Source organism: Medicago sativa, chromosome 6 (genome assembly GCF_051527215.1).
Source record: "Medicago sativa cultivar Bolivia chromosome 6, Bolivia_mono, whole genome shotgun sequence".
In the NCBI taxonomy this organism is placed as follows: Eukaryota; Viridiplantae; Streptophyta; class Magnoliopsida; order Fabales; family Fabaceae; genus Medicago; species Medicago sativa.
Genome location: NC_140754.1, coordinates 25825335 through 25897423, shown reverse-complemented (window position 1 = coordinate 25897423; position 72089 = coordinate 25825335). Strand labels below are relative to the sequence as shown.

The window sequence follows — 72089 nt, the reverse complement described above, 5'->3', positions numbered from 1 at the left end:
AGTGAAGATAAAAAATTTAAGTTACAAATTTAGAAAAAAAAAAAACTGATTCACTAATTTATTAATCCAATTAGTATTTCTACATGTTAAATCGGTCAAACTAAAGAAACACACCTTAATTACCACAAGATAACGCCACCAAATATTTTTCTTAGAACTGACCAAACATCATTCTCAATAAACAACTAATTTTTGTTGTTTATATTGAATGACCTAAAAGTAAACAACTTAAATTCTACTAAGAAAGTAATCATTATAACTTTTAATGTTGTTGCAAATTAACTTGTTTGAATCAATAAATAAAAAGAAGCATTTACAAACGAATCGAACATTGGTGAATGTATGCTTTATTAATTAAAGAAACAATAAAAAGAATACAATTAATATCTCATTAATTTTAAATATTAGATAAACTACACACAATTGGTTTCATGTCAGTCTAATGAATTAAACATGACTCCTGAAGTCATGTATTTCGATCACAAACAACATCATCAATTACTTGCATGAACAACCACTATATCTTGCAATATATATATATATATATATATATATATATATCATTTTCATGTATTAAATTCGACTTTTTGAATCATCTTATTCATTCACAAACAACATCAGCAACCATATGCATGAACCATTGATATATATTGCCAAGAATACATATTTCCCCCAATATTCGTTTGTTAAATATGACTATTTGAGTCATGTTTGTCATGTGATAATACATATTATATATGTTAGAAATACAAAGTGATGATAAATTTTAACTAATATTATATTTAGGTGTTACATATCTATTTTCTATCATATAACTAATACTTTTTGTTTAAAAAAATAATCGAATAAAACTTTATAACGTTCTATTATTTTACTGAAACTTATAAATTATATCATTTTCCACTTCAAAATCAGACAAGTAACATCAATAACTTTATTTAAAAATTTGGTCTCATTTGTTTTCATATATTCTATTGCATTTTACACCCTTTACAATGTATGGGTGTTCATTAATTTTGTGTTTGGTTAGTGCTACTTCTATTTGTGGCACTGTGACTTTGTAATTACTTTTGTTTGCTTCATCCTTTGCACACCTTGTGCGGGGTGATCCATTGTTAATATATACATCATTTTAGCCTGTTCAAAAAAAAAAATCTATTGCATTTTCTTCCTTTTCTTTCTAATTTTTGTACAAATACAAAAATAAATACACTTTAGCAAACACACAAGTAAAAACTTTTATTAGAGCATATTATAAATAAATTTGTGTTCCTCTAAATATTTTTACATACTATATGTATAGATTACAACAACAAAAAATGGTGCCCCTTTATGTATGGCGTCATGTGCGGTTGCACATCTCAATCATGTTCAGAGCATCATTAGATCATGTACTGTACCAAATATGTTAACTAAACTTTCATACACAATATTGCAAAGTTTGCTTGTGTCCTCAAATATATTATATTGTGACAAGTTTGTTTAAGGACAAAACTTAAGTACATTTACTTTGGTACATTTCATACAATTATAAAATTTAAATATACTTTTTTATGGTCGTAATATACTTTGAGAATCTGTCAAAAAATTATACTATGAGAAAAATGTGAATTTAAAATAATCATAGTTAATTAAGTTAAGAACTATAGAAAAAACACCTGATAAAATTCACCTTAATTTTTTTTCCCATGTACGAATTTTTTTTATCATCTTTTTCTTAAAAGCTGAATCATATAGTAATAAAAAGAACTATTCAAAATACAATAGTTAGAGTAAAAAATAAATGTAAATTTCAAGGAATTCTAAATGTTAAATTTATCAAGATAGGATTAGTGTTTCACACACACAAATATATATATATATATATATATATATATATATATATATATATATATATATATATATATATATATATATATATATTACACATTCAATCAAACCACTCTATTAAACTACTTTTTAATGTTAGTTGTTAGAATATCTCAACAAATATTTATTCTCAAAAACATGTATTTTCCAACACCTTCACACCAGAAATTGCAATTCCTTTCAACCTGATGACCTCCTTGCAAAAAGATCCACTTTGTGATGAAATGTGTGATGCCCTGGTAGGTTTGACAACCGTTGTGCCATCACCGGTGAAGACACCCCCATTAGTTTTCTTAGGAGTTAAAGTGAGGAAAAAGAGTAGGTTCGTCTATGGTAGGTAGCTGTGTCAGTCTGGTTGTCTGTTTTGTAGCATTTTGGAGTTGGTTAGGAGTGTTGTTCCAGCTGTGTGGGAGCAATTTATGCGATCCTATCTGGTTTTTTTTTTTTTTTTTGCTTCTGCAAATTAATTAGTGAATTTGTTGTTAGTGTGGGGCCTAGGCAGTCAATATTTTCGTGTGCTCCGGAGTGTTGGAGGGCCAATTTTGGTTCCTTCTGTGGTGAGTCTGGGGCTTTTTCAGTGCACAATGCAATGGGTTCGCAACTCCCGAAAAAGTGGGTTCTTGCATAAATAGGTGAAGGTGTATAACTTAACTATTAAAGCAACTTTATCAAGAAGCAGTGTTGGTGTATAACTTGAGTATCTTTGGTGAGCGGTGGAGTAAGTTGCAAACTTGCAAAATTTTGCAGGTTATGATGCTGGCTTAATTTTTCTATCTATTGCGTGTAGAAAGTTCTCTGTGCTCCAATTTTGATAGTGCGTTAACACCGGTTTGATTTATTTGTGTATGATCTAATTATTTTGTAATGATTTTCAATTCTTTTGCCTTGTGGTATTCTTTTGGCAAAAGAGATTCACAATCAACAAATATAGTATAGACACCAAATGTTAACGTGGAAAACCCTCGGTGTGAGTGGAAAAACCACGGGGCTTATTCCAATCAAAGTCATCCACTAATAAATATTTTTATTTGCTCTTTGTATTGAAGAACGCTCGCTCTTATTTATGTGCTTATTCTCTTCTCGTTTTATTTTTTGATGTGGTTGACAAAACGGCATGTAGATAATAATCATTGGGAGATGCTTCTTCTCTTCTTTGTACTAAAGAATGGCATGTAGAACGCTCTTGTTGGCCTTGATTTGCAATGGCTCGTACATGGCATTAGAGCCAGTAGAAAGATGTTTTTCTTATGTAGTCCTTCAAAGATAAAAAAAAAAAAAAAAACTTTAGGTTAATGTTTTTAACATAATTTCTTCATGTTTTCTAATATAAAAATCACTTGGCTATGTTCCAATGCTTTTACCATTTCTTTCTTTATTTGTTTCCTAGACCACCGTTATCGCTGCCGCAACTTTCTATTCTTTTAACCGGAAGAACAAGTTTCCCATGATTGTGTTTGCCAAATCCTACAAATAAAAATATTTTAGCATATGAAATAAATAATAAGCCAAAGAACCGTAGCCATTATGTTACATGATCTTTGTAGTGTTGGCATATATGAAATTCAAAATAAACTTAAAAAGCTAAAATGTAACTTCGCTCTTATGACCTCCAAAGGTCTTGGTGATTTTTAATTTTTTTTTTTTTTTTTTGAATAACTTGGTTATTTTTAGTTGATCTGCTTCAATTATATTTAAACGATTATGTAGGAGATGTGTAGCCTCTTTCTCGTGAAGTTCATGCAAGTCTATCTTCCATATATCGTTTCTAAGATTTGTGATTTCAAATATTTTTTCAGTTGCCTTGCAACGTAGATCATGGGCGATACGACGTTCCTCACTTGCAATATTATAATATTTCTTTATTAATTCACGATCCTTTCTTTGATTAGCTTCTTTGCCAGCTTCAAAGTGTTGAGTTGTTAGGCTAAAAGTATAAGCATATAAACAATTTTATTCAAATGATTTATCACTACTTAAACATTCAATCTAAAATTAAGGGTAAATTAATATTAATAGTTTTTTTTTTTTAAATAATTAAGTGTATGATATATGTTAAAAGTTAATTAAGGGTGAGTTAAAAGTTGATGTAACGATTATGATTCGTTCATTATAGTTTAACCAATTTCACACAGTTTCAGTCTCTACCATTATTTTCTGATCAAACGGTCAACAACAGTTACTGCATTAGCACATTAACTAGGTGGAATCCATTTCCGTATAGGGAATGTCCCTCATAGATAACTCAGTTGGTGAGATAAGGAACATTTTTCTATTCCAATAGTGAGAAATTGTATTCTTTAATTTTTGCTCACCAAACGTTTGCCAGAAATATTGAGACAAGTTATACTCTCTGCAGATTTCTTTCGTGATTAGAATTATTTCTACTGCAATTGATGTGACAGAAGGACTAAATCGAAAATGTTTACAAAATTAAAGAATTTATGTGTGACCAAAATAGCTTAAAGATAAATCTGTTTTGTTCAAAAAAAAAAGATCAATCTGTTACAAACCTCAAATTTAAAAGACTTATGTGTGATCAAAACAAATTAAAAGATCAATCTATTATAAACCTCAAACTTAAAGGATCCCTGATTTAATTTATTCTATCTTATTGATATATTTCATATCAATTAAAGATTGTCATGTCTAGGACAACATGAGTGTATGTTAAAGTAAAATGTACGTGCCAATGTCAATAGGAGTTGATTATTTTTTTGACAAGTCAATGGGAGTTGATGGTATGGACAAATTTGCACATAAAAAATTTCAAAGGGGCTATTATTTGAAGATCTTATTTTAGGAATAAAAGCGAAAATTGAGATATTTAGATGAACTAAAATGATATACAACTTTAATTGTCCTCGTGAGTTTAACTCAGTTGGTATGGGCAATGCATAAAATATGAAGTTCCGGACTTCGAACCCCAGCCACCACCAAAAATGCAAGGTCCGGGGTTCGAATCCCGACCACCACAAAAAAAAAATACAACCCTTAATCATTTTTTTTTGAGAGACAAGGTCCGGGGTTCGAACCCCGGCCACCACAAAAAAAAAAAAATACAACCCTTAATCATTTTTTTTGAGAGACAACCCTTAATCATATAAGTTGCAATTACGGAAATTTGGGCATAAAAATTTATAAAAAATAATTTTGATTTGAATCCCTCAAAAATCATGATTAAAATTCTCAAATTTGTTTTTTTTTTTGACCGATCTCAAATTTGTTTTTAATAATGCGGCCTTAGTTAATCTATTACTAGTATTGCGTAATAACCTCCTTTGTTTCTTTTTTATCAACCAAAAAAAAACCTCCTTTGTTTCTTTGCCTAGAAAACACTCGACTCATTTAATTTTCATATTTTTATTATTAACTTTGCTCTGATGAAACTTTTAATTAATAAATAAATATGTCCCTAAAAAAAACAGTGTTGACAGACACTGATCGATGCCTCATTTATTCAACTTGCTTTTGTCATCATTTAATTCAATCTATAATTTTTTTTAATAAACAAAAATGGTATATATTAACAACTGTGGTTTACCCCGCACAAGGCGTGCAAAAGGGAGACCACCCAAGAGTATTTACAATAATAAAGTGCCAAACAAACAAAGCACCACCAAAACAATCAAACAAGCAATTAAATACTAGTGGACGCCCATACAAAGGAGCGGATGCTTCCACCAATCATGATAGCTATAAATAAAAGTTGCATGTTTTGACTTTAACCAAGAAAAAGACGTCAGCTTGACCTTTTCCATGAGAGTAAGTGGTGTCGATGCCATGTTTTTAAACACACGGTCATTCCTTTCCTTCCAAATAACCCAAACCGAAGTAAACCAAATAATCCTGAAAAACATCCATGTAAATCTAGGCATACCAGGCATATTAATAAATTGGGTGAAATGTTGATTAAGATCACCAGGTGAAACCGAAGATATCCCCAGCCACAGCCAAACCAGAGACCAAAGGGATCCAAAGACGTCACATCCCAAAAATAAATGTGTTACTGTTTCAATACTCCTACAACCAGACACACATGTCGCGTTTGCCTGAGAAAGAACCCTCCGCCGAACCAGATTGTCTTTGGTTGGAAGTCTGTTGCGTAATAGGCGCCACACGAACACAGACACCTTCGAAGGAATATGCTGATGTCAAACGTCGACCACTTGAGACCTATCCATCACATCATCCGAGGTAGTAAGGAAGCGGTATTACCCCCGCACCAAATTGACATGAATAGGGTCCAACAACCACCTCCAAGTGTCCTCGACATTATCTTGTAAAACAATATTATGACGTAACATAAGACACTCCCTCACACTTTCCTCTTCCCACGCCAACAAACGATGACGCCACACCCTCTCCCTCCCTTCAACCGCCCTTAAAATTCTCCTCATCTCCTCCATCGAACACTCCTTGTCAGCAGATAACTCAAAGAGACGGGGAAATTTTAGTATCAAAGGAATTTCCCCAACCCAAATGTCGTGCCAAAAAGAGGTCCCCCTACCATCTCTGTAACGCCCTACTTCTATTAAAGCGATAAAACACGCGAATATAACAAATATTCAAGAAATAGACGCTACGTCTCAACAAAATTCCAAATTATCATGCATATATATATATATATAAATATAAAACATCTCAACAGTCGCAGCGGATACAAATCATACATCTCTAACATATACATGCCATGGTCAAAATACACCGACAAATAAAGTTCTCCACAACTGACACTCTAAAATGACAAAAGAAAAGACGCCTAATCAGAGTCTGTCCTACTCTAAGACACGACAGCGGAGAAAGCTCCCGCTATCCAAACATCCAACAAGCAACTCATCAAGCGACTAATCCTGCACAACGTCTACCCATCCATATAGACAGGTAGGCGGTCGAAACCACTGGGGGTAAGCATTACATTAATCATAATCAACATGTGAAAACATAAGCATTCAAGGATTTATACATATCACATATACATAACCATCCCTCCTTGAATACTAGCATCACATGATTATTATCCCCCATTACTAGCACCTCAAGCTATCACATTATCATCATAGTATAGCATGCATAATCATTCTCTATTCAAGACATCGACAAGAGCTCATCATTTAACAACACTAATCGAATGAAAATATTACTCACCTCATTACTCATCTAGCATGCTTAATTCAACAAGTACAATCCATCCTTTCAAAGTTATAAGCAAGTAATCATCATTATCAAATAAATCACCACAACATATGTATATACATATACAATTTTCATCTCATCATTATTATCAAGTATCTATCATCAAGTAGGTTCACCAAGCGTATAAGTACAAGAAAGTGAGACATGCAATTAGGACATAGTTCAATTATTCACAACCATCAACCAAATCCACCAATGTACATATACACCAATCCACGCAATCGCAACATTCACCAAATTTCATCAATACACAAATTCTTCAAGTCACATATTCAATTATGTCACAACTCATCAACCATTAAATTCCAAATGTCACAAGTATGTATTCATCAAACACACTTGTCATCAACAACACCATTCACATACAACAACAATATAATATTTCAATATGCAATGCGCCTACACTCGACACATATATGCATGTGATACCATAACAACAGTCATTAGATGCCAACCGCACATCTATGTAAGAGTACACCTCCTCTTACAACAACTATGTAAAAATACATCTCCTTTTACATTTCAACATATGACTCAATATGATATGATGCATGGACATACAACAATGACCCGATAATGCACAACTTCACCACAACAACGACAATGTAAAAGTACACCTCCAATTACATTGACTATCTCAACAACATTGCATTATCAAGTAATACATGCCCACACATTCAACAATCATAATTCACACAAGAGTCATCATCACACACATCAACATCAACTTACCACACATCATACAATTCCATACACTTTTCATAAACCAAGTAAAATGGAACAACACATCATTTCATGATAAACATCATATTCAATCGTCAACAATCATCCACATATCATCAATTAATCATATAAAACCATTCATGAAAGATTTATAAGGTAATTGGTTTAAAAGAACCATTTCTAACAAAGCTCGTCTATCTATATCTCATTTTCAAAATAATATAAGTTATTGAACCAAACCAAGTAAACAAGACTCAATGCCTCAACTAAGTATACCTCTAGGCCACATGTGAGGGCAATAGAGAATACTTTGGCGTTTCACCAGCCAAATGTGACGAAATCATAAAAATCACAAAGTTCGTCTCACTTTAAAGGAAATTTCCATTTTCAAATCAAAACAAGTTAGATCGATCACCTCATAGTTTAAATACTACTAAACACCTTAATTGAACTCATAAAACATAAGTTTGAAGTTTTGAACCAATCCATAGGGTTTGGGTCGACTTAAGAGTAGTTATGCGGAATTTTTGTAAAATTTCACCAAGACCATCTTGGAGTATTTTCATCATAACTCAAAAACCAAAAATCATTTTCAAGTCAAACCAAAGCCTCTGGAAAGCTAACAAAATTATCTACAACTTTCATGTTACACCGAAAACCAATTCAAAACAGAAACTAGGGAAAAAGACGCAATAATGCGAAATAGGGGGTGCTGTCCTGTGCAACTCGCAACTGCGAGTAAGTTTACTTGCAACTGCGAGTAGCTTCCAGGAAGCCCCTTCTGCTCGCATCCAACTCGCCATTGCGAGTGCAGTGGTGCGTTGTGACAGTAGTTTCAGGAAAAAGAGTCATTTTCACCCCAAAACCCCAATTTTGACTTCCCAATGCCCAAATTTGATCCCAAGGTTTGTCTAAACATTTCTAAACATGAAAAGACACTCAAAATCATATAAAACTTGCATCAAAACATCCTTACAACAAAAATCATCATTTGACCCATTTTTATGAAAACTTCATGAACAACACAAATTCATAGCCAACTCAATGATTATGATTACCCAAGGTTTCTAACATCAACAACAACACCTCACAACATCAACAACAACAACCAATCATGAATTCATCACAATTCATCAACAACAACATCTCATATCATCAATTTTTGGGTAAAACACAAAGCATATATATGTACATGATTTAAGATTGCAATTTCATCAACAACCACTCAATTAACATCCAATTTACATACCCAAACATTGCATCACAACATAAGCACGAATTTCACCATTATTTTCACAAATAATCAATTATTCAAATAAGCACTTATGTAGGAGATTAGGGTAGAAGCTACAACTAAGTGATTATGAGTAAAGACTAACCCCCTTACCTTAATCCTCCACAACCTCAAGCTAAGGCTTCAATTTAGCTCCCACAACTTGAATCCCTAGCTCTCTCTAGCCCTCCTTCTTCAAACCATTTCTCTTCTCTTGCTCTTCCTCTTTCTTCCTCTTCTCCCAAATGACAAATGTTGGTAAAAAAACCCTATTTCACTACTAACACTAGTGTTTAAATAGGCTTTACTTAATTGGGTTTAACTCACCACACCTTAATGGGCCTAACCCATTTATATTCTAACAAAAAATGTTACTATTCACTTAACGGTAAAATATAACATTAACAGTCACTTACCAGTAAATAAAATAATTACTACACTCTCTCTAGTACTTAGTAAAATACCCACTCTCACTAAGCACTAAAAATAATCCTCAACAATATTACAAAATTACCCTTACACGTAAAATGACCAAAATACCTCTGAGCCCAAAATGACTAAAATACCCCTCTAACACCGAATTCTACAATTCCCAACGAAAAATACACACAGAGGCAATTAATCACATAAGAGCACATATAACACACATTAATAAATCTATCGAAAAATCGGGTTGTTACAATCTCCAACAACCCTTCGAATATTGTTATCAAACCAGTGACCAACACCCTCACCCACCCGATCACGAATCCTAGTCAAAGACCGCCACCAAACCGAGAAATGTCTACCTCCCTCTTTCATAGCTGCCTCAGACAACCAAGAACCAGGAATATTTACACCAGTCAGCATACTTTTATGAATAGGCAGCCCCAAGTAAACAAAAGGAATGGTGCCTCTTCGACAATATAATTCAACATCATAGCTGCCTCAGACAACCAAGAGCCAGGAATATTTACACCAGTCAACTCTATAATTTATCTTTTACTTTTCTCTTCTCTATCATGAAACGGTAAAAGATAAATATGGTAATAACAATCATTCTAAGTTCAAGAGTGAGGTATTTCATAAGTGATATACAATTTTCTATCTTTTACATGTAAATGAGAAAAAATATGGCTAAAGTTCTCACTTGTTTTTATTATATGATGATTGTTTATGTTTTCACATTCATAATTATAGTGCCATCCTCCCCGCTGGCTGCATGGGCGGGTTGTCCCTCGCTGCTGCGAGTCGACCGTAAGTCCATGCTCGCACGTAAGTCCATATGCATATGCAAACTTATTTTTTTCCTTCAAATTTTCTTAATATTAATTTTCTTCTTAATCTTATACACAATGTTTAATTTCACATTCTTTTTTTCTTATTTTACATCATAGGTATTACTATATGCACTGGAGAAAGAGATTGTCGTGATTATCGTTGTATGCCTCCTGAATTTCCAAGTTGCATAAGGGGGATGTGTCGATGTAAGTATTGGGGAAATTAAGTTCAAAAACCATTCCATGGTACGTATATGATGGTATACATGTATTTTTAATTATAATGTTGTATTTTTATGATCTCGTTGACACCTCAATCTTTGTTCGTTACACCTTAAAATTTATTTGATATACTTGCAATGCTATATCTCTAGAAAAATAACATCAAGAATTCTTCAAGAATAAAGAATAGCCAATCACAATGCACTATTTGCCACAATTCAAGGAGGTGTGGCTGAAAAATAGGAAGTGGACAAATAAATCATCCAATTAAAATTTGCCAACTATTTCTTGAAAAATTCTTGAAGCTATTTTTCTTGAGAAGTAGCATTTTCCATTTCAATTATGCAAGTGTGGTTATAAAGGCAATATATGATTATATATAGTATAAATTATTCTATTTTTCCTTTTAGCGTAAGATTAATGTGTGATTTAAATTGAATTGATAGAATCTTTGGTAAAAACTAAATCTAAATGATTGGAAACAAATTATGGAAATATTGATGTATAATTCAAAACTATATATGAATGAATATGGAGAATAATTGCTTTCAGTGTTAAGGATATAGATGGAAAAATATACCTTTTAAATGGAAGAACATCATAGAAAAGATCACCACAAACAAACATGATTTCGTGCCACATAAAGGACATAAATGTGTTTTTGAACCTTATCGAAAATCAAGTGAAAATTATACATTATTCTTACTATGACTTATGAAACTAAAATATTATTTTTAACATAAATATTATATATATATATATATATATATATATATATAAAGGAGTGATCAAATTACACCGATTTAATATTACATCAATGTTACACCGCTCAATATCGTTTTACTCGATGCATATTTTTAAAATTTGACCGTTGGAATGTTAGTTTATATCACATAGATCATTCACGTAAATTTTTAGGAAAATCTAAAATCATTTCGTATGTTATTGAGATACATTAAGATTAACGGTTTATTTACTTTTATAGAACACAATTAATGTTATTGTTTGTAAATAACATATAAATTTTTTAGGAAGTGAGGTAAGGATACATATAAAATTATATATAAGAGATGAGATGAGATTATTTAATACACTGTTTTAAGCTAAACTTAGAAGTGTGAATATATATCATTGCCAAAATCTAACATCTTAACTATATTGACACACAATTACTCAAAAAAAAAAAACTATATTGACACACAAACAGTCCAATAATCATAAGGAGAACCCCAATAAATAAATAAATAAATAATCATCCTCTCATTGCATGTTGAATACTTCATATGATGCCATCATTTATACTAGCATAAGAAACCTAATTAGTTGATTTTCCTCAATGAACCTTGTTTTCAAAAGAATGAAATTTAAGCTTAAAACATCAGTTCAAATTTCCTATCAATTTATTTCCTTAAGCAATAATAATAATGTAAGTCAACAAAAAGCCAATGTAATTTAAAAATCTTAGTGTAATTTAAAAATCAAATGTAACTCTCCTAAATTATTCTTGTGTTTGGTCATTGTAAACTATGGACTAGGTACCAAATACGTTGTTTAAGAACCCTTTTTTAAAATAGCTATTATAAGTATATCTTTTTTAATAAAGCTTTTAAAAGCCTATTTTTTAAGAGCAATTCTTACATGGTCACAAACCTAAATCAAATTTATTTGATCACACACACACAAATGTAATAAATTTAAAGAAAAACTATTTAGTCACATCATTCAAATTCATTCTCTTTTATTTTTTCTTCATTTGTGAGTGTGTGTCCAAATGAAATTAATTTAGGGTTGTGTCCAAGTTAGAATTTCTCATTTTTTAATGGGTTTTTCTAACCGGTGCAATGTTTCACAACTTAAGCCTTGGTTAGTGCATTTTTTTCTCTCTCTTATTAACCTTTCTAACCTTTTCTCTATCCTATTTTAATTAGCATTTTTTTTTCTGGAAAATAGATAACAGAGAAAATTCATTTTCTTCCCCCAAAAAGAAGAAGAAGAAAGAAACACGTTTATAGAAAATAAGATGATGGAAAATCATTACTCTCTGATTCTTTCTTCGATCAAAAATAAAACTTAGATTAGAATAAATCTTGTTGGTTAATTATGTGGTGGTAACATGAAGGTTCTCCCATGAAGCCCAACATCACAAACCAATTCGTAACCGATGCGGTAATACTTCATCGTTGGCGAAGACTTTGCTAGGAATCTCCGATACGGTGGAAGGAGGCGCATGTCTGTTTCAGTTATGTAGATTCCAGTTGACTGATACGGTGCACAAGGGACCAGATCTGCAGAATATAGGTGGTGATGGTGGACTTCTGTTTAGAATGGCGATGTGGTGTGGTGGGTGGGTCAATCTCCTCTGAATTTCTATCGCACACTCTGTAACACGTTTGCTTTGTTGCCTTAAATGAAATTTGTTTCTAAAACCGATTAAAAAAGAATGGCAATTAATATGATAGAGAAAAGGTTAGAGAGGTTAATAAGAGAGAGAGAAAAAAGGAGCATTAATTAAGGCTTAAGCTGTGCAACAGGTTGGAAAAAACCCTTTTTTAATAGCTCTTTCCTAAAGCGCTATTGTAGTTTACACTAGACCATTGACCCGTACTCCGCACGGGTCCTACCGACTAAAATATGTATGAATAAGTTATATCATAATAATAATAAAAAATGAAATATTCATATGATAAAAATGTATTACATTAATCATATCATCTTGACATTAATATAGTTTGAAAACCGTACATTTTACATTAGTTATCATACATTACGAAATATTATAAAAACGACATTTGAAGTGACATTCATATTTTCACATTCATCATTGGTTATCATCAACCCTTTTTTTTCTTTTGCATTCAACCCATCTCTTAAAGTAACTCTTGTTAATAGCCATTACAAATAAAACAAACAAAAATTGACTCCTTTGAAACTTGATCCAAGCCTTACACCAATTCCATATTAAGTTTGTGCTTGTGTGGCAAGAGTTTGTAATTCCCCTCATTAAATCCTACCATGACATTCTCTAGCTTATATGTTCCTCCTTCTTCAACCATTCCTTGAATCATTGGCACCAGGAACTTATGAACAGTGGCATGGATCCGTCCTCGCTAAACAAAAAATAACATGTCATTAACATAAACCATAGTATATGTTATCGTAGTGGCAACTTGAAAAAAGGATCATTTATTTATACAATCGATTTATATAATATACATTTTCATCAACTAATATCATGTTCATGAAGATGATATCGTTTGGATTTTTTTATCACGGATCAGCCATATATGGGCCACACGGACAATCAACTTCAAATCCTTCTTTCCACCTGTCACAGCTGAAATGGGGGTGAAAATGTTTGTCATATTAGCAAGTGCAAGGAAGAGTTATATTTGCTTAAATTTGCTTAAAGTCGAGAATGGTTGTATTAGCACAACTAAGTGGTATTTAAATAGGTAATTGTCAATTCTCTTCGTTAGTTTCAAATGTGATTAATCATAGTCTTCTATTAGTAATAATTACTATTCAAAAGTTTTTAATTGCCATTAACTACGTTCTTGATTGCCATTAACACTACGTCATAATTACTATTCAAAATCGAATCAACCTTCATACGTGTTATTTTTTAAAATAAGTACGTCATAATTACTTTTAATAGGTAGTAATTGGTAGAGTGGTTAGTGCATAATGCATAAAAGCAATTAAAAGTAATTCATATACGAAAATATGCGACTTTCAAGTTTTTAATTGTCATTAACGACGTTTTCAAGCCATTAACAACGTTCTTAATTGCCTTTAACAATACGGAATAATTACTATTCAAAATCGAATCAACCTTGATACGTGTTAATTTTTGAAGTAAGTACATAGTTAATTGCTTTTAATAGGTAGTAATCAGTAGAACGATTGGTGCATAATGCATAAAAACAATTAAAAGTAATTCCTATACAAAAATATGCGACTTAAAAGTTTTTAATTGCCATTAACGACGTTTTCAAGCCATTAACTACATTCTTAATTATCATTAACAGTACATAATAATTAATATTCAAAATTGAATCAACCTTGATACGTGTTAATATTTGAAATAAGTAGGTCATAATTGCCTTTAATAGGTAGTAATTGGTAGAGTGATTAGTGCATACTTTAGTGGTAAAATTCGAGGGAAATTTCACCTTGAAACGCATATATTCCTATCACTCTATATTGGATAGCACATTATAGTGTAAAAAATGCACGTGAAACATTGAAATGTCAGTAGAATAATGTGATAGGAATTAGTGTATGCGTGAAACAATAAAAAATGTATGCGTGAAACATTTTCAATTGCCACTTTCTAAAGGATGTTTATGTTATTTCTGATTAGCAATTAGTGTAGGGGAATGTTGACCGACTTGATTAGGCTTTAATACGTATTCAATTGCATTAACGAAGTGAGAGAACTTTTTTCAAGTTTGAATAAACGGATGTGATCAAGTGCTTGAACGGATGAGATTACTCGAGCAATTAGTACATGTTTAGGAGGGAAAAAAGCTAGGGAATTAGGGCAAAGTAAGGAGGATTAGGGCAAACATGATAGCCAAGCAAGTCTAACTTTTATAATAAAGGATTTGGCGTATGTTGAAAAGGAATTAATAGCATTGTTGAGAGAAAGTACATTGTCCGCCCGGGGTGTTTAATAGCATTTCTTTGAAAAGCGCTATCATATAATTAATGTATCTAAAAATTGAAGTTTTATTTATAATATTGACCGGAGGGAATATTGATTTTTTAAATACATTTTCAATTTAAAGAGCTATTAAAAGGCCTTTTTTTTTTGTAATGTGATAAGTGTTTAAAGTGATATATTTCATATAGGAGTTTAGGCATTTTAGTGACTTGTTTTGCAAGATTCTCTATGGAAAACTCCAATTATTGTGTAAATATGTCATTTATGCTTTTGAGCCTTATTCTACCCTTTTTGTGCAGGAAAATACAAGCAAGGAGCAAGAAACGTCAAAGTTCAATGTCATACGCTATTAGCGTGTCCTACGCTATTAGCGTGATGAAGAAATGCCCAAGGTCAGAGAGATACGCCATTAGCGTACCTGGGGCGTAGGATCTGGAGCACTCTTGAAGAGTACGCTAATAGCGTATTCTGAGCTATTAGCGTACAGGCTACAGGGAGCTACGCCATTAGCGTACCTGGAGCGTAGCCGTCATGAAGAAACACGCTATTAGCTTGGGTTACGCTTTTAGCGTAAAAGCTCCAGAGGGATACGCCATTAGCGTAGCTGTAGCGTAGAAGCAGGGCAAGGCCAACGTGGCACAAGCCCATTGGCCAGATTATAGGCCGACATACCACGCTATTAGCGTAATCTGCGCTATTAGCGTAGGTACAAAAACACAGGCACATATAAATAGCATTCTTACCTCTCTTTTAGGTCATTCACTATTCCATTAAAACATTTTATACATTTCTAGAGAGAGGTTAGAGCTATTTCATAGAGAGAAACACAAAGCAAGTGATTAAGGAGTAGATTCAACCCTAGATTCATTGAGACATCAAGGATCTTGGCATGGAATCTTCATCTTTCCTTCATTCCTTGCATTAGTTTACATGTCTATGTGTAACTATCACCTTCTTTGTAGTATTGAGGTAACAACCAAGCTATTATGTAATCTTTTGATCTTTTAATATATAAGGTTCTAGCTTAATGATTCAATATTGTTGTTATTCTTGCTTTTAATGCTTTCAAAGAGATTCAAGATGATTTGGACACAAACTCTTGAATCTAGAACTAGAATAACAATCTATCTTATGTTATATCACTCTTGACAAGTTTGTAAACCTTTGATAATTACTTTTAATCAAGATTTTAATGCTTTCGGATACTTAATCAGGCTGGACACGGTCGATTAAGTTATCCGATCGACTTTGTTATCGTTTAAGGAATTTGGACACGAATGTTTAAACGCTAACTTGGAAATAACGACGTCGCTTTGGACACGAAGGATGTTGTAGAAATGATTGTAATAATATTGGTTATAAAGCTAGAGTCTGTTAATCGATCGAGAGATTGTTGCTGTTATGCTTGTTCGTTATCTTATACCGCAAGTGAAATAGTTCGATCCCCTCTCGTTTTTACTTTTATGTCAATTGTGGATATAGTGTTACAAACAAACAAATTATATCCAAACCCTTAATGTGAACTATTGTGAAAACGCTTATGATATAACGCAACTCCCTGTGGAAAACGATCCTATATATACTCACGTGTACATAGTTATATGACATGTAGAAAAACTACATCAAAATGGCGCCGTTGCCGGGGAGTAGCGTATTTTATATTATAAGTTTTGAAACAATTTTGCACAAAATTCTTTCATGCATATACTTATACACTTATATCATTCATTATTTTTTATGCTAACCACCTGGTATAGTCTTGGTGAACTTTGTTTATGCGAGGTACCATTGCTAAAGAAGACCTACAATTTGATCCTGAGATTGAGAAAACTGCTAGGTTACTTAGGAAGCAAGCAAAGGAAGCTAGGAGATTAGCCAGGCTGGCTCAGCCGGAATCTTTACTTTTTATTCCTTCTCCTTCCGGTTCGGTGCATACTATTTCACTTAGTGGTTCTTCACACTCTTCTGAACTATCATCTCCAAGGAGTGAACCAGAAGTAGTCATGGCTAATGAAGGTGAAAATGATGCTCTACCAATGTGGGTTAGTCCGAGGAGGCTAGCTAATCTTGGAAATCAAAATGCCAAATCAATTGAGCTGAAGTCGGGGTTGATAAACTTGATAACTCATAACCAGTTTACCGATATGGATCATGAGGATCCATATAGACATTTAACCAATTTCTATGGTATCGCCGGGACACTTGGTTTGAAGGAAGATGAGGAAGAGGGTATGTTTGTGAAATTGTTTCCTCATTCTTTGATCGGAAAGGCAAAGGAGTGGTATATTGATCAACCAACTTCTTTGATGGAAAACTGGACGGAGCTAGAGAAAGCATTTCAAGAAAGATTCTTTCCGAAGGATAGGCATCTTGAGGCTAAAACTTCAATTACAACTTTTGCTCAAGGCCAAAGTGAGTCTCTTTGTGAAGCTTGGGAGCGCTATAAATCATTGCTAAAGAATTGTCCAAAGCATGGTTTTGACAGCCAAATGCAACTATATCTTTTTCGTCAAGGGCTTCAAGACATGTCCAAGACGATGCTAGATGCAAGTGCTGGAGGTTCTATTGCTTTGAAAAATCCAGCTGATGCTGTCAAAATCATTAACCAAATGGCTCTCAACACAAGAAAATCTTCTCACAACCGGAATCCTCAACAAAGGAAAGCCGGTATCCTTGAACTAGAAGCAAATGATGCGGTCTTAGCTCAAAATAAGCTCCTCACTCAACAATTAGAAGCTATGCAAAAGGAGATGAGAGCTATGCCAAAACAAATTCTTGAATCTCTCAAGCAAGAAGGAGGAACCGCTCAAGTCAATACTTGTGGACTTTGTACGGGGGATCATCCCACCGGCTATTGTCCCGCTCCCGGTTCTTTTGAAGAGGAAGAGGTCAACTATGTGGGAAACCAACAAAGACCTAACCAACCACAACAAGCCGGAACCTCACAACAATCCCAAAATCCGGGTACTTCTAACTTCCAAGGAAGATATCCGGCCAATCAAAACTTTCAAAGGCCATGGAGGGCACCTTACAACAATAACTACCAATATCCACAATCAAACTTCTACCAACAACCTTACCCTCAATTCCAACAACCATTCAATAATCAATACCAATTCCCACCACCAAATAATCCCCAACAACCTAACAATTCCCAAAGCACCGAAGAAACCTTGAAGCAATTCATGCAAATGTCCATGGCTAACCAGAAAAACACCGACGCGTCCATCAAAGGCCTTGAGACGCAAGTTGGTCAGTTAGCATAACAAATGGCTCAAGGTCCTCCGCAAGTGGGAACTTTCACCGCTAACACTCAACCAAATCCTAAGGAGCGTCACAAGGCATAGCAGTTAAAAGCTATTGCTACAAGGAGTGGTAGAGTAGTAGGTAAAGGGGTAGGTGTAGATATTGTTGTTGAAGAGAAGGATGATGAAGTTGTCAAGGAGGAGGTAAAAGAGAAGTTCGAGGAGGATATTGTAGAGATAGAGAAGGAAGTGTATATAAAGAATAAAGAAGAATTAGTTGAAAAAGAAAAAAATCAAAAAAGAGATCTAGTGGAACAAGAGGAGATGGAGAGGAAGAATAAAGATGTGGGGAAAGATAAAGGGAAGAAACAAGAAGTTGAGAAGCAAGTGGTGGCTCAACGCTTACCATATCCACTTGCTCCATCGAAGAAAGACAAAGAGCGGCAATATGCAAGGTTTCTTGAACTCTTCAAGAAGTTGCAAATTGATATACCATTCTCAGAAGCCTTGGAGCAAATGCCGGTCTATGCGAAGTTCATGAAAGATATCCTTTCCAAGAAAAGAAGAGTCAACGATGAAGAGACGATCCAAATTGATGCCAATTGTAGTGCTATTATTCAAAGAACGTTGCCTAAGAAAGAGCAAGATTCGGGAAGAGTCACTCTACCGGTAGCTATTGGCACAACACATGTAGGTAAAGCACTACTTGATCTTGGATCAAGCATCAATCTCATGCCTTTGTCCGTTGCCAAAAGAGTTGGTGACCTTTGTATAAAGCGGACTAGGATGATGTTGCAATTGGCCGACAAATCCTTTGCAAAACCACTAGGTATGGCCGAAGATGTTCTTGTAAAAGTGGACAAATTTATTTTTCCGGCTGACTTTGTGGTTATGGATGTCGAAGAAGATGAGGATGTGCCTATCTTAATGGGAAGGAATTTCATTCAAACGGCTCGGATGATGATTGATCTTGATGATAATATCATGAAGGTCAAGGTAAATGATGAAGAGGTTACTTTCAACATCCGGGAAGCCTTGAAGTACTCAAAAGACAAGGGTGCATGTTTCAAAATGGATGCAACCGAAGAAGTCATCTTGACTACTCGGAAGCAATTACACAATAGAACACCCCTTGAGAGTGCTTTGGTGGACACACTCAATGCTATTGATGAAGATGAAGCAAGAGACATTGAAGAGTGTTTGAAGGAGCTAGATTCCTTGAAGGAGGTTCTTCCTAATCAAGCCATACTTGAAGATTTGAAAGAAGAATCCAAGGAAGAAGCAAAAGTTGATGACACCAAGGTAGAATTAAATGTTTTACCATCTAATTTGAAATATGTTTTTCTTGAGAAAGATGGTACAAAACCGGTGATCATTAGTAGCTCCTTGTCCATCGATGAAGAAACAAAGTTGGTAAAGGTCCTCAAGGCCAACAAGGAAGCGATAGGGTGGAAATTATCCGACTTGAAAGGGATAAGTCCATCTTATTGTATGCACAAGATTATGATGGAAGAAAACTTCAAGCCGGTAGCACAACCACAACGCCGCTTAAATCCAAACATGAAAGAGGTGGTGCGAAAGGAAGTAGTGAAGTTGCTTGAAGCCGGCATGATCTATCCTATCTCGGATAGTGCTTGGGTAAGCCCGGTTCAAGTAGTTCCCAAGAAAGGAGGAATGACGGTGATCACTAATGATAAAGATGAGTTGATCCCAACTAGAACCGTCACCGGATGGAGGATGTGTATAGATTATAGAAGACTCAATCAAGCAACAAGGAAGGATCACTTCCCCTTGCCCTTCATGGATCAAATGCTTGAAAGACTCTCCGGTCAATCCTTTTATTGCTTCCTAGATGGTTACTCTGATTACAATTAAATCGCCATGAACCCAGATGATCTTGAGAAGACGGCTTTCACTTGCCCCTTTGGTATTTTTGCTTATCGAAGAATGCCATTTGGCTTGTGTAATGCACCCGCAACTTTTCAACGGTGTGTTCAAGCAATCTTCTCCAACTTTATTGGTAAATGCATGGAGGTGTTCATGGATGATTTCTCAGTTTTCGGTTCGTCATTTGATATGTGTTTGAATAGCTTGGATACCGTGCTGAAGCAGTGTATTGAAACTAGCTTGGTGCTCAATTGGGAGAAATGTCACTTCATGGTTACCGAGGGTATTGTCCTTGGTCATAAGATTTCTGCTAAGGGTATTGAGGTAGACCAAGCAAAGGTCGATGTTATTGGAAAGCTTCCACCACCGGTGAATGTCAAAGGTGTTCGGAGTTTTCTTGGTCATGCCGGATTTTACCGGAGATTCATTAAAGACTTCTCAAAGATAGCAAAGCCTATGAGCAACTTGCTCAACAAAGACAAGTCTTTTATTTTTGATAATGAATGTCTTTTAGCATTTGAAACTTTGAAAGAAAGATTGACCACTGCACCAATAATCATTGCTCCTAATTGGAATTTAAATTTTGAATTAATGTGTGATGCAAGTGATTATGCTGTTGGTGCAGTCTTGGGTCAACGTAAGGATAAATTTTTTCATGCTATTCACTATGCAAGTAAGGTTTTAAATGAGGCACAAATCAATTATGCCACAACTGAAAGAGTTACTTGCAATAGTTTATGCAATGGAGAAATTTCGTTCTTACCTTGTAGGTTCCAAAATTGTTGTTTATACTGACCATGCAGCTATCAAGTATCTCCTTACTAAGTCCGACTCAAAGCCAAGGCTCATCCGTTGGATGTTGTTGCTTCAAGAGTTTGACTTAGAGATCAAAGATAAGAAAGGCACGGAGAATCTTGTAGCTGATCACCTTTCAAGGTTGACAAACAATGAGGTAACCAAGAATGAACCGGAAGTTCGTGAAGAATTTCCCGATGAAAGATTGCTTGCAATCAATGTGAGACCGTGGTTTGCCGACATGGTGAACTACAAAGCAACCGGGTTCATTCCGGAAGATTTTGAATGGCAACAACGCAAGAAGTTCCTCCATGATGCTAACCACTATGTGTGGGATGAACCTTACTTGTTCAAAATTGGACCGGACAATCTCTTGCGTAGGTGTGTAGATGATGAAGAGGCAAAGAAGATCTTATGGCAATGTCGTAATTCGCCCTATGGAGTTCACTTCAACGGGGAGAGAACAACCGCAAAGGTACTTCAATCTGGGTTCTATTGGCCAACTCTATTCAAAGATGCCAATTTACATTGCAAGCATTGTGATGAATGCCAAAGAACCGGATCAATGTCAAAGAGAAATGAGATGCCTCTACAACTCATCCTTGAAGTGGAAGTGTTTGATTGTTGGGGTATAGATTTTGTTGGCCCTTTTCCTTCATCATATTCCAATGAGTACATCTTGGTCGCTGTTGATTATGTGTCAAAGTGGGTGGAAGCCGTAGCATCGCCTAAAGCCGATAGCAAGACGGTAGTGAAGTTCCTAAAGAAGAACACCAAGAGTTCTTATTAGTGATGGAGGGTCACACTTTTGCAACGCACAACTTGCCAAGGCCTTAGATCATTATGGAGTCAAGCACAAAGTAGCATCACCGTATCATCCGCAAACGAATGGACAAGCCGAAGTTTCCAACCGAGAGGTCAAACAAATACTTGAGAAGACGGTCTCTACATCTCGGAAGGATTGGTCGGCTAAACTTGATGAAGCTTTGTGGGCATATAGGACTGCATACAAATCTCCTATAGGCCTCACTCCTTTCCAAATGGTCTATGGCAAATCTTGTCACTTACCGGTTGAGCTCGAACATAAAGCATTTTGGGCATTGAAGTTCCTAAACTTTGATCAAGAGAAGGCCGGTGAAAGAAGAAAAGTTCAAATGCATGAGCTTGAAGAATTGCGAAATCAAGCTTATGAATCTTCAAAGCTCTACAAAGAAAGGACCAAGAAGTATCATGACAAGAAGATCATTCTGAGACAATTCATGCCGGGGCAAATGGTATTACTTTTCAATTCAAGACTAAGACTGTTTCCGGGCAAATTGAAGTCTAAGTGGTCCGGACCTTTCATGGTTAAAGAGGTCAAACCATATGGAGCTGTTGAACTTGAGGATCCAGTCACAAAAGCCAACTGGACTGTGAATGGGCAGAGACTAAAGCCCTACTTCGGTGGTGAAATTGATCGGTGTTTGTCGACGATTTCACTAATCGAGCCATGATTTCTTCAAAATGCGTCAAGCTCATGACGTAAAACAAGCTCTTGCTGGGAGGTACACCCAGTTTTGTAAGTTTTTTTATGTTTATTGCATATAGTAGTAGTACATAAGCATTTACAAGCAGAAATGAAAAACTTTGAAAAACTGATCCTGAAGCTTCACGCTATTAGCGTATTTTTCGCTATTATCGTGGGAGCTCCAGAGAGCCACGCTAATAGCGTGAGTTTGGCGTGGGAGAAAAAAAAATTTGGTGGGCCCAGGGGATTAACTCCCCTTAACTTCCCACAACTTCTCATTCACTCCCTTTTTACGGTTTCTTTTTCCCTTTTCTCACTCTCACACACAAAAAAACTTCTCTTACTCACATACAACCCTAATTCACAAATCCACTTTTCAATTCAAGTCAAGCATCCATTTCGCATTAATTCTTGTCTTGCACTTGCATCTTTTCACTGATTAACAGGTTTGTTTCTCCTCTCTTTCCTTGTTCTAAATTTAAAAAAATCCATGTTTTTAACATGATTAGAGATGGTTAGGTTAGGGTTAGATCTTTGCTTTGTGAATAGAGATTGTTCTTCCTTGATTGTAGTTGAAAAAGGAACAAGAATCATAACCCACATGCAACAAACATTCATTTTTTGATTTTGACCCATTTTGTAAAAATTTGAAAAATAAGGGTTTTGAATGATTTGTGTGCCAATGTTGTGATTCTGATTCCTTTTCAAGATATTATTGTGTTATAGAGACATAGGATGAAACCTAGGGCTGAAAATTGCTGGTTTGTACTTTGAAATTGCAGGAACAAGAATTTTGAAAATTTGAAAATTGCAGGTACGAAGAAATACGCTAATAGCGTGGTTCTTCCAACTTGCCCAAATTTTCAAAATTTTTGATGTTTTTAAATGACCAATTCTAGTTTGTGCTAATATTTTCTATGCAATATGTTGGTTTTTCCTGGTTTTGTTGCAGATGGCACCTAAAAATGTTGAGAAAACTACCGGGACTAAACGTCCTAGAGGCAAAGGTGCCTCTACCTCTGCTACACCTGCAACCCCAAACCGTTTTCCCACCCCTGCCCACTCTGCCAGATTTAAGAAGATGGCTCAATACAAAACCTGGCATGAGAAAACCTTTGACATTAACCCTGATGGTGAGCATGTTGATATGCTCCATATTTTCACTGGTCGCAAGTGGACCAAACTCCTTGTGCCCGCAACTGAGATTAACACCGACCTAATCAAGGAGTTCTACTGTAACGCTGTTCCTGATGCCTCGCCCACCACCCTTGCTGAGACTTTCTCCTGGACATCCCATGTCCGAGGGAAGCAAATCCCATTTGATAGGGATGCAATCAATGATTTCCTCGGCAATGCCTTAAACCTTGAGCCATCACCTGACCCCACTATGCCCACCTTATGTTCTTATGCTAAGAGAAATGCTTAAGGAAACTGGACATTTCAGCAAATTGAGCGTGATATCATGAACAAGGGTAGGTACTTTGTAAAGAATGACAAGGGAGAGATTATGCATGCACTTACAAAGGAGATGACTGCTAAGGCCCGCTTAGTGTTCCAATTTCTTGTCCATAATGCCCTTCCTAGAGCCCATACCTCAGATGCCCCAAAGGCCGTTCTACCACTCATTTGGTGCATTTTAAAAGAAGTGCCGGTTGATATTGCTCGCATCATAGCCAATGAGATGAAAGTTGTGGCTTTGAAGGTTGCCACAGGTGCTAAGAAGGTGGCATTGTTCTACCCGGGATTGATTATGGGATTGCTTAAGGCCAATGGAGTGGCCATTACTGGACCCTTTGATGAAGATATTGAGGGAGCCATTACTGACACTTCTATTCGCACCTGGGAAAAATCAGAGCAGAGGGCAGCCCAATACCATTTCTCTGATGATGAAGCTGGCCCATCTGAGGGTGCTGGTTCTTTTGATTTTTCAGGGTTGCAGACCTTTATGCTGGAGCAGCAGATGCATAACCAGTATGTGAGGGACCAGAACAGCTTCTTGATGGATCAGAACGAGGCAGTTTGGAGGAGCAACCAAGGCATTCATCAGGACCTCTTTAATGCTCACATGCATCCGGGAAATGTTGATTACCCGGTTATGACTCCTGAGCAGTACCAGGCCTATGTTCACTAGCCTGAGGGCAGGCCAGGTCCTTATGTGGGGGTGGCTGATGCTGTTGATGATGAGGCGACACCTGATGATGCTGGAGTTGTGGGTGATGATGTGTACCAGGATCTTGACATGGATGATGCTGGAGAGGATGATCAGTGATATCTTGGGTTTTTAGTGATGTTTTTCTTTTTGCTTTCAAACTCTATGTTTTTTATTTCATGTTGGAACATTTGTTTATTTGGTTGTATTTTGTACTCTTCAAGCGCTGTGGTTTTTAGTGCTTGATTTGTTACTTTGTTACTTTATATTTGGTTTAATAACTTAGCTTTTTGGTTTTTAACTTATGCTTTGGATGAAATTTTTGTTTACATCTTGCTTGTGTCTCTCAAAAGAAAATTGCTCATGAACAATAAATTTTAAAGTGCTCCATGGAGCCATGTTTGAGCAAAAGCAGGTGAGTGATAATGATATTACTTGTGAGAAAGCGTAAGGCCAAGGTATTGGTTTCCTGTTATTCTAGGTTTTTAATAAGAATTTGAAACTTGTACTTTGCACAAAATATATATCATTTAATTCTTTTCATAAACATAAATATTTTTGAACCACTTAGTACTTAACATAAATGTGAGGTAGCTTCAATCTGTTGTATATATGCTGGAGACCGATAATCACCGTCTAACTTGTTTTAGTTATGTTAAATCTGATAATTATTTTGAATTGTTTGAAAGCATGGAAAGGATCAAGGCACTTTTTGAATTGAGAGTAACCTACTTGACCACATAAAGCCTACCTGGGAGAAGAGCGAGTATATGATACCCCAATCTGAGCCAAATGAATCAAGTCCTCAAACATGAACTGTCAATATTCATAAGCACAATGCTTGTTGAATTTGCCTGAATTTTTTCAAAAATCCAGTTCATGGTTGAATCTTATAGGACTTTGATAATTTTATTTTGTTGAACCCTTAACCTTTTTGTACTTTGTCCCTTGCCTTAGGATAGGGGAACATTCAATTAGAGTTTTGTTGTATTCAAGTTGGGGAGAAAAAGGAGGCATTATATGTCAAGTTGGTGGTGAAATTGTTAAAATAACCTGACAACATTGAATCAAAGAAAAAGTTGTACATTTGATAAAGAAAAGAAAAAGAAGAAAAAGAAAGAGAAAAAAAAAATAGAATAAGTTGTCAAGGTTATAAGTTTGATTGTTAATCACCAAAGGTTGTAATTCTTGGTAGGGAAGTATATGGATTTCAAGTTGTGATACAAAAAAATGTTCCTCTTTGATAGGCTTTCTGATCAATTGCCCCACATATGACATTTCTTTTGTAGCCCGGCCAAGTTATAACCCTTGCAAGACCTTTTGATCCATGCTTTTATGCTTTCTGAGACGATATTTGGATGGACACCTAACTTAAATAGGATGTTAGCATGATTGTTGGATGTGTGTTCATTACCTCACTCATTGTTATCATAATATTGCATTTACTTTCAAAGAAGTGTGTTAGGTGTGGTTCATAGATAGATATGTTTATGTTTTGAAGTTTATGATGTATAGTTGTGCTTAGGACATTTTTCGCATTCTTAGTTTGAACCTAGAGTAGAGGAGGACTTCATGCTTATCCACGCGATCATATTTGAATCACCATTTGTTTATTTTTGTTTTGAATTGTTTGACACCATGTTGAAAACCTTGTCCAAAGCCTTGTTAGTTTCCTTTTCAATTGATTTGTTTGAGGACAAACAAAAAGCCATGTTGGGGAGAGTTTGATAAGTGTTTAAAAGTGATATATTTCATATAGGAGTTTAGGCATTTTAGTGACTTGTTTTGCAAGATTCTCTATGGAAAACTCCAATTATTGTGTAAATATGTCATTTATGCTTTTGAGCCTTATTCTACCCTTTTTGTGCAGGAAAATACAAGCAAGGAGCAAGAAACGTCAAAGTTCAATGTCATACGCTATTAGCGTGTCCTACGCTATTAGCGTGATGAAGAAATGCCCAAGGTCAGAGAGATACGCCATTAGCGTACCTGGGGCGTAGGATCTGGAGTACTCTTGAAGAGTACGCTAATAGCGTATTCTGAGCTATTAGCGTACAAGCTACAGGGAGCTACGCCATTAGCGTACCTGGAGCGTAGCTGTCATGAAGAAACACGCTATTAGCGTGGGTTACGCTTTTAGCGTAAAAGCTCCAGAGGAATACGCCATTAGCGTAGCTGTAGCGTAGAAGCAGGGCAAGGCCAACGTGGCACAAGCCCATTGGCCAGATTATAGGCCGACATACCACGCTATTAGCGTAATCTGCGCTATTAGCGTAGGTACAAAAACACAGGCACATATAAATAGCATTCTTACCTCTCTTTTAGGTCATTCACTATTCCATTAAAACATTTTATACATTTTTAGAGAGAGGTTAGAGCTATTTCATAGAGAGAAACACAAAGCAAGTGATTAAGGAGTAGATTCAACCCTAGATTCATTGAGACATCAAGGATCTTGGCATGGAATCTTCATCTTTCCTTCATTCCTTGCATTAGTTTACATGTCTATGTGTAACTATCACCTTCTTTGTAGTATTGAGGTAACAACCAAGCTATTATGTAATCTTTTGATCTTTTAATATATAAGGTTCTAGCTTAATGATTCAATATTGTTGTTATTCTTGCTTTTAATGCTTTCAAAGAGATTCAAGATGATTTGGACACAAACTCTTGAATCTAGAACTAGAATAACAATCTATCTTATGTTATATCACTCTTGACAAGTTTGTAAACCTTTGATAATTACTTTTAATCAAGATTTTAATGCTTTCGGATACTTAATCAGGCTGGACACGGTCGATTAAGTTATCCGATCGACTTTGTTATCGTTTAAGGAATTTGGACACGAATGTTTAAACGCTAACTTGGAAATAACGACGTCGCTTTGGACACGAAGGATGTTGTAGAAATGATTGTAATAATATTGGTTATAAAGCTAGAGTCTGTTAATCGATCGAGAGATTGCTGCTGTTATGCTTGTTCGTTATCTTATACCGCAAGTGAAATAGTTCGATCCCCTCTCGTTTTTACTTTTATGTCAATTGTGGATATAGTGTTACAAACAAACAAATTATATCCAAACCCTTAATGTGAACTATTGTGAAAACGCTTATGATATAACGCAACTCCCTGTGGAAAACGATCCTATATATACTCACGTGTACATAGTTATATGACATGTAGAAAAACTACATCATAATGCTGCATACTCCATCCATTTTCAATTATAAGTAAATTTGACTGTTCAGGTTCATTATGTGGTCCATATTATAAATTACATACATCATTAAAAATTGGTTTGTAACCCAAATAATGAGACTTGTGAAATTGGCAATTGATCATTCATATTCATCCATTGAGTTCTCGTGTTTTACAATTAATCATCATTCTTATGATTGGTTTTGCAGTTTGTGAAATTGCGGCAAAAATATGGAATGATGCGAGTTTGAATTCTCTAACGCAAAACTAAGCCCATGTTGGGTTTTTAATCTAGTGAAATTGGTGCTTATGAGACATCTTCCGAATTAGTTTGGCCATTAAATTTAGTCCTTTCAACCTAGTTAGTGTGACTATCATGTACTCCCTCTGGTCACTATTATAAGCAAAAGTTAACTTTTTAGGTTCATTCAATAAATAATGTATGTGGTCTATATAAAGACCACATACATCATTTATTGAATGAATCTAAAAAGTGAATTTTTGCTTATAATAGTGACCGGAGGGAGTATGGCTCTGTTTGGTAAACCCAAAAAAAGAGCTTTTAGCTCTTAGCTTTTAGCTTATAAGCTCATTTGACAAAAAAAACTCTGTTTGGTAACACTTTAGCTCTGTTTGGTACAACGAGCTTATAGCTTATTTCAGGAGCTTATAAGCTATTTTTCAGAAGCTACTTCAAGCAGCTTTTGAGCTTATAGCTTTTAGCTTCTCATTTTTTCTTCCATATTTACCCTTATTATTCAAAGCAAAAGCTATCAGCTAATTTTACCAAACACTTCAACTAGCTTATCAGCTAAAAGATATCAGCTAGCTTATCAGCTATCAGCTAATTTTACCAAATAGAGCCATAATTAACTTCCTCTTAAAAGAAAAAAACTTGTACATTTAGCTTCATGTGCCAAGTTGGCAAGTGTGGTGGGAATTTGTTAGAATATTCTTCCTCATGTAACATTGCACATATATGGAAAAATCTTCCTTGCACACAAACACAACACGTCATTCTTGGACACAACAAGTAAAAATTTGACACATGTCAAAATCTTTTAAAACCGGTTCTTACAATAACCGGCTTAAAAAGTCTAAAATAAAATATTGGAATATAAATCCAAAAGGAAAATTGGTTTTACCACCATTTGTTTTATGTCCAAATTATCAGGATATTGCACTGGTAAAAGCACAAATTAAATGGCATGAAAAAACAGCAAGATATTATCTAAAAGAAAATTTTGATTATTTTCTTTTTAAACAAAATATAGAATTAGCTGATTCTTTAAGAGAAAAACTTAAAAAATTAGCAAGATAATGGAAGGTCTTATAAATCCATTTGGAAAAATAATACCTCAACCATTCATATTAGAACCTAATTATAATAATATAATTAGAATGAGAAACCAAATTAATTGGTTAAGAGAAACAGCATATTGGTTTCTAATAATTGAAAACGATTATTCTACATACTGGGAGTATGAAAATTTTGCAAATCTTTTAAGCCTTAGAGTACAAAAGTTTATACATGGCTAGTAAAGGTGTAAGTGAAAAAATACAAGATATTTTTGAAAATCTAACAGTACTTCAGGAACAGTTAGATAAAATAGTAGAATTTCTACTAAAAGAGTTTGAAGAAAAACTCAATGGAAAATTGTCTAACCTAGAAGAAAACCAAAAATTGTTAGATGAAAAACTTTGTGTAAAAATAGATGATTTAATCGATCTATTAAAAATCTTACCTATAAGAGATAAATGTCTAACCCTAGAAGAATTACAAACTTTTGTCAAAAAAGAGGGGGGAGACATGATAGAAATTTCAGAAAAATCAGAAAAAGAAATTAACTTTTTCGCGCCTTTACCCTAAAAATGGACGAAACAGAAGAAGAAATAGCAAACCAGCTAAATGAATTACAAACATTAATGGCTTCTTCAGACATTAATAGAAAAAATCAAATAACTGAAGAATCTGATGACGAAAACAAATTCGTCTACGACTTTGGATCAGAAAGTTCTTTCAGTATGGAAGAAGAACCACAAGTAGGACTTGTAAAAACTAATGAACAACCAGAATCATCAGAACAAGGACGTAAAAGAGGACGTCGAGATGGTGAAGAAGAATTTATCGATCAACAAATTATTCAAAACAAAATGGATGAAAGAAAATTTAAAAATATATCATCTAAATATATACCTACTATAAATCGTCACAAGGATGAAGATATTTTAAATCTCAATTGTAGTGATGATGCTAAAAAAGAACTAAGAAGTTGGTATCATAATCACATGGTAACAATCCAACTAGATCCCACACTAGGGAAACTGAGTCCAAAAAGTATTTTTAACTATTTAAAAACAAAAACTGTAGGAAATGCTTGGAGTTTCATGTCTGAAAAATCAGACTCAGAACTTCCATCAACAACTGAAGAAGTTATAAATCATGTTTATTCAATCTTGAAAAAAGAATTTGTAGGTTTTGATGCGCCAGAATCAGAATCAGACCTAGAAAATACAAACATTCATAGAATCTTTAATTTAAGAATCTGTGATATGTGTTATGTTGAACCATTTATATGTGAGTTTAGCAAATATTATTATGCAATATCTCCACAAAAGAGATTACAATATAATCTTTTAGGATTATTCTACAATAAACTTCCATCATCCGTAGGAACAATAATGGAAAAAGTAATCCAAGAACATCTAGAAGTAATCGTAGGATTAGACGATACTCTAGGAACAAGAATAACTGCATTAAGGAAATGGATATCCGAAAAATGCATGGAAAAAACTGCTAAAAGAGAAGCAAAAATAGACGTTTGCTGTGATAGAATTCAAAACAAAGTAGGAAACTACGGTTGTAATAAACTTAGAAGAAAGAAAAAGAAAAAAGTTTTTAGGAAAATAGATCGTTCTGAATATAAAAGAAAAAAGAAATTTCCTAAAAAATTCAATAAACAAAAATATTTTAGGAGAAATAAAAAATATCCTAAAAAGAATTCATGTCCTAAAGGAAAGAAAACATGCACATGTTGGTTGTGTAATGAAGAAGGACATTATGCAAATGAATGTCCTAAAAAGAAAGATTCTAAAAAAGAAACCTTGAAACTAATCTGGGAAGTAGGTTTCGAACCAATAGAATCAGATATAGATTCTGACGAAAGTAGTGTTTTTGAATATACTACTGAAGAAGAAATTGAAGAATGAGTAGAAAAATTTTAAAAAATGGAAATCCTAATGCAACATTTATTCAGATAACACTGAATAAAAAGAAAATTATAGGTTACATCGATACTGGTGCAACTTTATGTTTTGGCAGAAGATCCATATCAAAAGAAGGATGGATTAGATTACAAAAGCCAAAAGAAATTATCTTTGCTGATAAGGTAAAACATCAAATTTGGTTTGTTCTAAAACATGTTTTTATAAAAATTGAACATAAATATTTTTATGTAAGATCAATTTATGAACATGACTCTGGAATAGATGTAATAATAGGAAATAACTTTTTAAAGTTATATAATCCTTTTATTCAAAAACTTGACACTATAACATTAAATTGGTTTGATGTCAATAATCCAGAAGAAAGTGAATTTGTTACAACAAATATTATAACAAAAAATGAAATTTTAAAGGCAATTTCAGAAAATCTTAATATACTTAGATGTATGTGGGATAAGAGAAAGTTTTACCTAACAGTCGAACAAAATTTAGAACACCACTTAGATCAAGTTTGTTCTGAAAATCCATTAGATTATGTGGTCAACAAGATACAGGATTTAATCACTATAAAACTTAAAGACCCTAAAAAGGAAGTTAAAGTTCTATATAAAATTCCTTATTCCCCTGAAGATAAGGAAGAATTCAAACAAGAGATAGCAGAATTATTAGAAAAAGGTCTAATAAGAGCTTCTATCAGTCCACATTCAGCGCCAGCTTTTTATGTCAGGAAACACAATGAGATAAAAAGAGGTAAGGCTCGAATGGTAATTAACTATAAGAAACTTAATGATTCAACCATAAGTGACTCTTATAAGTTACCAAGAAAAGATTACATTTTTGAAAAAATAAAAGGATGTAATTGGTTTTCATCTTTAGATGCAAAGTCTGGATATTGGCAGTTAAGGTTATCAGAGGAAACGAAACCTTTAACAGCTTTTAGCTGCCCAGAAGGACATTTTGAATGGAATGTTTTACCATTTGGTTTAAAACAAGTACCATCAATATATCAAAGATTTATGGACAATACTCTTAAAGGTCTTGACCATATCTGTTTTGTATATATCGATGACATTTTAATTTTTACTAAAGGAAGTAAAGAACAACATGTCAAAGATGTTATAACTGTTTTAAACAGGATAAAAGATAGAGGTATTGTTTTATCAAGAAAAAAGTCAACACTTTTGAAACAAGAAATTGAATTCCTAGGTCTTATTTTAAGAGAAGGAGGAAAACTCGATTTATCACCACATGTTCAAGAAAAAATTCAACTTTTTCCTGATCAATTAGTGGATAGAAAACAAATCCAAAGATTTTTGGGATGTTTAAATTATATTGCTAATGAAGGATTTTTCAAAGATTTAGCAAATGACAGAAGAATTTTACAGAAGAAAATATCTGAGAAAGTGCCATGGAAATGGACACAGGAAGATACTGAGGCTGTAAAATCAATCAAAGAAAAACTAAAAGTTTTACCACAACTATACAACCCAACAGAAAATGATTTTTTGGTTGTAAATGTTGATGCAGATCAGTTTACTTGGGCTGGAGTTATGAGAGCTCTACCTAACGGTAAACAAAAACTGGGATTAAATCTCAGTGGATATGTTGAGGATGAAACCCCACAACAATCCTATACCATTGTGGGCGCAACCCCACAGTTAAAATCAGATATCCCTATTGGGCGGTCAGATATAAAATCAGTCTCGACTGATAAAAGACTTGATTATTCAAGCAATAACATCCGAATTAAGGATAATGAACTTGTCTTGTGCAAATATATTTCAGGATCTTTTAAAGATGCTGAAACAAGATATCATATCAATGAGAAAGAAACCCTTTCTTGTTTAAAAGTTTTAGAAAAATGGAGAATGGATTTAATTCCATCAAGGTTTTTATTAAAAACTGATTCAACTTATGTTAGCGGATTTTGGCGCTACAATTTAAAAGTTGATCATAAACAAGGGAGACTTGTTCGATGGCAAATGCGCATCCAACAATTCCATCCTTATATTCAACTAATAAAATCAGAAAATAATTGTTTTGCAGATACACTCACAAGAGAATGGAGCAAGCTTTGAAGGTGCTTCAAAACAATTTAAAGCAAAAAGATGAGCAGATAGAAATCTATCGTCAGAAGCTTCAAACTCTTTCTTCCGAGAGGGGGGAGATGATAAAAATGATTGACGAATTTTTGAAAATCATGAAAGCAACAACAGGAGAACCTGCTGAAGATCAACCTAATGAAGTTCCTAAAAACAATGAAAATTGGGACTTGTTAGGCCAAGATTCTGGAAAATACAACTATTATGTAAAATACACAGCTCTAGAAGAATCAAAGATTCCCATTGAGTCAGTAGAACCCAGTGGTTGGAATTCAACAACTAAACCAGAATTAACAACCTCAGATAGCAAAAAATTTTGGGGTGATATAGCTGAAGAAGCAGAAGAGTCAAAAAACGACTTTGCAGAATCAAACGTTGTCGTCGATCCTATTGATGAGCAACTAGGAAAAAATGTCTATGTTATTTTTGATGGCCCTATGAAAGGGATCTATAGTAACTGGGCAATTGCAAAACTCCATATTGATGGAAAAAATGTCCGTCATAAGGCATATCCAACTATGGAAAAGGCAAAAGCTGCTTACAACTCAGCATACAAGGAGGTTACAAATTCAATCGACATGGTTCAACCATCAACAATGGAGGTCAAAAAGAAAGTCTCTGTAGACACAATTCTCAACCTTGAGAGGTTAAAAAACAAAGAGAAAACATTTGACGATTTCATCGGAAAATGGAGATGGTTAACTAGTTACAAAGAAGAACTCGCTCTAGAGTGCTTCTATCCAGTAAACATCAAGTTAAGTGCAAAAGCAAATACCGTACCAGGTATTTCAAAAGAACTCTTAAAAGATTTCTATGATATGGGTTTACTAAAAACAGTTTACCTAGAAGAAGAAGCAGGACGAAGGTTCCAAGAACTTAGTCTCCTTCCAAAAGAAATTGGAGATATAGCTAAAAGATTCAATGATCTCTTTGCAAAAGGGAAAGAAATATTCCTCTAATTTGAACAAACATACCCATGGTATGATTCAGCAAATAATATCATGGCAACTGGACCAAGAACAATTATAAAAATAGGAATTTCAAACAAGACCTATTTACCAGCAAATCTAGAAAGCATTGGATGGTCTGCCCATTCATTCATTTATCAAATGAAACGCTTTTATGATAATCTTATTAGGTATGGTTCGTCCATTACCAATTTCAAAGTCTTATATTCATCAGACTTATGTCTTATGGTTTGTGACTCCAAGAAAAAAGTGACAGATGAACACTTGAAGCAAGTTCTTCACTTTGAAGATCTGTTTTCAGGATTTGAAAATGGTCTCTACAGGATACCAGAAGAAATCCAAAAGGAGTGTTGCCTGTATTTTCAAAAATACAAGGGACACATGTGCAAATGGTGTGCGTCAAAACTGTCGGCACTAGAAGACAAGGCTACAGAGAAAGCTTGAGACACGCGTCATGTAGATGACCTGTTGTAATAATGGAGCCTTATCATCTGAGTCAGATGGGGCCCATTTAGGCAAGGAATCTTATCACATTAGGTGATAATGCATTGTTTTTCTTGTTGCGTGTTGTAATTGCTTTTCTTTTTAGCTGGCTTGGAAAAGGACATGTAACCACTTGTGAGTCCTTTCCGCCTATAAATAAGAGCTTTCAGCTCATTGTAACATAAGAGTAAATGAACAAAGTTTTCTTGTATGAAATTGTTCTCTTAAACTCTTCCTAGTTTCTAACTAGTTGATTCTCGAGCTACTGCTCTGGAGGAATCACGTATTTCTTAGAAATACACCCCAAATTATTCAAAAATATAACCTTAGGTTATACCCAAAACAAATCAAAAGATCAAATACATCAGAAGCTTTGAGCTAAAACCAAAAACAACAAACCTTCCGGTTAATCAAGTAGAATCAACAGTTTTCAAAGAAGACCAACAACTTACAAGTTCAAGCAAAACAATCAGGTATGAATTTAATAACGATTTCTTATAAAAATACTATTCAGTATCATATTATTGTTAACACAAATAATTTTACCATAAAATTATCAAACTAAAATGGAATTTAGTGTAATTAAAGAAGATGCATCCGGTTTTAGAGCCAATGTATTAATAGATCATATAGAAAAGGTAGATTTTACCTTAAAACCTGAAGAAAATTTCAGAGAAAAACAAAAGAATATTATTTCTTTAATAAAAGAAAAAATATCCAGAGAAAACATTCTAAAATATGGAATGATGGTAGGAGAAATACCTATACTGATGGAATCAACAGACGGATCTGTCGTTATAACCATGATAGATAAGGAACAAATAGATGAAAGACTAAAACATCTATCAATGGAAAAAAGGAAAAAGATAGGATATATTCATATATCAACTATCCAAATAATCATAAAAAGTACTTTTATGACCGGAATAGATTCAGAACTAGAACTTCTAATAGAAGATGCTAGAATGAATAAGAATAAATCACTAATAACAAAAGGTGAAGGAAATTTAAAATATGGAAAATTAAAATTTGACATAAATCTACAGATAGGTTTAAGTCTAAAAGATATAGATCTGAATAGATCCATAGTAATCCATTATAGACTTAAAGATCAAGATCTTATGAGATCAGGAAATCATCCTTTTACTATATGTTATAAGATGAATTATGCACTAAGCAACTCTCATCATAGCATAGATTTTAGTGGAAAGGAAAAGATACAGATAGACGAACTATTTGCATCATTTTTAAAATTGGAATCACCAATTCAAAAATCATTAGAAAAATCAAAGTCAATTATGACTATTGATAGAACTCCTTTATTACGGAGTAATAGTCTAAGGCCAAGACAAAATTCTTTGACAAAATTTTTAGCCCCTAGATCTTCGTTTGGAAATGAAGAAAAAGAAGAGCTTAAAAAAGTTATTACATAATTAAAATCAGAGGTTTCAAGCATTAATAAAAAGCTATAATGTCTGGAATAACAATAAAGAACGAACTAAGTTTATTCAAAATAAGATTAAAAACTTTAGTTGATAAAATAGAAGAAAATTTTCTAAGAATAGAAATGAAAAATACCCTTTGGGGAATCCGTGACTTAATAATTCAACATATTTCATGTATAGAAGAAATATTAGAAGAATTGGAAGAAATAGAAAGTATTTCTACCCAACAAAAAGAAAAGGCTGAGATCTTATTATGGCCTGCTGAAAAATTAAGTTATTTAGAAAACCTTTTGAAAAAGGCTGAAGAAAATTTCACTAGTAATTCTGTACCGAACCAATAATGCCTGGATTGGGACTTATAACAGAATTAAAACTTTTTAAAGAAAGGCTAGAAAATATAGTCTGTGATATAGAATATTACAATCAAAGAATTGTTCTAAGACAAATTCTTTTTCATTCTAAAGAATTCGTACAATATCATATAGAATATATTGAAGACTTTCTAAGAGAAATAGAAGATTTAGAAAATCTTACAAATATACAAAAAGAAAGAGCTAAAACACTCTTAAAACCATTTCAAGGTTTAATCAAAATCGAACAAATGTTGAATCAAGTTCGAGAAAATTCCGCTGGCGATTCTGCCGCAAACCTGGTATCAGAGCCAGTAATACAATCCTAAGGGATAAATGGTGAAAATAAAAATAAAAAAGAAAATAAAAATATCTTTTTTCCAAAAACAAAAGCTTTTTAAAATCTCTTTTCCAACTAACCGATTTAAAAAGACAGCTACGTGTCACCCTACTATTAGGCCATACAAGCAACATCAGTTGATTTTTTAACCGACTTTAAAACTCGCAAACATGAGTTGTCAAAATTTCGTTGGCTGTGCCCAAAGACAGGTGTTAGGCTTGTGCCTATGCAAGTGTTTCTCGCACCTATATTGGCAAGTGTGGTGAGATAACACGCATTTCAAAAATAAATCATTCTTCTCTCATGTGTAATGATCTGAAACATAAAAGATAGGGGTAAATAACGAGCACTTGTTGGTTTGTGGTTCTTTCTCAACCTGAACTCTTATGCCCTAGAGGCCATATGCGATTTGCCTGGTAAATTAGGAATCATAACAATGTTTAGAGTGTATGATCTAACTAGGCTCCTGTTATTTTGAAATGGGTCATCATGGCATCCATTTATATTGAACTCATATCAATTAATTAAATATTTAATTAATTATTCAATTAGACATTTAAATTGACTTATTACTTAATTTGATTACTATCAATTTAGTTTTCTAATGGATAAATAACTAATATAATTATAATAAAGATATTTGTCCATATTATAATATAATTAAAAAATAAAATGTTTTAATATTGTGTTGAGCACAACCATAATCATAAGAAAATGTATAATATCCAAATTATAGATTTACACTTGATGTATGAGAGGCTGTATTGTGAACTCAACTCTAACCATGCATAGTGTTGTGGTTACGACAAATACAATATTAGTGGTGCTTCAAATAATAATAAAATATTGTGTTTATTTTAAACAAAATTGATATTGGAACATAAATAGTTGACAATTTATGGAACACTTATTTGGATCTTCTAAATTGTTAAAATGAATTGAGAGGATTATGTGAAAGATCTCTCCGATAAAATGTATTAAAATTCACAACATATAAAAATTATAAGTTGAAGATGATTACTCTAGGTAAGTAAATGTTTAGATGGATAAAAACATACTTTGAAATGGAGTGTATCATTCAACTTGAAGGAGGTGTTTCAGAGTTATTAATCCCGGAGTGTAGTTAATAATAATTTATGCTACATATAGATAAAAACTCAACATAAAGACTTATGACTGACATGAGTTAGATAGTAGAAGCCCAACCATTGTTATGTTGTTTCATGATTTCAAAACAATTATGTTATGAGTAAATGATAACTTAACACAAAATAACAAACACAATACGAACACCGTATAGTATAGAACTGTATTTTTTTCTTTTTTCTTTTCCTTCTATTTCTCTCTCCTCTCCCTCCCACATGACTTCTTTCTCTCTCATCTCTCCCCACAAACACTTGTATGTATTTTTGTTTATCATTTCTCTTATGTCCAAAGTTGTACATTACACCATATGTTTATACGGTAGGTTGTATTTTTCGATTTTTTATGCACCTCAGGATATGAGATTTAGAGAGAAGTGTACATGGTCCACAAAAAATGGTATAATTTTTTTATTGGTTGTCATTTTTTAGTTTACATATATCATTTCTCTTTCAAAATTCCTGAAATATCACAAACGCGTAAGCTATCACAGCGAATAGTATGAATTTTTTAGAAACTTCCTTTCATTAAGTGAAGAATAAAAATGAAGATAAATGGAACAATCAAGAAGATGAATAGTAGAAGCAAACTAAATTCACACTAATTCAATTAGAAACTCAAATCCTATTACCACAAAAATACTCCTAGCATCGAGGAGCCTTATAGAAAAATTCAACCTAAAATTACTTTCTTCCAATTGCTAATACAAACAAATTAATATATCAGAAAGATAAGAGCAGATGAAAGTAACTCAACTTGAAGCAAGGTAATATTATATCAAGCATCTCATGTTACACCAACTCAATTAATTAAATTTTCAAATAAAAAACAAAAAGGCCCTGAAATTGCTACACAAAGCCTCTATGCAACAAGAAGTTTCAAACATTGTAGTTTTCTTTCATCATACGATAATGGCTAAAAATCATCCTATATCTACAGACATCATGTCCCTCATGAACCATAAAAAGACATATACAAATTAATTGAAAAAAATAAAATACCTTGTGGCGAGTAAGAAACAAAAGGAACACATACATGAAGTTTGATAGTCATGAGTAAGAATCATTATTTGACTAAACTTGTATTAGGTTCCATGTGTCTAAGATGAACACCTTATGGAATAAGGATATTCAGCTCTTCAAATGTTCATCTTCCCTATCAATATCCAAAACTACATAAAAAAACGAAATAAATTTCATTCAAAACATGAACGGTAATGTATGAAGCAGTAAAAAAGGTAAGAACCTATTAAAAAAAATCAATCAAATTTTGTTCATTCTGCAATATTTAGTTAATTAGTAAGTTACATTAAAAAAATTAAACCATTTGAATTAACAAATTAATAAGGTTAATGAAGTTTTATTTTATCTTTTTGGTTTCCCTTTTTTTCCTAAAATTGGTCGTGGGTTTGACAATGGTGATGAGTTTTAATTGATTTAGTGGTGTTTGGAATCGATAGAAATCAATGGTGATGATGTTGTTGTTGTTGTTGATGGTGGTTGATGTTTATCAATCTTTCTGGATAAATGATGAAGATGATGATGGTGTTGATGAATGTGATGTTGAAGATGATGAACAAGAGTGAGGAAGAAGATGAAGAAAGATAAAATTAATTAGCTATTGTTGACTCACCGTAAGATAAAATAGATTTGTGTAATCCAATGGTTCTCTTTTAAAAAAAAGAATCAAACAATTTAAATTAAAATAATTAATAGGATCTATGGTGGACCACTCTTAAGGTTGGTCCATGTTGGTCTATATGACTAGATGGTTACCAAGCTGGGGGGGGGGGGGGGGGGGGGGTGAATAGCGCTTTTGAAAAACTTTTATGGAGATTTCATAAAAACGGTTTTAATGAAATTGACTATTTGAAAGTTGCTTGAACAATTACAAACAATGAATTAACAAATGTTAAATATATGTGGAATAAGATTTTGTCTTAGAATTGAGAGATTCACGATATAAATCTTTTGACAGAATCAATTATCAACAATCCTTAAACAAGATACAAAACAATATACAATTTCAAACCAAACCTATATGACAATAAACCTAATTACCAATTGAAAACACAAAACACATGAATTTGAATAATCAAATTGGTATTGCAATTAAATGATCCAAGTGAAATTGTTTTAACCTAAATCAAATGGATTTAGATTAATCTTTTGAGAAAACACTACTTAGATCAAAGCTAGCAATTCACTAATCAATTATTCAAATATTCAAGTGCTATAATAAAAGTAGAGAGAGAGAGAGAGAGAGAGAGAGAGAGAGAGAGAACACCGAGATTTATAGTAGTTCACCCTTGTTCGTCCTCGCTAAGGGCTACGTCTACTCTTCTTGATGAAGTACGCCTTCACCAAGGTCATCCACTATGTATGAAAAGTTGATTACAATGTTTACAAGAGTTCCTTCAAATTAAAGCCATAATTCTTCAACTCCTATGTAAAACAAAGCTCCCCCAAACTTCAAGTACCCCTTGAATTTGGTGCTCCTTGAATCTTCGGATCCTTGAGTTGCCCGTGCACTCATTCGAACTCTTCACTCAATGGTACGTCCGGCAAACGAACCCCTTTCGACTTCAAGAATGGTTAGAAAGACCCCCAAGCCCTTTGGAGGTGGAATGAGATTATTCATTTCCTTTGGAGCCTTGATTAAGCCCAATCAATCTCCTTGAGAGAACCAACTTACAATCCTCTTTTTTTTTTTCTTTTCAAGTACTTCTCTTGTTTATAATGGCAATTTTCACATAAAATACATGATTGTAAAAGTCATATTTGATACACAAAAAAAATAAGGGTAGATGAATTTTCATGATATATATCGCATCAAAGTGGATGTAAAACATAATCTTTAACATTATATGAAGAACCATACTAAGAGTAAGATAAAGCACACTCACTTATTATTATTTTTTAAATGACAAATTTTATTTGCTTGTTTGTTAGCAAGGACTTTTTTTTTTTTAAAAAAAAAAAAAGACGTTAGCAAGGAGTTATATGCATGATCTTCTTATCACTCTAACTCATACATTTCATCCCTAAAACACCAAGCCACCGTATGAGTGCTTTCACAATTGTTATATTTTATTTCTAAAAGTGATATATAATTTTTAATTCAAACTTAATGATCGATCAAAAATTCTTTTTTATATTTTTTATGTAAAATTCATAACACTTAAACTTGTAAATAAAATGTCAAAGTTTTAGATTGAACGAAAGGAATGCTACTATATTTTATACTTCTTTTAAATTTTTAAAATATATCAGTGTTTTAATGTAAACGAACTAGTGTTATCATCAAAAAAATACATGTTAACTTCAATTTATAATTTTGTGTTAAGTTATCAAGCAACAATAATGTTTAACAATATTTCCTCGAAAAAAATTTAACAGTAAATCACAATATCACATTAGATATACATCAATGTTATAAAAAAACTCCATTGCACTTAAGTTTCGTGGAGCATAAAATCTGAAATTTTCTTTTCAAAATTGCTAAATCCAGCGACAAAAAACCTCAAGAAATTATCACGATTGTTTGTGATTGGCTGTTTAACAACACTAGTGGGGTGAATTCCACAAAATCCGGGATTTAGTTAAGAAGCATGATCTGTATTTTGGCTTTTTAACTCACAAAATAACAATCGTGAAATTTTCCAAAAAAATCTGTCGGGACATATAGCATCGCACTTTTCTTTTTATGCTCAAAGAATGAGCTAATGTAATCATCATCGTTTTGTTATTCCTTTTTTCATATTATTCGTTGTCAAGATTTGTTCTCTTATCATATATATCATTAGATATTATATACTGACATCGTTAACAACATTGGACAGAAAAATTCGCACATCTTATGACAAAAGGACAAGGATGTTTCAGATTTGTTTGGTAGCTGAAACATTTATTCATTCTAGTAACAAGCTAGTTTTGTTTTGGTTTGGCTTGTGGAGAAATAATATCATCATACATTTTTGGTGTTCAAAGGACATAATTTAGTGTTCAAAGTGTTGTAAGAGAAAACAATATCATCATACATTTTTGGTGTTCAAAGGACATAATTTAGTGTGTATTTTATGAAGAGTGACCTCAAACGGCATCTCATCTTCCCCCTTGATGTGCTCATGTGATTTTATGTTGGTTGGGGTTGGTCATTCCATCATACCTTAGCATGCTTCTAGTAGGGTTGTTGGATGCAGGGGAAATAAATAAGCTTGTAAAGTATTGTTTGAGTCTTATAGAAGAAAAGGAAAAAGTTTTTTTTCTCGAGCGAACCATATGCAACGGCTAAAGCAGTCTACAATGTTAAGGAGCTATCGAGGAAAATGTTTTTGATTAGAATGAACAAAAACTAATGTATTTTTTTTAACAGTGGTGTTGAAATCCAACTTTGTGCCTGTCAATGTAATTAGGGAAAATTACATTTACCTCCCTCGAAGTCTCTTTAAATAACACAAACACCCCCCTCTTGTTTTAAAATAAGCATTGACCTCCCCTAAATTTTCCTCAAATAAATAGAAACTACCCTTCTCTATTAACAGTGTTTAATTCTCCCTTTCTCCGTTACATTAAAAACAAAAAACCATCCAGGATTTTAACACAAGGATGAGAAAAGCACAACCCGAAATTCAAAATCAAAGCAGCTCCATGATTTGCAAAAATGCATCCGCTCCCACTTAACAGACCAGCAACCTGTATTACCTTTGATGCAAATCCAGATCCCCCACTTGTCTTCAACAAAGAACACTGCAGAAGAACTATGAAGCTATCCTTCAATTCCTTGGAGGCAACTCTAACGAAACATAACAAACATCATGTTTAAAATCTATTACACCATTTGATGTCAAACCTAAATAAGACCAGCAAAGAATCTGAGATGATTTAAAATATGACCTTGAACATCAAACCCAATAACAAAATTCAAGGCTCCACGTAACAAAGACATGTCTAGGATTCATATATTGCTCACAATATAGCCAAAATTAAAGCTTCCATTATTGTTCAATTACATTGAATCCTTCATTTAGAGACCCATTCTTTTTGTTCTCCAGCTGCCATCTCCATTTGTGACCACTTCACTTAAATTGGAATCCAAAACATACTTCAAACAGAACCTGTGATTGCATAAAATTACAAGGGATATTGAATAAAAAGAGTCCAGGTTTGCAAAAAGAGTTCAGATTTACCAACATATATAGAGTGTGCGCTTCTAAAGGAGAACAAAGTTTCCAAGTGAAGAGGTTGGTTGTAGGAAAGGAAAACGCAATGTATCAAGTTTACAACGTGGAAGATGAATTTTTTTTTTCCTACAGAATAAACTTAACAGACGTTTGAAAGTTAAACGGTGGGGGAGGTTTGTGATTAATTAGAAAATAGAGGGGGTGTATGTTACAATTAGATAAACCTCAGGGGAGGTTTGTGTAATTTCCCCATGTAATTATATTCTACGTATGGGTTGTATATATATACATATGAAGGATGACATGATTTTAATTTGAGGTATAAAGGATTACACTGTTGGTGTATACAAGTTAATTATTTCATTAAATATTTTAAATTTAGAAAGATATACATATGATAGATTTTTGGGTTAAATATGTTTTTAACCCCTAGAAAACTCTCAAAAAAAAAACCCTAGAAAACTATGTGTTTTCAAGTTTAGTCCATTAAAAAAATCTATTCAATTTTAATCCCTAGAAAACTATGTATTAAATCACTTTTATTAAAGGACTAAAATTATCAATAAAATTTAATAGGGACTAAACTCAAAAACTTGTAATTTTGTAGGGACTAAAACATATTTAACCCTAGATTTAAATTATTGGTTTTCAATATTTTATTTCTTGGATTGATAGGTATCTGAGTGTCATGGATCAACAAGCCACATCATTAGTCACAGAAACAATTCACAGTCGAAAAAGAATGACATTTACTCAATCCGTAAAAAGCACGCTTGGGAGATGTCAAGGTTAGTCGTTGTCATAAAACTCACGCCATAATAAATTATTAAGGTGATATTTTACTGTCCGAAAACTCACGACAAAATGGATCGGTGTTGGCTTCCACTAGTTCTGTGGAGCAGCCAGCTATGGCTGCCAAACCGCACATATCCGTCCTTCAGCTAGAGGGGGGCACCAAACACTTGTAGAGCTTCAATGTCATCTTGCAGAGAATTTGTCCTAATAAATCCACAATCAATTAAGTAACAAACCACAATCACAGAAATCAACAAACTATCAAGTAACCGAAAACCCTGGATCAATTGTAGTAGAAATAATTTTAATCACGAAAGATATCTGCAAAAGAGGTATAACTTATCTCAATATTTTTGTCAAACGTTTGGTGAGCAAATATTAAAGAATACAATTTCTCACTACCGGAGCACTCTTGCACGTTAAAACAAATGTCCCTTATCTCACCAACTGAGTTATCTCCATGAGAGACATTCCCCATATGGAAATGGATTTCACTTAGTTATCGCGCTAATGCAGAAACCATTGTTGACCGTTCAACCAGAAAATAGTGGTGGAGATTGAAACTGTGTGAAATTGGTCAAACTATAATGAACGAATCAAAATCGTTATATCAACTTTTAACTTACCCTAATTAACTTTTAACATATACAGACACTAAATTATTTCAAATAAAAAATCTATTAATATTAACTTACCCTTAATTTTAGAGTGAATGTTTAAGTAATGATAAATCATTTGAATACAACTGTTTATATGCTTATATATTTAGTCTAGCAACTTAACACCTTAAAGCTGCCAAAGAAGCTAATCAAAGAAAGGATCGTGAATTAGCAAAGAAATATTACAGTATTGCAAGCGAGGAACCGTATCGCCCAGGATCTACATTGCAAGGCAGCTGAAAAAAATATTTGAAAACACAAATCATATGAATGATATGTGGAAGATAGACTTGCATGGACTTCACGGGAAAGAGGCTACACATTTTCTACATAATCGTTTAAATATAATTGAATCAGATCAACTAACAATATGCCAAAACCTTTGGAGGTCATAACAGGTACTTTATATCGTTTTGAAGTTAAATTTTAGCTTTTTAAGTTTATCTTGTATTTCATATATGCCAACACTACAAAGATACATGTAACATAACAGGCAGGGTTCTTTGATTTATTATTTATTTCATATGCTAACATATTTTTCTTTTGTAGTCGTTGGCAAACATAGTCTTGGGGGAGCTGTTATTCCGATCATAGTTCTAGATTTCCTCAACGAAAACAAGTAAACAAATTTTTATTGCACATAAAAGTGAACAGAATAATTAGAACCAAATTTCTCATTACTTTATATGTTTGTTATTTTGCAGATATTACTTAAAAAGATAAGGCTAGGAGCACTACATGTATGACCTAAGTCTCAACCGGTCAAGATACTCATTCATCAAGATGAACGAATCATTACGAAGATATTTACAAGAAAACAAGAAGAGAAAGTTGCGGTAGCGATAAGCCTAAGAAGAAAATATAGAAAGAAATGGTATAAGCATTGGACCATAGCCAAGCGATTTTTATATTGAAAGACATGAAGAAATATTATTAAAAACATTAACCTAAAGATTTTTTTTCATCTTTGAAGGACTACCTAAGACAGACATCTTTCTAAACTATTAGCTTTCACGTTTAGTCCATTACAAAAATCTAATCATTTTTAGTCCCTATTTGCATTTTAAATGAACTATTTTGAGGAGTAAAAATATCCATTTTTTCTAAAGGATTTTTAAAAGAGGAACTATTCTTACAAACTGAAATATTAAAGGACTAAAATTATTATTAAAATTTAATAGGGACTAAACCCGAAAACTTGTAATTTTGTACAGACTAAAACATATTTAACCCTAGATTTCAATTATTGGTTTTTAAAAAGTAAAGAGAAATCAAATTGAAACCAAGAATTCAATTAATACTAGCAGTAATTAACATTATTCAATTTTAGTCACACAATTTTGATATATATATATATATATATATATATATATATATATATATATATATATATCAAAATAAGCTCCTTTTATATTAAAAGTTTTTTTTTAATAAAATATTGTTTCTATTTGAGTGATATCGTTCCTTTTTTGTAAGGCAAAATAACCTATCAAAATTGATACCGGGGAAAATCAAACATGAGATTTTGAGAGGAGTATACTTCAAGGACTCAAACTAAAACCATCATATCAACCCAAGTGAGTTGCGATTGTTCGTGTTATAGTGGGATTTAACAATTTTTTAACTAACAGTTGAGAAAAAATATAATAAGATAAAATAGTAAACACACATAGTTTAAATGGAGGGCATAACCGATAGAAAAATTATTATACTAAAACTTTGTATACCTTTTATATATAAGGATATATAAGTATAGATATAAATTTAGATAATAACCGATACAAAACAGATTTTTTGTTTTTAAGGAGTAATACAAAATAGATAGGTAATATAAAATATGTTAGTATATTAGCATTTTGTTTAATTACTTTGTATTCCTCTTTTTTTTTTCTATTCAAGGAGTACTCCTCTTATTTATAATGGCAATTTTCACATAAAATACATGATTGTAAGAGTCATATTTAATACAAAAATAAATAAATAAAAATAGATGAATTTTTATGATATATATCAAATCGAAGTAGTTGTAAAACATAATCTTTAACATAAACACACACATTTATTATTATTTTTTAAATGACAAATCTTATCTGCTTGTTTGTTAGCAAGGAGTTGAATGCATGATCTTCTTATCAGATTTTTAGAAAGAAAAACTATGGTAGAGATAGAGAGAGAAGGTCTGGAGAATTTTCACTATTCATCGTCTGCCGAACCTTGTAACCCTAAACCGCCTTATCTGATCCTTGTTTCTCAACCATGGCTAGCTTCAATATACCATGGAAATGTTTATACCTCGACCCCACTCCACCCAATCCAACTATCATCCAACCTAAACCTGCTAAAACCTTCGCACAAGCATTATCTAATGTTTGTGACATTCCTGAATCACAACTTCCCCAACCTGTTCTTAAGGGAGATGACTTTGCAATCCAGATACCAGAAGCGGAATATGAAGCTGCGATTGCTACATGCAAACACAACCTTCACGGTAGGGTGATTTGGCCAAAGGGAACGACACCGTTAACAGCGGTTGCCTTGAAATCGAAGTTATCGCAAGTCTGGAAGGGCTTCTCACTATGGGGCATCACCTCTATTGGTAAGGGCTATTTTGAATTTAGTTTCTCATCAGTTGAAGATGTTAGAAGGGTTAGATCAATATCATCTTGGAACTTAAGCCCTGGGTTGCTAAAACTATTTGCTTGGTCAAAAGACTTTAACCCTAGGAACCAGCAGAATTCATCAGCACAAGTGTGGGTGAAAATCTATGGCCTGGCTCAAGAGTACTGGAGAAAGAACATACTATTTTCAATAGTTAGTGGAATAGGCTCACCTATATGCACTGACTCTGTTACTTCCAAACCTATGTATGAGAGAACTTTCGGGCACTATGCTAGGGTTTTGGTAGAAATTGATTTATCACAGCCTTTGAGGTACAAGCTTCTGGTGGAGCGTAAAGGCTTTGCGTTCTATGTGGATTTAGATTATGAAAATGTTCCGGATTATTGTACTTATTGTAGAGCAATTGGTCATTATGTGGATTATTGCAAGAAGTGGAACCATGAGGGTGGAGTAAGAATAGATAGAGACCAAAGAAAGAACAATATGGAGCAAAAGAAAATATATGCTAAGAAAAAGGATGGAAGGGTAGAACATGACACATCTCCTGAAGGTGTTAATGTTGAAAAGGAGGTTGTGAATGTTGATATTTCGGATAAGGAAGATGGAAACATAACAAAAAGTGCAGCTTTGTTGGAAAATAAAGGAAAGGCACCGATGGTGGAACCAGCTGAGATTTTGAAAGAACAGGATATAGCTTTAGAGATGGAGCGGAATGTTAATGTTGATGATCATGATGAAACACGCAAAGAACAAGGGCAAAAGGTGCAGGATTCTGACAGTTCCAATGGCTCCTTTGTGGATGCTACACAAAATAGAATAGATGCTCAATCAACTGAAGATGAAGATGATACAGAGATTTCAACACCAGATAGAGTCCAAAGAGATATGAATTTTTTGAACAGCTCTTGGGCCAATATGGCAGCAAATGAAGACGCAGAAGCAAGTCTTTATGAAACACTTGAAAGAGAACAACCAGGAATACCCCAGCAACTCATACATGCAGATGGCTTTCAAATGCAGATTTCAAAGAGTAAGAAAAAAGCACAGCAAAAATTGATTCAAGCAAGCAAGAAGGCATACAACACCAGATCAAAGGTTGTTCAGAAACCTTTCAAATGAAGTATATCTTTTGGAATGTAAGGGGTTTGGCTAACACCCCATCAAGGTTAGCTCTTCAAAGGCTCATTTCTCAAAATAATCCTGATTTTGTTTTCATATCAGAACCATGGATGGACTATAATGATTTACCTAGTAGATGACTTCTAAACCTTAACCTTAAACTTTTACTGTAAACAATAGAGTTAACCTACTCCCCAATATTTGGTGTCTTTGTAAAAATAACTTAAACCCTGTGCTTTTAGCGTCTGATTCCCAATATGTTTCTTTCTCTTTAATATAAGAAGGGAAACATTTTGCTTGTTCAGTTGTCTATGCTTCCACTAACTATTTAACTAGAAGGCAACTTTGGAATTCTTTATCTTTGCTTCAAAATCAATTTGCTTTGCCTTGGTCTTTTATTGGAGATTTCAATTGTATTTTGGGTGCACATGAACATAGAGGCCGCACCAATCCAGCTAGAGGTCCAATTCAGGATTTTCAATCTTGGACTGATAACAACAACTTAATTCACTTGCATACTAGAGGCGCAGAGTAATTACCTGGTCCAGTGGTAGAGGTGGGGGAAGACATACGGATAGGAGGTTAGATAGAGTTGTCTGTAATCAAGCATGGATTGATTTGTGTTGTTCTCTTTCAGTTACAACTTTACTTAAGCACAAGTCAGATCATTTTCCAATTCTTATGGACTTTAAACTGTCAGAAACTTCTTCTTTTGCATCTCAATTTAAGTTTATGAGAATGTGGAGCATGCATCAAGATTGTAAGCAAATAGTGCAGGAGTGTTGGAACACTACAGTAGTAGGTTGTCCTATGTTTGTTGTAAATAGGAAGCTCAAAATCTTGAAGGAAAGACTGAAGATATGGAACAAAGAAAGTTTTGGTAATGTGCATGAATTTGTTACAAGTGCTGAACAAAAATTGCAGTTGATTCAAGCTCAAATTCAAACCAGTGGAAATTCAGATGCTTTGTTATTAGAGGAAAAGGAAGCTCACAAAGTCTTAGAAGAAGCCCTCAATAGACAAGAATGTTTTTGGCAAGAAAAGGCAAAGTTAAATTGGCATTTGGAGGGAGATAGAAACACAAACTACTTTCACAAAATAGCCAAAATTAAAACCTCAACCAAAAACATAACATCACTACATGATGGTGATCAAATTCTCACAGACCAAACTCTTTTATCAAACCATATAGTAAATTATTATAAAAACCTTTTTTGCACTAACTTTGTTTTGCAGGATCATTTACTTGCAGAGGAAGTCATCCCCACTTTCATCACTGATGAAATGAATGCTATTTTAACAATATTACCATCTCAACAAGAAATCAAATCAGCTGTTTTCTCTTTGAACAAAGAAAGTGCCCCCGGACCAGATGGCTTTGGAGCCTTTTTCTTTCAAACATATTGGGACATCATTCAGGTTGATGTGGTGAAGGTAGTCTTAGAGTTTTTCACAACTAGTTGGATCATGCCAGGATACAACTCTAACATTATTGCCCTACTTCCAAAAATTCCTACAACTTCTGCAATTGAACAATACAGACCAATAGCTATGGCCAATTTCAAATTCAAAATTATTTCAAAGGTAATTGCTGACAGGTTAGCTCCTATCATGCCTTCCATCATCTCTGAGGAACAAATGGGTTTTATTAATCAAAGAAACATAAAAGATTGTCTTTGTATTGCATCTGAAGCCACAAATCTTCTTCACAATAAATCATTTGGGGGGAACCTAGCTTTAAAGATAGATATTACAAAGGCTTTTGATACATTAGAATGGCCTTTTTTGATGAAAGTGCTCAAACAGTTTGGGTTCAATGAAGTGTTTTGTAATTGGATTCAAGTTATTCTTAATTCAGCTTTCTTATCTGTCTCTGTGAATGGCAAGGCTCATGGTTATTTCAATTGCACAAGGGGAGGGAAACAGGGAGACCCTCTCTCTCCCCTTTTATTTTGTTTGGCAGAAGATGTTCTAAGTAGAAGTATCTCTAGACTTGTGGAGGACGGTAAGCTTGATCTCATTAAAGGCACAAGGCATTGTTCAGTTCCATCTCACTCTTTTTATGCAGGTGATCTAATGATATTTTGCAAAGGAAAGATGTCTAGTTTGATTGCTCTTAAAGATTTGTTTCAGTTATATGCTTCAAGTTCTGGTCAAATTATTAATTGTTCAAAATCTTCAATCTACTCTAGCTCCATCAGCACTACAAGAATGAACAACATTGTGCAGCTTCTTCACTTTAATATTGGCACCTTCCCTTTTAACTATTTGGGGGTTCCCATATTTAAAGGAAAGCCAAAAGCCAGTTATCTTCAACCTGTGGCAGACAAAATCAACATGAAACTATCAGCTTGGAAAGCCTCCCTCCTTTCTATGGCTGGGAGAGTTCAACTTGCAAGGTCAGTCATTCAGAGCATGTTGGTTTATAGTATCTCTCTACTCCTGGCCGGTTTCCCTAATCAAGGAAGTGGAAAGAAATGTCAGAAACTTCATATGGAGTGGAGATAGGGAAAAAAAGGAAGCTAGTTACTGTTGGTTGGAAGAAGCTTTGTAGACCATCTAGTCACGGAGGTTTAAATTTAAGGTCTCTGCAGAGTTTGAATGCAGCAACAAACCTGAAGCTTTGTTGGAATTTATTGAATTCAGAGAAATCTTGGGCAAAGCTTCTAAAAGATAGAGTGATAAAGAATGGCAGAGTTATCAGCCATCATATCTACTCCTCCATCTGGAGTAGCATCAAAGAAGAATACAATGTGATTATTGAAAATTCAAGGTGGCTTATTGGTTCAGGAGATACAATCAATTTCTGGAAGGATTGTTGGTGTGATCAATCTTTGGTGGATCTTTACAATATTCCAGACCATATATCTAATATTCTCACCTCAACTGTTAGTGACTATATTCATAATGGTGGTTGGCAATTTCCTCCTCAACTTCTTCTTCAATTCCCTAATCTGAGACAACTTGCTGAACAAGTTACTTTACCTATAGAAGCTCAATGTGACAGTTTTCATTGGAAACATACTCAAACAGGTGAACTTCAACTCAGAGATGCTTATGAATTCAAACGCCATCAGTTTCAAGATCTCCATTGGGCCAAAACCATTTGGAGCGTTGATGTTCCTCCCTCAAAATCTCTTTTTGTTTGGAGATTGATGTACAACAAAATTCCTACATATGAGAATCTAATGATGAGAGGTTGTTATATACCTTCTATGTGCAGCCTTTGCCATAACCAGCCTGAGACCTCTTTCCACATGTTTTTCTCTTGTTCATATGCCATTAAAATCTAGTCTTGGTTAGCTTCTGTTCTAAATATTAACTTAAACTTCACTGGCCTTGAAGATATATGGAAGATTTGTGATCTTGCTTGGTCTCTTCAATGTAAGGTAGTTGTTCTTTCTGCTTTGATTAATCTCTTCAATGTTATTTGTTTTTCTAGAAATCAAGCTAGGTTTAACAACAAATCCATCAATTGGAAGTCTGCCATATCCATGATTATTGCTAGCACTACTTTATCAGGCAACACAACAAGAAAAACCTCAACCAATTCACTTAGAGATTTCACTGTCATTAAAACGTTTAATGTGGAAATTCATCATCCTAGGGCTCCTATTATTAAAGAGGTTATATGGAGTCCTCCACCTCAGGCTTGGATCAAGTGTAATATTGATGGAGCCTCGAGTGGTAACCCTGGTGTCTTAGCTTGTGGAGGAATTGTTAGAGACCTTGAGGCAAACTTTTTATGTTGTTTTGCGGAACCTTTAGGTCACTCTAACTCTTATATTGCAGTAATTAGTGGAGCCTTAAGAGCCGTAGAAATGGCTACTCAAAGAGGTTGGAGGAACCTTTGGATAGAAACAGACTCTTCTTTAGTAGTATTGGCTTTTCAAAGAGATGTTAAGATACCTTGGAACTTAAGCAACAGGTGGCAAAATATGAAGTTCAAGCTTCGACAAATGAATTGTATTGTTACATATATTTTCAGAGAAGGAAATGAGGCTGCAGATTCTTTAGCAAATGCAGGTTTATCTTTGCAAGCATTAACAGTTTGGCTTGAGGTTCCTATTTTTATTAGCTCTTTTTATGTAAAAAACAAACTAGGGATGCCTTCTTTTAGGTTCATCTCTTTTTAATGGAGTTTTGGTTTATGTCCCCTCCATTTTTGTTTTCTCTTCTTTCATCTATATATATTTTAGTAGGTTAGCACCTTAGCTACCTACTGTAAAAAACACTAGCACCTTAATGATCGATCGAAAATTCTTTTTTTATATTTTTTATTTCAAATTCATAACACTTAAACTTGTAAATAAAAATTCAAATTTTTAGATTGAAAGAAAGGGATACCACTGTATTTTATATTTCGTTTTAGTTTTTAAGATATATCAGTGTTACAATGTAAACGAACTAGTGTTTTTTTTTTTTGACAAAAATGTAAACGAACTAGTGTTGAGAATACGTACAGCACATAAGAAGAAAAAATTAAAGAAAAATACATGTTTAAAATTTATAATTTTGAGTTTAGTTGTTTAACAATCTTCCCTAGAAAAAAAAAATTAACAGTAAAATTCCTCCAACCTGGTTGTCAGAAGCAGCTTCGGTGTTGAACTGTAGAACTGGTACGATTCCTTTTTCGTATTTGGCGATGCCTATTGATGGAGATGGTAGGAAACTTAGTTTTTGGAAACCTATGGTTGATCGAATTGTTGCTCGGCTGTCGACTTGGAATAATAAGTTTTATCTTTTGGTGGTCGCCTGGTTTTCCTGAAGTTTGTCTTGTCCTCTCTTCCGGTTTACTTTCTTTCCTTCTTCAAGGCACCTACAGGTATAATTTCCTCTATCGAATCTATATTTGAAAAAAAATTGGGGGGGGGGGGGTTGTGAGGTCTCTAAAAAAATTGCTTGGATAAATCGGGATACAATTTGTTTACCTGTGGATCGTGGTGGTTTGGGGGTTCGGAGGTTAAGGGAATTTAATTTATCTTTGTTAGGGAAGTGGTGCTGGAGGCTGTTGGTTGATAATTGTAAGGGTTGTGGTACCGAGTTTTAAAGGCTAGGTATGGGGAGGAAGGAGGCCGAGTTAAGGAAGGGGGTAGAAGTGCTTCTGGGTGGCGGAGGATGATGTGCTAGGTCCAGCAAGGGGTGGGATCGGGAGTAGGAAGTTGGGTTGATGATAACTCTAGGAGGGTAGTAGGTAACGGTCGTAACACTTTTTTTTGGACTGATAATTGGCTAGGTTGAGTACCTTTAAAGTGTCAGTTCAGCCGTCTCTGTGAGTTGTCGGTCCATAAGGAGTGTTTGGTGGAGGATATGGCGAGAATGGGGTGGGAAGAAGGAGGTAGTGGGTGGGGGTGGAGGTGTCGGTTGTTGGCGTGGGAGGAGGATAGTGTGAGGGAGTGTGTGACTTTATTGAATAACGTTACGTTGCAGGAAAATTTACAGGACCACTGGCGTTGGTTACTTGATCCTATACATGGATACTCGGTTCGTGGGACGTACATCTTTCTAACATCTCTGGATGATCAGGTCACTGTTGATTCAAACAACGACGTGTGGCACAAATTGGTTCCTACAAAAGTCTCTCTTTTTGCGTGGCGTCTCTTGAAAGATAGAATTCCGACAAGATCAAATTTGGTGCGACGACATGTTATCCAAACTAACGAAAACTTGTGTGTTGGAGGATGTGGTTGCATTGAAATAGCGGATCATCTCTTCATAGGTTGTGATTTTTTTGGGAGCGTGTGGTTTTTAATATGTCATTGGATTGGTTTTTCTTGTGTGTTTCCAGGTTCAGTTACAAATCATTACCTTCAGTTTACTCATTTGGCGGGCTTGCCACGAGTTTCTCACTCTTTTCTGAAGGTTATCTGGCTTGCTTGTGTTTGGACAATTTGGAAGAAGAGAAACAACCGTATCTTCAAAAATGCGGTAATTGATCCTCACAATATAGTTGAAAAGGTGAAGCTAAATTCCTTTTGATGGCTTTCGTCGAATTTTGTACCAATTGCGTTTGGTTTTCATGATTGGTGGAGACATCCACTACTTTGTATGGGTGCTATGTAATTTTTTATTTTTTTCTGGTGGTGACATCTGTGTCAGGTGTCTTTTTATTGTGCAGACCTTGTATGATTCATTGCTTATAGCACGCCTTGTGCGGGGTGAATCACTCTCCTTTTAAGCGATATATTCCATTTTGATTTGTTCAGAAGAAAAAAAAATCACAATATCACATTAGATATACATCAATATTATATATTAACTTTCAGCAATGATAACTAAACATAAAAAACCCAACACAATACAGACACCACCGTATTTATACCGTATTTTTCTTTTTTTTCATTTTCTTTCCTTGTTATTTTATCTTCTCTCACTCCCTCCAGGCCTTCACTGTTTGTTTCTCTCTCATAGCTCACACCACCACCATTATAGACTCTCACTCCTATTCAACTCTCCGGCCACCGCCGACCACCACCGTTCTCCATTCTGATTAACTCTGCAAAAACGACCGCAAAAAACATAGATCTGAAACCATAGAAGCAAAACAATGCGGCGACGGTAGCAATAGAGGCGACGGCCGGCGAGATGATGAAGGTCGTGATTGGCGCGAAGGAAAAGAGGAGGTGGCGATGGATTGATGTCAGATCTGAAAGGTCAGCCGGTGGTTGCACTTGCACCTCTTCGCCGGAATTTTCTATGGCCTGGTCTTTCTCACTGGTGGTGGTGATGGACGAGCTAGAGAAGAGGGGTTGCGATTCGGTGGTGGATTAGGAGGCCGAAATGGTGACTGATGTCGGCCGACGATGGTGGTGGTAACTGGTAACGTCTGAATGTTTACTGTTTAGAGATGGAAGGGGGAGAAAGAAAGAAGAAGGACGATAAAAGAGAGAGGGATTGCAGCTGAAATTACAATTATATTCCTAAATTTTAGTGGAAATTACGAGATTGACCATGGTGTTGTATTTGTGTTTGGGAAATGTGTGTTTAGATATCATTTCTGATTAACTTTTAAACCTCTTTAATTGAGCTAAACATTACATGAAAGAATAATGATAAAAAAAATCTCTTATTCACACATTTTAACACAATTTCTTTTATTGATTAAAATTCAAATGAATTCCATCACATTTATATGTAACTCACATAATTCAATCTGACAAAAGAAATTGTGTTCTAAAGGGTATGTTCTTAGCACTCATTAGAAATAAATTATATACATTTAAATAAGGTTAAATAAGTTTTTCATTCTTAAAGTGCACAAATTGCATCTACCTAAAAGACGAGACTATGCATCAAATGATTGTGATCTATTTACCAATTTAAGTCTATATTGACTTACATTAAAGACAAAATGCATTTGTATTTGGAGCTTTCCGAATATGAAGTGCATTTGTAACTAAAGGAATTCCATCCTCTCATGGCACATTGAATAGTTCATATGGTCTCATTAATGGGTCCCAATCAAGGGAGTATCATTTACTAGCAAATGGAAAACTAATTCATATGTGTGTTCATGCCCTTGAGTTATCCGACTATTTTTCAGATTCGTTGAGTTTTGCAGGTTTCGGGGGATAATGTTTTACTTTGGTGTTCTTTGAATATCCGTCTTAGATCTTGTCATTGATTTCATATCCTAGTCTTAGATCTTCCATATATTTTTTTGGATGAGTGATCTTTTTCTATTGTGACATCTATAAAAAATTATTCAAGTAATGTCTTTTGGTTCATATAAAATGGACTTGAGGAACTTTTTTTTGGACATCTAAAGTTAATTGTATGACTGACATTTATGACACCATAACTTCTAAATTCTAATTTAGGAATCTACAATCATGTATGTTGAGATGTTAATGGCATCAAGCCAACAAGTTGCTAAGTGTAAATCCTCCCCTCAATCGTATAAGTGAATTTTTGTATGGTGTTGTGTATATTTCAATGTCTTCGGTATAATGCACTAAGATAAATTCTAGAAGAATGTTGAAAAAATATATAAGATATGAATTTCCATCTATTATAAAATATCTTGTTTACAATCTAGTAAGTTGATTGCACTTTATGAATTAGTTTTCCCAATATTAAATTGAGAGAATAAGTGGCTGAAAATGTAACAAATTATTATTATCAAAGAATAAGATGCTGAAATGTGAACTGAAATTTCAAATAAAATAAATTATTATTATCACATCTTGATACTTGTAAAAACAAATATGAAGACGTAAAACATTTGCAAAGATAAACAAACTAAATTTCAAATGCTAATGTCTCAATCAAAATAATTGTATCTGTTATGCAATGTAGTATTGCAAATGAGTCTCAACCATACCTAAAAGCATGGTAGAAAAATTGGTTGCAAAGAGAGAAAAACCATTTCCTCTAAAATCATTAGGAAACAAATATAACTAAATTGCAATGATCAATGTAAGAAGACAATTTCTTCTAAGGTGCATGGAAAACTAATATGTACATTCTAGTTAACTGCTCAAAATTGAATCACAAAAACATTAAAGTTAAGACAAATCAAATTAAGCAAGTGACTAACTTTTTTTTATATAGATAAATGAAGAAAAGAAAATTAATATTCACAAATTAACCTAATCAAGTCTTACAAATAATGCAATAAATCCTTAATTAAAATGAACAAAATGTTGGAGTACTACACCCCTTTGTTTTGTCTATTTTTCTTTTGTGGACTTGGATTCGAATGTAATCATATAAAAAACATTAAACAAGTAATTCTGAATAAAACTAGGATTCTAATTATATTGAATAAAGTTTATACAATTCACAAAGATCATACAACTTTAAACAAAATCATCACAGGCCTAGTCAAAAGGGGAATGTAGCTACACATGATAATATAATTAAGCAACATCAAAAGAAAAGAAATTACAAACAAAGATGTTTTGCTCATCATGATATCCTCTTCTAGGCTTGATGTTTCCTTTGTTAATTGTGTTGCTGCCTTCATTTATTGTTTTTCTTCCAAAACGTCTGGTTCGTTTTCTGTCCAAAACATGATGCTTTTTTCATGTATTGTGCAGCTCTTTTTATAGAAAATTGCTCTTCTCACAATAGAAATTGCCCACTCTCTACTGAACTTCCGAAAATACCCCCTTCCGAAATTGCCCACTCTCTTCTCACGTTAAAGGATTTGAAGGATCGACTTAATGAAATCAACCAAGGACTCAACCCCATAGACACAGGGAGGGTGGAGGACATTCAATATGGACGTCCTGGTTTATTCCGGTTCGACAAGATAATGTGGACAGACGATGACTGCGCGAGGAGCATGTTCTCCATACATCGTCAACATCACATGTTCCCGAGGATTAAGATGGATGCTACGTTGCTGAGATCACCTGAATATATTATCAAGAGTTTGATTCTGCCACAAAACTATGTTTAGGTAGCATCATTATTATGTAGTGTCTTTATTTTGTTGGAATTTAAGTTTAATTCATGTTAGTTTGTTGAAGATGTTGGTATTGAAGTGTCTTATACTTAGGGTAAAGGTATGCAATTCTGTTTGAAAACTCAAAAGAATGAAGAGAACACAACATGTATTTTACCAAATCAATTATATAGGTTTTCACATCAAATTCCTTTGTATAAGATGAGTGTGATGAAAGGGAATGCACTTCTAAAATGTTGTTTTGTGCTTGATCATGCTCTCTATCAGTTGAAACCTGTCAGTTGACAGTGCAATAGGATTAAGTTTAAAAAAATGTATTAGAATGCATTCATGTTCGTCGCTACTCATCTAGGGAATTTGATGTGAAAACCTATAAAGTTGATTTGGTAGAATACATGTGTTGTGTTCTCGTCATTCTTTTGAGTTTTCAAATAGACTTGCAATTTTTTACACTAAGTATAAGACACTTCAATGCCAACATTTTCGGCAAACTTTCAAGAATTTAATTTAAACCCAACATCATGATGATACCACATATTTAGGGAGAATGTAATGTAACACAGATGAAATTAAAACTAAATAAAATTGTGTATTTTTTGAATTGATTTCGTGTACTTGTGCAACTTTATTCAAATTTATTCAACTTTATTCAATACGCAACTTTGTTCAAAGTACCAAAATGTATACCAAAATGCGCAACATAGCCAAAAACATAAAAAGAAAACATTAAAAAAAAAAAAAAGACATTACAAGCCATTATATTTAATCATCTCCATCGTCACTTAAGTCAATTGGGTTGTGCTCGACAGTTCTTGTGGCACCTACTTTTGGTTGTGGACCAAAATAAAACATCTTTCCGCTCCTTCTCAGTTTGGACTGATTGTACACCAGCACATTCAAATTGCATTTTTTTTTACGGATCCATCGCATTCAATGCCATGTCATGTCGCAATGGTTTTTGCTTTCTTCTTCTCACCCTCCTTTTTCAATTGATCATCCCCTTTTCTAAGACATATCTACACAATGGAAACATCAATCGACAAACATACTCTAATCCTAACAATTCTACCACAATTTTACAATTCCTAACAATTTCAAACATCTAACAAATTCTAGCAAGTTCTAACAATTTCTAATTATTTCTAATCAACATCTTACAATTCAATCAAATCATAAAAATCTAACATCATAAAATCGAAAATCATAAAAACCTAAATATGTGACAATTTATCCAAAAAATCTAACAATTCAATTAAAAAAAACAATGCAATAGGATAATAAACACTTACTTGATTTTGGGATTGTAATTGGGGTTGAATGGCTTAAACTTGGAGAAAATTGCAACAATGGAGATCAAAACCACAACAATGGAGTTTTGAAATTCCTATGGTACAGTTATATTTTTATAACAGAACCCAACGTGAATTAACTCACGTTAACTTAAGTCATATACCGAGCGTGACTTAAGTCACGCTGGTAATACACCTACGTGAGTTAAGTCACGCAGAGGTATTTTGGAAAGTTCGATTGAAAATGAGCAAATCTTGATGGGAGAAGCGTAATTCTCCCTTTTAAATATATTCCTTCACTTCCGTTTCTTTTTCCTCTCGGGTCAACCAATAAAAACTTGGGTCAAAGACCCATTTGTTTTTTTTCTTTCTAATTCCCAAGCACATGCATGTGTGGCTATATGATAATTAACCCATGATATTGTAATTTTATCTTCACTCTTTAACACTTCAAAGTATGCCAAAAGTTAACGGATATGATTTAATTGGCTAACGGATTATAAGTTAAGAGACCAAAACGTAATGTTAATAATTTATGGAACCAAAACGTAATCAAAAAATAACTTAAGGGATCAAATCATTAATTAAGCCTAATTTAAAACACTCTCAAAAAAAAAACTTCTAAGTATGCCACAACTTCATTATCTCATCTAACCATTGACCATAGTAATAATACGCAGGCACTAATACACTACTTGATTTAATAAATAAAGAAATGATAATTTATTTAAAATGACTTTAAATTAAGTACTAAACTAATAGAACCTGGATAAAAAAACTTAATTAAAAAGACTTTAAAGATGTGATATGACATATTGTCATTAATGGACACTATAAACCTTAAGTCGAGAGTCCTTCATTTCTCATAATGGATGAAAGACTTCAATCCATCCAACACATTCTCAAATATGGATATGATTCATGGAGTTACCACAAGAATATTGGCGTTATTAGACATTATTTGAAATTGCAAGCGCATTTGGAACTCGCCTCACTTTAGAAAAACCATCTCAAAATAGAGTTTTCGACCACTATGCATGTACTCTGGCTGATATGGATATCTTGGGACGTATTTTTGATGAGGTTGTGGTAGAAAGAGATGGATTTTCTTTCACGACGTCTTAGGTTGTCGTTGGCTGCCCCCAATGAAGGAAACTGACAATGTTGATCATGGTAAAAAGGCCGGAGACCAAACTTCTATGAACCCAATAACCGTAAAATTTCTTGAAAAACCGAAGGATGGGGATGCTACTGGTACATCCAAATCTTTTGAAGATTCTGTTGTTCAAGATGAAACTAATCATAAAAGTCTAGAGCCAATACATATTTTCACTTTGCCTTTGCACAGTGTCTCAGACGAGGTATTTTAAGGTAGCTTTTCCAACGTTGGAAGGTCCAAATTTCACCATGATGATAAACCTCACTCTTGGTTCATCGTAGTTAAAATAATAACTATTAAAATATGCCATATCAATAAAAAATTGTCATGTGTTAGTGGTAAAGGGAGTTGACGGTAGCAACCAAATTTGTAGATAGAAAATGTTGTTTTGGGATTTCAAAACTGTTGTATTTATATTTAAAGAAATTTTTAGAGGGAATAAAAGTAAAAGTTGACATATTTAAAAGGGCCAAAATACTATGCAACACTTAATGATAAGTAGGAATTAAGAAAAATTGGGTAAAAAGAATTATAAAAAATTATATTTAGATTAGTTTTAATAATATGGCCTTAGTTAATAAATATCAATGGATTCCAGCCGATTTCAAATTATGTAACAATAAAAATGGCAAGTACTATGTACCAAAAAAAAAATGGCAAGTACTATATTGCGTAAGAATTCCCTTTCTTGCTTTATGCAATAATACACCTTTTGTTTATCATGCAATTTTCATATTTGTTATTCTTGATAACTTTGATATGATGAAGTGTTTAATTAATAAATAAAAAAAATGTGTTTGCACCTAATTGATGCCTCATTTACTCAACTAGTTTTGTCATCATTCAACCCTATAATTTTTCTCTTCTCTATCATGAAACGGTAAAAGATAAATGAAAGGTTAGTAATTTGAAGAGACATTTAACAATAATTTTAATTTCAAGATTGGGGCATTTCACACTATAAAGTGATATACAATTTTCTATTTTTACATGTAAACGAGGAAAAATATGGCTAAAGTTCTCGATTATTTTTATTATACGATGATTATTTATCTTTTCACATTCATCATTGTAGTCGACCGTAAGTAGATTCCCGAAAACATTTTTTTCTTCAAATTTGCTTAATATTATTTTAGGAGATATTTTCTTCTTAATCTTATACACAATGTTCAGTTCCACATTATTAACATTCATTCTTTTTTCTTATTTTACATCATAGGTGTTGTTATATGCGATTTAGAAAAAGATTGTCGTAAATATCTTTGTATCCCTACTGAATTTCCAAGATGCATAGGGGGAATTTGTCGATGTAAGTAATTGTGGCAATTATAATGTTGTACTTTTGTCATCTCGTTGACACCTTAATCTTTGTTGGTCAGCTCTTAAAGATTGTTTGATCAATTCAAAATCATATTTTTGTATTACGCAAGCGTGGTTATAAAGGCAATATATATTATTATATATAGTATAAACTATTTTATTTTTTCATTTAGTTTAATATTAATGTGGATGTGATATTAACTGAATTGATAGAATCATCGATGAAAGCTAAATTTAAATGACTGAAAACAAATTTGTGGCAAGATTGATGTATAATCAAAACTATGAATGAATATATATAATAACATCTTTTAGTAAATGGAAGCACGAAACACAATCATCAACAATGTAATATCAAATAGACTTCGACATATACATAGTTCTTGCCACATAATGGACATAGATGTTGGAGTGAATCAATAATCGAAGAAAACCAAGTGTAATAGACATTATTTTGATCATGACTTATGAAACTAAAATATTATTTTTAACATAAAAATTTAATATATCTATGACAATTTATTTATTGTAGTGTTTGAAGAAATTTTTTGAAGTGTGAAGATATCATTGTCAACATCTAATAACATCTCAACTATATTGACATACAAACAATCCAATAATCATTGTCAACATTTAACATCTACCGGTGGGTGATTGTGACCCATTTACCAATTTAATCTATTGACTTACATTAAACACAAAATGCAATCGTATATGGAGCTTACCGAATACGATATGAAGTGCATTTGTAACTAAAGGAATTCCATCCTCTCATGACATATTGAATAATTCATATGGTCTCATTAATGAGTCCCAATAAAGGGAGTATCATTTACTAGCAGATGGAAAACTAATTCATATGTTAACCAGTGCCAAGCTGTGTAATCATACATTAAAAGCTTAAAAAAGTATCTTTTTTGACTAACAATTTCTTCTTTTGGCTTCCTTAAATATTTATATGGCCATCTAGGTTGACCTATGTTTTCATGTTGACTTACTTGGTTTGGTTATATGCCCCCCTTGTTGTTTTTTTTTATATTTTTATTTTTTTAATAATATATATATATATATATATATATATATATATATATATATATATATATATATATGAGAATATGATTAGAATTTTCTATTCTCTTTGATGCTATTATACTCTTCATTAGAATTTTCTATTGTCTTTTGATGTCATTTTACTCTTCATTTGAAAAAGAAAAAGAAAATGTAAGCCAACAAAAAATATCATGCAAATTAATATACTAACTACCATTTATAAATTTAATACAATCCATTCAACCTTTATCCATCAGGCTCCTCTCGTCACCAAATCTCATCAAAATCATACGAAGAGTCTAGAGGGTTAAGAACATCACTCAAATCCTAAAAAATGCGCTTCAATGCAATTATATGCATTCAATTTCAGAGAATCAAATTGTTGTCGCTTAACAAAAGACATTTGGAGTACCTTTTTCTTCCATATCCTTTTTCTTCCATATATAAATTTTTTGGATGGGTAATCTTTTTCTATTGTAACAACTATATTTTTTTTTGTACGATTGACATTTATGAGACCATAACTTTAAAATTCTATTTTGAGAGTCTACAATCATGTATGTTGAGATGTTTATTGACATCAAGCCAACAAAGTTGCTATATGTAAATCCTCCCCTTAATCGTCTAAGTGAATTTTTATATGTGTTGTGTAAATCCTTCTAGTCAAGTCTGCTCAAAATTGAATCACAAAAACATTAAAGTTAAGACAAATCAAAATTTTTTTTTGATGGTCAGGGTTTGAACCTCAGACCTTTCATATATTATGCATTGTCCCTACCAGCTGAGTTAAGCCTACGAGGATAGACAAATCAAATTAAGCGAGTGACTAGCTAACATTTTTTTATAGATAAATGAAGAAAAGAAAATTAATATTCATAAATTAACCTAATCAAGTCATCCAATCCTCTCCGGTTGTGCTACTATCTTACACACACCTAAAAGAGTTTTGATAACTAAACACATAATTTCAAACACAATACAGACACCACTATACAATATACGTATTGATAGTTTTTTTCCCTCTTTCTCTCTCTCCCCTCCTTCTCCTGCCGATTCCTTTATCTCTCATCTCCCACCCACCCAGCGACTAACCGTCGCTCCTCTCACTCCATCCCTTCTACGATCTCTGTTCACCATTATCACCGCAGTTCTCCGATTACGACCACCATCCTCCACTCAGATATGCACACAACACGATCACTACCACCCATCAACCTTCTTCTTGGATCCATCTCTCACCCACCGCCATCACTGTCATTACCGTCCTCACCACCACCGTCACCGCCGCCTGAGCTCTCACCCGCAACCATCTCTTCCATCTCTGATCCTCTCAGATCCGACCACCATCCACGAGCTCCTTCACCACCGCCACATCCTACAACAACTTCCTCCATCATCGCGCGCAATCAAACCTCTTCTCTCCTCCGCTTTCACTACACTAGATCAGAGAGAGAAGTCAGGGAACAGAGAGAGTAGAACGATGAGGAAGAGAAGAGAGAAGAGAGAAGGGTGAGGCTAAAAAAATGGAGAGAGAAAATTACAATTTTGTCTTTGTATTTTAATTAGAATTAGGAAAATGCCACTGATGTTGTATTTGTGTCTAAATTTATGTGTTTGTTTATCATTTCTGCACCTAAAAATACGAAAGAGTAAGTTAATAATTCTACTCACACTTACTTTTGACAAAAAAAACCAACCTGCAACTAATTTAAACTAGTTTTGGATGATAGATATTTTTTTTAAAAATTTGTTCAAATTATGTTTTTCCAAAATAATAAAAAAATCCAGTTTATAGATCAACGTCCTTCTCCATCTGATTCAAGCTTCGCATTATCTTAGAGGTACCAACCTAATAGAGATATTTCAGACTCGCCTTGATGCCTCACCTATCTCTTGGCTTATTGGAAAAAAATCAAGCTTTGTAGGGTATACAAGGACCTCCTTATATATAAAAAAAAAACTTTGATATAATACCGTTTTATATCAACTGATGTAAAACCCATGATAAAAATATTATAAAAAAAATATGAAACTTAGATGCATTTCTTTATATACTTTTTGTATGGTTCTTAATTAAAAACAAACTTTTTATCTTATAACAAACTTTAAAAAAATTGTGAATTTCAGTAGATAATAGTTGGTTTAGTTAAGAATCATATTTTTCAAAGTTTATTATAACAAAAGAAAATGCACTTAAGTTTTATTCTTCTTCAATTATTCTTATGTATTGCCAAAAAAAAAAAAAAACTAATCTTGGGAACTTCATAGGTTGTGTTTCATCATTGTAAACTATGGAGTATAGACTAGGTTGGGGTTTTTTTTCTGTGGAAAATCACTCTTCTCACTTCTTAAATTGCTATTTTTTTCAACCGTCGTTGGTATAGAGGTAGTTAAATAGCATTCGATTTTCCAACGGCAGTTAAGTGTCGTTGAACAATTATAAGATCGTCTAAACTAATTAAAAAGTGATTGAACCGTTCTAAAAAAATGTACAACAACACTTAACTGCAGCTGGAAAGCAAAACTGGAGGTAACTATCGATGGGGTATGTTTTTAAACAATTTTAGAAGTGAGAAAAGTAATATTCTTTCTGACCTGGTCCAATTAAAAATTGGGCCTAATTGGGCCATATGGAAACAGGAAGAAAGAAGCAATGTTGTTTAAAAATCTACCGTTCCTACCCCTACGCCTAACTTGTACCCCCAACCTAACACATCATATGAATGATTAGATTATTCTTCATTTTAATAAATCATGTTTGTTGAAATAGAAATAGATTTCAGTAAGGTTGAAACTGAGATTGCCGTTATTAAAAATAAGTCAATTTTTTTAATTTTCAAAACAAATCTATATTACAGAGCTTGATCAACAAATTTGAATTTAAGTTGACATAAATAATGTTATTTAACAATAATGTACAAAAAACTGTGCCCTCAAAACTCTAATTTTGAATTTGTCGAAACACTTTAGATTCTGAAAAAATAAAAACTAAAAAATAAAAATTGTCATAATAGAAATTGATTTTAATAAAGTTGAATTTGAGTTTGTCAGAATAACGATATCATTTTAAAAAAATAAATTAAAATTTTATCCAAAAAATTCAAATGTTGATGTGCCCATGAAGAAATGTGTTCTCATAACGGAGAGTTAGTTTTAGTGAAATGAGTTAGACTTCTCCGCTCATATAGAAATGAGTTCTCATAACCGAGAGTTGGTTTTAGTGAAATGAGTTGGACTTCTCCACTAAAGCGAACCAAGGTTCATATTTCAGTTTGTAAGCAAACCAATGTTCATATTTTAGATAGGCGAACCAAGGTTCATATTTTAGTTTATAGAATCATCCACATTTAATAACACATCTCAGATAAGATTATTTTCACTTGAGAAAATGTAAATAAAATAAAATGCGTTATGACAATATTGTTTAGGGTTTATGGAGTGGAGAGTTCTCCCAATTTTTTAAAATGTCAAAAACAAGCATGAAATTTTAGAGGGTATATGGTAGTAAGATGTACTCCCTCCGTTTTAAAATGAATGTCGTTTTAGGTGTTTACACACATATTAAGAAATGCAATGATTAAAAGAAAGAGAATGATTATTTTACCAAATTATCCTTATTAACTATTGGTTAGTTTTAAAAGTAATACTTTGGAAGTAATGTGCAGAGTATTAATTGAAGGGTACAATTGAAAAGAAAAAGTTATTATTGCATTGAAAACTGAAAGGGATATTTATTTTGAAACAAATTTTTTTGGCTAAAGCGACACTCATTTTGAAACGGAGTGAGTACAAGTTAGTGGATAAGAGAGATTTTTCATAATTGTGTCATCTTTACTTCAATTCATGGCCCCATCTTAAAAGACTTATTGAGAAACATCTTTACTCCACCAACTACATTATTCCATGCAGTTAATTAAATTTTGTGTCGTACTTAGGTTTATTTGTACTTGCATGATTTATGGTGTAACATTCTTTTCTGAATTATTACAATGCATTAATGAATATTTGGATTTGGTAGCCACTACTTATTGTCTTAAACGAGGACATAAATTGGGGACCAATAGGTTTCAACTCATTTTGTAATCCTTACTTTGTGGCTTTTGTCTCAAATGCTTTTCTTCATGTCTACTTCTTTATCCGACATACCCAAACTCTCTTGTCTCCTATTTTAAATTTCATGTCAAGACTAATTAGTTCATATCAATATGAAGATTGAAAATGACTTAATTTGTTTCATTAACATGATTTTTAAAACTATAGGAGATTTTTGTGCTACACCACACAAAATTTGTAGTGGATGAAATAGGCTAAAGTTTCCTTACCATGAAAATCTTGTGATATTTTTTGTTCTTAGATTTGTGATTTCATGAGAATTGACCCAAAGGACAACAATGAAGTTACGTGTGTCAAGAATTCTCTTGGTGGTGGAATCTTGTAATTTATCCATTTGTGTAATAAGTGAACATTTTCAAATTTTATAAGGTTGTAACTTGTAGTAAATAGTACTATAGCGATTTGCAAATTATTTCCACTTTCTAATTCAAATTTGTGATGACAAGGGTTTAGAAAAGGGAAAAGAGAGTGATGCATAATTTATTATTATATATTAATTTAACCATTTACACACCATAATAATAAGAGTAGTGGTTCCATGAAAGTAGTTCAATTAACAGGGATATCACATTATATATATACTAGACTATAACCCGTGCGATGCACGGGTATATATTTTTTTGAATGGTTTTTTAGAGTTTCATGTATAGTTATCAAATTGACTATATTATTAGAAACATTTAATGGAATACAATAGTGTTTTAAAAAAACTAAAGCGATTCATTAATTGACTGTATGATGTATATACTCCATAAAAAAATAAAGAATAAAAATGAAATCAAACATTCCTTCAAAAAAAAAAAATGAAATCAGACATATATATATATATATATATATATATATATATATATATATATTCCCTAATTTGAAATGAGACATATATATTGCTTATAGAAATGTTATAAGTGGCTATATTAAAATAATGATTAATAACGTAGACAATTTGTCAAAAAGTTCAGTCATGCATTAAGGTTAGTGGATGGGGTTTAGTGGTAAGTTATGATGTTGATAATAATAACCGTGTGGGTAGATATTAATAAGTGGTTAGTGAGTTACGGATAATGTGATAGTGGGATATTGGATATCAATTAATGGAAACAAAATTAAATCAAAAAAATTGTTAGTGGGTTAGTGGTCAAAATGTTGAGGAGAAGCTATTGGTCTTGGGTTCGATTCTCAGAAGAGGTTTTTTTCATATAGATTTTTTAAGCTAATATAAAAAAGGCGGGATTAGGGTTACTCAGGTCTACTTGCAGACTGTCTAACATTTATATATATAAAGATATGTAGAGGTTAGTGGTTCGAACCCTGAAAAAATAATTGCATGATGTGAGATGGATCGGCCTGACAACATTCTCAACCTGACACATTATTTTATTTGGCTACTCTGAACGAAAAAATGATTTATTTTTCATCTCAATGTTATTGCTGAGACTATTCAAATATTTGTTATATCAACATTTCAAGCCAAACTAATTCATTCAATTAAGGTTTTGACTCAACTTCTATTTCGAGTCAATTTTATAATTAATCTAAGAAAAATGTTATGAACACTCTCTTTTCAACATTATGTATTTTTTATTAGATGAAATTAATGTAGATATTACCCTTTAGAAGAGACGGATCCCACATTAAATGGATGACTCACATTGATTTCATGGAAATTTTACCCTATACCCCTACACATGTACTTTCACCCCTACAAATCTTCAAAAATTCCAATTTTACCCTTCTTATCATTTAACATTTTACGCATTAATTTCTCACCCCTCACTTTCAACATTTTCCAATTCAATGAGTTTACCCCCACATATCATCTCATATATGTATTTCTTGTATAACTACTCTAAACATTTCCGACTTGTAATTTTTTTCTTTCGAAAATCATTATAAAACTTTTCCGAATTGAAGCAAATTTTTGAAACACTCACGTTTGCGTTTCCAGAATCTATACCGGAAGGCTGTACAAATCCTTTCCCGATTGCCTGACTTGATTAAAAACCGATAACAGTTAACAACCTCACTTAATTAAAAGACAATGAATTAATAAAATAGATAGCAAACAAGAAAACAATGACAACCTCAATCGCAAAAAGCTTCCATGGCAGCCTTTCTATTATTAAAAAAAAATGTAAAAAAAAGGGTAAGAGTTTCAATTTGAGTGGTAAAGATTCTGTGAATACAACGCTGGAAAACTATTTTCGGATTTCTAAGTAACCACCACTAAAACTTGCAATTCACAACAATTTCAGTAACAATCCAGTTGCAAGAGTCGATTCCGAGATTCCGGGAGACAACGATTGCATTAACAATTCCGTCGCAAGAGTCATTCGGGTAAAATAAAAATAAAATGGGAAGGCAGAGAAGGATGCAAAACGTTTTCCAGAAAGAGTGGGGTGAACAAGTGCAAAAGTAACTGAGATTTATTTTATATAAAGGGTAAATTGGGTAGTTTGAGTGAAATGTTGAGGTCAATGTATAAATGTAGGGGTGTAGGGTAAAACTTCCTGATTTCATTTAAACAAAAAATTAATGTTGAAAAGAAATGTTGGAAAAAAGATTATTGTGATTTTTTTTTAGGTAAGAATGTTCTTAACATTTCTTTAGATTGATTGAAACATAAACTTATTATTGTAGAGCCTTGCCCCACTATGCATGAATATGCCGGTGAAATATTTCGTAGGACAAACATACTTGTTACATAATAATTTCTTGATGTATTATGCAACATATGTCTTGAATAAGACTCTAATATGGACTATATATTAAAAAATATTGCATGACTCTACAGCCCTATGGAACACCACTTTTATGTTCCCTGACTCAAATAATATTGTCTAGAGTATCTCATGCATAAAATAATGGTTCAATAAAATAAACATATCAATGTCATTTTGTTTACATGCACAAAATAAGTATAGTCCATTCAATGAAATATAATAAATAAGTATATGGTCCAATTTCTATGAGATATTTATCATTGATGTTCAACCTTATATGTTGCAGCTGTTGGGATGTGATAATCAAAGTGATGAAATCACCTTTCCAAATTTGCATATACATCCAACCATAAATAAACAATACACAACTAGACAACAACCAAACAGAAGAAGCAAACTAAAGAGAATATGTAGGCATTTGTTTTTATAAATTTGGTTTGTGACTAAACAAATTTGGAGAATTTGAACTAATTATTGTTTTTCCTATTTTCTATGTGACATCATAGATATTCCCTTTGCTTACTTTTGATTAACTGAATAAAGGCTTAAAGACAACATTCTAAAGCAAAAGACTATTGACTCTGCTAATTAAATTTATGAATTATTATATTTTTTTACTTTTAAACTTTAGATATAAACTCAACCTTACAAAATCGTATTACTTTAAATTCTACAATAATATTAGAACAAATATAAAATTAGTTTTTGTAAAACTCATTATCATGCATCAATATTCCAAATTGAACTTGATGAAACATACATGCAAAAATCCAAATTCCACATTAACTAATTCCTCTTTATGCTTTTCAATAAAGAGAATGTGAATAAGATGATATGATAAACTAGACTATGTTCTAGAAACAAACCATCAAATTCCCTCGTAATTTTTTTTAAAAGAAAGGGTGAGATTAACTATTGATGCAACAAGACATTATGGGTATAGTGGGGCTCACATTTCTGTTTCTTTTTATTGATTTTTCAATTCCAACTATTAAATTCCATTGTCTCTTCCCATACAGCCAAATACCCAATTGTTGGAGAGAGATATTCAATATTAAGATGTGTGTATGTCAATGTTTAAAAAACCTATATTGAATCGGACCGGTTGAACCGGGATTGGGTGATTTAGCAGGTGGTTTGATTTCAATTATATTGTAGTCTTAGTCCTATTGAACTAGATTTAACCAAAATCGTATCAAATTAAATTTTGGTTGGTCCAACCAGGTTGAACCAAGAATCAACCGATATGAATATTTGACGGTGGTTTTGATTTCGATTGTATATAGTTTGATTGAACAAAAATTAACCCAAATTAACCCGAGTTAAATCGTCGTTGAACCACATATGATTAAACCAATTTTCGTTTTTTTTTTTAAATTGTTTAATCTTTTATTTGTTTGTCATCAAATTAAACTATGGTTGAATAGATTGAAATAAAAAAACCATAACCCCAAAGTCTAACTGGTTCAACCTTCGGTCTGATTTTTAAACATTGATATATATACACACACAAGTTAATCAAAATATGTGCAGCATAGTATATCCTTTGCTATCTTCAACTCATTTTGTATCCCTTCTTTCCCTCACACTTTCCAAGTTATCTTCAAAGATTCATCCAAAGAGTAAGATAGAAGAAGCCATGGAAACATCTCATCCTCTCTCAATAGAAAGTTTTTCATATAGTTGGTTAGTAAACCTTAAACCATCATCACTAGTAGAAAGCCTTGATGGTTCTTCTTTTAGAACCTATCTTGATTCTTCTGATGAAGCTTCTTCCTTCATTGAAATGGATCCAAGAATGCCATCTTCTAGAAGATTTTTTATAAACTCACAAGATTTAAAATTTGACTTTCCAACCTTACAACAATCCCCTCTCACTACTCTTGTTGATGCAGATCAACTCTTTTCCAATGGTTACCTAATGCCATTATTTGTTGAATCATTGAATATAGAACCATATGAATATGATTCATCAAATTCTAATTCAAATTCAGATTCAAATTCAACCTTAGCTTCTTCCATATCACATGTAACAAATAAAGTGGTTCCTCGAGAAGATTCAAGAAGCCCTTCATTGAAAAGGTGTAGAACATTATCAAGGAGCATGTTTCAAAAGTATTTGAAATTTTTAAGGCCTTTGTGTAGAAGATTGAGGGGTCAAAAATCAGGATCAAAACATGAAAATGTTGTGAAAAGAACTCAATCAGTGAAGAATATTAGAGGAAATTATGGTGATTCTTCTCCAAGAATTAGTGTTGCATATTCCGCGGATGATTGGCGGCGCGTGTCATGTGATTCTGATTGTTCAATTTATGAAGCTGTACTTCATTGCAAAAGATCCATTGGTATGTAAAAAAAAAAAAATTCAAATTCCATGTGTCTTAATAGATAGTAGTATTTTTTACAATTATTTTGATACTAACATGGTCTTTTTAAATTTATTTATTGCAGAAATGAGTTAAGCATGTTAGAGTGCATATCAAGGTTATGAAAAAGGTTTGCGACCATAAATTAGACAGCGACGGCAAAAATGTTGATGTCTCTGCTGCCATAACACGAACACAATTGAGGTTGTATCAACTGTATTGAACCGAAATTTTTCGTGCATGT

At 33.3% G+C, this 72089-nt stretch overlaps 2 protein-coding genes and 3 long non-coding RNA genes across 5 annotated transcripts in view; 4 read left to right on the top strand and 1 right to left on the bottom strand.

Annotated features, from left to right (window-relative positions):
• Nucleotides 1-6502: 6502 nt before the first annotated feature.
• LOC146914177 (uncharacterized) lies at nt 6503-9538 on the bottom strand. The gene is made up of 2 exons (XR_015014015.1): nt 9173-9538; nt 6503-6730 (listed from the first exon to the last, which is right to left on the bottom strand). It is a non-coding gene; the product is annotated as an uncharacterized LOC146914177 (long non-coding RNA).
• Nucleotides 9539-10121: 583 nt separating this feature from the next.
• Nucleotides 10122-10673, top strand: LOC146914176 (uncharacterized). Its single transcript, XR_015014014.1, has 2 exons — nt 10122-10312; nt 10435-10673. It is a non-coding gene; the product is annotated as an uncharacterized LOC146914176 (long non-coding RNA).
• Nucleotides 10674-49154: 38481 nt separating this feature from the next.
• Nucleotides 49155-57822, top strand: LOC146914175 (uncharacterized). The gene is made up of 7 exons (XM_085721013.1): nt 49155-49460; nt 49653-50815; nt 50881-51614; nt 51762-52477; nt 53847-54085; nt 54205-54344; nt 57458-57822. The coding sequence occupies exons 1-7, from the start codon at nt 49155-49157 to the stop codon at nt 57820-57822; spliced, it is 3663 nt and encodes a 1220-aa protein (XP_085577139.1).
• A 3297-nt stretch (nt 57823-61119) lies between these two features.
• LOC146914174 (uncharacterized) lies at nt 61120-61764 on the top strand. The gene is made up of 2 exons (XR_015014012.1): nt 61120-61357; nt 61496-61764. It is a non-coding gene; the product is annotated as an uncharacterized LOC146914174 (long non-coding RNA).
• Nucleotides 61765-71006: 9242 nt separating this feature from the next.
• LOC146914173 (putative membrane-associated kinase regulator 6) overlaps nt 71007-72089 on the top strand; it is a 1382-nt gene continuing 299 nt past the window's right edge. The window contains exons 1-2 of the mRNA XM_085717080.1: nt 71007-71824; nt 71931-72089. The exon at nt 71931-72089 is cut by the window's right edge and continues 299 nt beyond it. Of these exons, the coding sequence (XP_085573206.1) occupies nt 71119-71824; nt 71931-71941 (717 nt within the window). The 5' untranslated portion in view covers nt 71007-71118 and the 3' untranslated portion in view covers nt 71942-72089. The remainder of the gene's footprint in view (nt 71825-71930) is intronic.

Bases quoted from the DNA above. Each gene is read 5' to 3' on its own strand.
- LOC146914175 (XM_085721013.1), top strand. From the start codon at position 49,155: ATGTGGAGCATGCATCAAGATTGTAAGCAAATAGTGCAGGAGTGTTGG. The intron at 49,461-49,652 runs GCAAAGTTAAAT...TTTGTTTTGCAG, and splicing joins AATGTTTTTGGCAAGAAAAG to GATCATTTACTTGCAGAGGA. The intron at 52,478-53,846 runs GTTCCTATTTTT...GTTACGTTGCAG, and splicing joins CATTAACAGTTTGGCTTGAG to GAAAATTTACAGGACCACTG.